The 72,089-nt window shown below is 41.3% G+C and overlaps 2 pseudogenes; both read left to right on the forward strand.

The window, feature by feature from the left end:
• Nucleotides 1-34,798: 34,798 nt before the first annotated feature.
• On the forward strand, nucleotides 34,799-48,468 carry LOC150068348 (olfactory receptor 7E178-like; annotated as a pseudogene).
• A 9,124-nt stretch (nucleotides 48,469-57,592) lies between these two features.
• Nucleotides 57,593-60,239, forward strand: LOC150068349 (olfactory receptor 7E178-like; annotated as a pseudogene).
• The last annotated feature ends 11,850 nt before the right edge of the window (nucleotides 60,240-72,089 follow it).

Here is a 72,089-nt window from a genome sequence, read left to right on the forward strand (position 1 = left end):
CCCCACTGGTGTTATTATTACGTTTCATGTCAATCCATGAAATTGTAATTGGGCATATATTTATACTTAGAATAGCTCAGATATAAGGATAAGATAAGTACGACCTCTCCATATTCATAACTAGAACCCTATACAAAGAGTGTCTGTGCATATGTGTGAATTGTGAGCATGTGACTATGAATAATACAGGGGTTTCTTTAATCTCCATGTGTGGGGCTGCCGATACATTTAACTCAGGTTTTATCAATGGATTGCCAGAAGCACTGTGGTATCACAGTAGGTTTATGATGTCACAATAGGACCGTGACGTCACAGGAATTCTTAGGTCAAAATAGATTTCTGACATCACAATGGCACAATGATGCCAAAATACTGATGCGAGCTCATGATGATTTTTTGCTGTCACAATGCCTATCGTGTCTGAAACTTAGGCTAATATCAAGACATTAGGTCAAAGCTTCTCTGCTGTCAAAATAGCCACGTAATGTCACATAGGTTAGAAGGTTATTGTAGGTCAGTGATGTCATTCCATCAATGTGATGTCACAAACTATGATTTTACACTAGTTGTGTTAGGTCACAATGAGATAATGATGTCCTAAGAACAATATTATTAACAGTAAGAATAAAAACTAAGGCAATGTAGTCAAAGCATGACAATTGTTAATTGTCTTAAACATCATCACTGGTAATTCTGGTGGCAGACATTGAATCTCCTAGTTGAAGTGTCCAAGTACATCAGGTTTTTCACATAGGGAAATGTTGAGCATGTTATGGACTTGCTTGTCTATATCTCCTGATACTCTTGGGACATTAATGGAGTTAAGGGGATATAAGTGTTCTTCAAAATGTTCCTAAGTATCTGGACCACAAATTACCATACATATACAAGTGTGTAAAGACTTCATAGGAACTGCCATTGAGATCCATGCAAAGACATTGAGGAGGAAATTGCATACAGAAATGTTTCTTGCAGGAACCTCTCAAGTTGAAAATAAAGTAAGTAGGTAAAAAGCAGTTGACATGGGATGCAGTGGTCTCAGCCAATCCCATCAGATGCTCTGCACTTTGAGTGGCCGCTCAGCTTGGCCTGGATAGACACAGAAAGGCCAGCTCGTCCTTTGCATTTGTGCATTAACCAACACTGGATGTTAGGTACATCAGTGAGAGAATCTTCCTGTCAAAGGTGGGGACTGTACACTGCATTTCAGATCCACAAGTTGATGTCCCCCGAGTGTCCCTGTCTTGACAGCAATAAGTGCATGGTGAGGATGCGGCTTACAGATGAAGGATGGGATAAAGTGTGGGTTAGCGATGGCTGGTTGAGTCTTGGAAGGCCAAGACCAAGCCGATGTCCCTTACTCTTGGTTTTTCTTCAAGTGAATTAGAGTCTGTCCAAGGAACCACTCACATCCCTGTAGATTAGTTAATGGATTGCTCTTTCATTGCTTGTTCCAGCTCACTCAAGCATTGAGTTCATGTACCCAGAAAATCAACCAGCCTAGAAACAAATGTAGGCGCCAGTGCTTTAGGTTTGGGTATTCTCATGTAATTTCACTAGGAAACAGGATTTTCAATTTTCTTTGAACGATATTATGGAAAAAAGGGAAGGAAGGAATTACACTGTCCAGAATGAAATGCACGCTTTACTTGAATTATATAATGGTAACCCATCTACATATCACCTTTAAAATAACAAAATGCATCACAAAAAACAATTAGGGGACTAAATTATAAGTCTAAAATAACTCAAAACCTGAGGGCCGGAGGCTTGATATCTGGCTATCAATTAGAAAGTTATTACTTCAAAATCTGCTTAAAAAAGAAAAACATCACTTTTTATACATTTATTTTCACTCACACAAACATTTTCAATTAGTGCATGTCTTGAGACATTTCACAATGTTCAGACAAAGACAGACTGAAGGATGGGAAACAAGAAAACTAAATGATGGAGACAATGACACTAGTTTTGTAGTCACTATTTTTCAAAACTTTAATAAAGCTCAAGAATTAATACTTCATTTAAGTGTATTTTATATTATTACCTGAAAATATGTTGCAAATTTCTTGCATTATATCATTTGATTAGTATCTCAATTTTAAGTCTATTAATATAGAACTTTTCATAAAGCTAAGAACTAGCATTCAACTGAAATATTTATGATTGCAAAAGGGTTCCATATCCCTTGTTTTCTACTGATATTTGTGTTGTTACGTACCTCTGAGGACTTTGTTACTCAGTGCTAGTTAGTGATAATCATGTGCATTGGAATCTGGATATCTGGGTTCAGTTTTGTCTTTTCTGCTACATAACTATGCATCTTGAATAAATGATTTTAAACATTGAAAAAAAGAAAAACAAAAAGGTCTGTTTCTGTCCAATTTTATTGAGGTAAATTTTACATATTACAAACTTTGCCACTCAATCTTTGCTAAATTCTTTGTTTGGCCCACCATCTGCAGACATTCATCATTCTTTACAAAGTAACATTTTAAACATTAAAAAGATACATACCTCCGTCAGGAATTTATCCTGATATATTCCTTTCTAATAATGGATTATAGTAATGAAACTAGGGTAATCATGTATACAAACTGGTAGAATTCATTGGATTTTAGACTCAAGTTTGTTTCTTCTGCAACACAGCTCCTGGTTTCATCAACCTGTTTAGGGCACTTTGGAGGCCCCTGTTCCTCAGACTGTAGATGAAGGGGTTCAGGAGAGGAGTGACCACTGTGTACATTGCTGAGGATACAGCGATGACCCTGGGAGAATGTGACACAGCCGATGCAAAATAGACCCCCAATGCTATCCCAAAGAATAAGCAGACAACAGACAGTTGAGAGCCACAAGTGGAGAAGTCTTTGTACTTCCCACTTGAAGATGATATCCTCAGCATAGAAGAAATAATCTTGTAGCAAGAGAAAAGGATCCCAAAGATAGGAAAGAAACAGAAAATGGTACCAAAAATGTACTTAAATAAATCATCAGTGAGTGTGTGCTTACAGGAAAGATCCAGGACTTGAGAAGGGTCACAGAAGAGACTTGGGATTTCCACTTCCTTGAAATTGGTCATCTTTAAAGCCATCCACACACGCATCAGTCCAACTAAGAAGCTGTTGACAAATGACAGCAGAACCAAGGAGACACATAGACAAGGATTCATGGTGAGAGGGTAATTCAGGGGGTGACAGATGGCCACAAAGCGGTCATAGGCCATCACACTAAGAAGCAAAAGATCCGTACAACCAAAAATGAGAGAAATAGACTTCTGGGTGAGGCAGCCTGCATAGGAGATGGTTCTGCCGTGAGTCTGGATGTCCACCAGCATCTTGGGGACGGTGGTGGAGGTGAAGCCAATGTTAGCTAAGGACAGGTTGGAGAGGAAGAAGTACATGGGGGTGTGGAGGTGGGGATCAGAGGTGACAGCCAGGATGATGAGCAGATTTCCAAGCACAGTGATCAGGTAAATGGAGAGAAAGAGTCCAAAGAGCAGGAGTTGCAGCTCAAGGTCATCTGAGAGTCCCAGGAGATAAAATTCTGAGATGTGTGTTAGATTGCACAGCTCTGCATTAATTGGAGACCTTCAATATAAAGAGAGAGCAAAACATAATGAAGAAGTCAGAATTCCACAATTATTTTGAACTCAAATATGCATAGTTGATACCAACATTCTGTTCCACACTTTTTAGTTGTGACAAACCCAATCATCCTAGAGCATTATAGGCAGTGTTTACTGGTCATAGAATATACAGTTTATTCTTCATTGAAGGATAATTTAGAGCAGTGATTTTTCTTAATCTGTGAATTCCATTTTCATCCAATGTGCCTGCAAGCTCCCAGGAGATTTCTGCATCCTGGCTTTGTTTTCTAATTTCTCTGTGTGTGCGTGTGTGTGCGTGTGTTTGTGTGCGTGTGTGTGTGTGTGTGTGTGTGTGTGTGTGTGTGCGTCCGTATGCATCCTGGGATTTTGACTCTATGCCTGGGTACAGTCCTTGAGGCTTTCCTGCCCAAAGGAAAGTTCAAGTCCTTGAGAAAGAAACTCCTGTTACCTAATTGGAGGTGAGAGGTCACAGGTTTCGCTGCCCATGCTGGCTTTGAACCTCTGTCTACAGAACTCAGCCTGTTCTCTTCCTGGAAGTCAGAGGGAAATGAGACAGAGGCCCAGTTTCTCACTGGGGGCCTAACAAGGTCTTTCACAAACCAGTCTCCAGTATTTAATTTTCTATGAAAATAGACAAATAGAAAGTTAGATTCACACTGTTTTTCTTATCTAACCATCTACCACCATTTCCACAGAAATCGTGTGTTCAGTCATTTTCTATTAGCTACCAAGGCAGACTATAGGAAAACAGAAAGAGATTTAGGTAAGACCCCTGTGAGCTTCAGTCGAACAATACAATCACTTACACTCTTCACTACTGCTATTCCTTCAACTCCTCTAACAGAAACCCTCTTGCTTGCCTGTCTTCATTATGAAGAAAGAGTACTTGCAGATGTTTGGCTCATTAGTTAAGACATTTCACTGTATATCGAGATAAGAAGGAAAATTCTAAATCACCAGGAAGCTTGCAGAAAGCACGCTTGTAGGAATAGTGTGGTACACTCACTGCACACTTGGTTGCGTTGCTTCTCTGTTGGGTCACGTCCATGAAGTACAGATGAAAAGATTGTCCCATGCTTCAAGTGTATGTAAACCTCAGGCTCAATCCTCACAGTGGACCATGAATAGGGCAATACAAGAAAATTTTCAACGGGGGCTAATATTGCATTGAAGATATTTAGGGAGATGTCGGGGGACTGGCTGGTAATAGGCTCTTCTATGATTGTGGATGCACAATTCACAGAGCTCACAATTTGCCAAACTGATGATGAACAAATCATCTCTAAGTACCCACTAACATGTACGGGGTGAGATAGAGGAGAAAAATGCCTAAAAGGATAGTTCTGAAGCATGTTCTTTTGTAAATAATGCTGTTCTAGTCAATGCTTAGATGACATGATGCAAAGTATGGCTAATTATAGGCTATACAGGAACGCCATTTTACATTGCAAACCCTTGGGCAGTTTCCACACAATTCATAAAGGAAATACCTAGAATATCAGTGTATTGAAGGGGGACTAGCAGGAAGGAATGGATCACATTGAATCAGTGAACAGACAGTGGAGACTTTGGTCACAATACTCAACGTGCATGTATAAGAGGAAGTGTGGATATTAATGTTTCCATTGGTGGATAGGGAGAGGGAGTATTTTGGAAGGCATGATTGGGTTTAAGATGCATTGTACATGTACATGAATGTCTTAAATGGAAATTTCTGTCTACAAACAAGTAAAGAACAAGTAACTCCCCAAACGAGGCTGCACTGGTGGCTCACATCTGAGATCCTAGCTACTCAGGATGCTCTGAGTGGAGGATCAGGTTTTAAAGCCAGCATGGGCAGGAAAGTCTATGAGAATCTGATCCCCAAAAGACTACTCAGCAAGGCTGGAAGTGGTACTGTGGCTCAAGGATTGGAGCTCTGGTCAGCCACAAATATCATGGGCAGTGGATAAACCCTGAGTTCAACCTCAAGGACCGGAACAAAAAAATATTAAAAACAGAATGTAACTTATATTTAACTTTCATCAATGACTTGTGTGAAATGCAAGATTTTATTTGGAAATGTCAGTTAAATGCACATGGTGGTATGCTATAGCAGATTCCAGAAGTGACATTAGGGCACACAGAGCCTCCCCATAATTAAAAAACAATAAACCATGAGACACAGTTTTCATATGATTTATGTAAGGCCGTTCCATTTGATTCAACCATATTGTACATGCCAATGAACCTTCTGTCATGTGAGAGATTATATTTAACATTCTCCTAGGTAAAATAGCAAGGAAAGATCATTTATTATTTTTTCCTGACCCAAAACGCTTACAGCAAGGCATTGTTGATCCATGAGGGCGATCCTCGCTGCTCACAAGGAAGAAATCTGATGATTTGCATTTTAAGGTAAGCTCCAGCTGGAAATCCCATAATACTCTTATTTCCAAATAAACACACACACACACACACACACACACACACGCACGCACGCACGCAAGCACGCACATGCACACACACACACACACACACACACAGACAGTCAGAAGTGGGGTCCAGTTCTAGTGATAAAGCACTAATCTCGAGGAAACAAATTTATGGATAGAGCAAGTCTTGAGGACTGCTACACAGAAATAACTAACTCTCCACCCCAACATATGATCCTACTTTTATTAACCAGGAGACTAACACTCACATCTGTAATGGTGCTGCATAATGGTAGAGTACTTGCCTAGCAATTAGGAAGCCCCAGGTTGGATTCCTCTGTTCCACATACACAGAAGAATCTGCAAGTGGCACTGTGGCTCTAAGTGGTAGAGTGCTAGCTTTGAGATAAGAGAGGCTCAGGAGAGAGCCCAGGTCCAGAGTTCAAGTCCCAGGACTATCCCCTCCCCCTAAAAAATAACAAAGAATAATGAAAGAAAGAAAATGAAAATGAAATGCAGTATTTTCTGATCACAGAACTGTTGGGAGCCAGAATGGAATCAAACTGTACGTCGATTTGCAGCAGATAATTGCTTTATTGTCTTATTGGTTTTGGCTTTGTTCTGTTCAATTGATCTGAGATTTATCATATGAATGTAACCCCCAACAGTTCCCTGATTTACCATCTGGATGTAACACCTGGAAGTTCCCTGGTTTCAAGAAGGGATATAAGCCTTGAGTTTGGAAATAAACGGGGCTGCAGTTTTTGCCTGGGCTGCAGACCTCCCGGACCCGATGTGTTTGTCTCCCTTCTATTTTTTCCAGTCCCTGCCCCCTATTTCAGGAACCCAAATTTGCTGCCAGTAGGCCCCGGCAACTGACGCCCGAACAGGGACCCTGAAAATCTGGAACGATGGTGGAGGACCCCGCTGTGGTGAGTAACACATCGTAGGACTATTAAGAGAGGATCTTAAGAGAGTGTATAGTCAGGAGTAAAAATTATGGGTCAAACTCATAGCCATAGGTCATATGTACTGATTTTAACAGGCCTACTTGAAGCCCACGGAACGTGGGTGGAAAAAGGGGTGCTTCAGAGCTTCCTACAGTTTGTCGAGGAGGCATGCCCGAGGTCTATAGAGGAGGAATTCCTAAAAACCTGGCAGCGGATAGGAAAAGGAATTCAAGATTATTTATAATGTATATGGCCCCGAAAAGACCCCAGTAGAGGCTATTAATGTATGGAATTTAGTAAGTGAATACATAAATCCTCAACATGAGAATGCTGAACTTAATCTTGAATTAAGGGAAATTTATGAATTAAAGGACCCTTCTGAAAAACCTGAGGCTGAGCCATATGCTGCAGCCCAAGAGAGTCTAAGTGAGATCTTGAAAAGGGAACAACAACCAGTAGATATTGAGTATCAGAATTCAGATTTGAATATCAAGGAGGATAGTTATGATGAGCCAATGGAGGACCGGATAGCTACGATGGAGAAGAAGTTAGAAGAAATCCTACATCTACTATCTAAAATGGGGATAGAGCAAAGAGCCCCCCCAGAAGTAGGAAAGAAATATGACCCTCAGGCCACTATGGTGTCTGATTCTAAATCTTACCCCTCACACCCACCGCCTCCGGCTGCAGCCTTACGGCGCCAATCCCTTTTTCAACCTTTAGGGAAGCCTAAAGGCCCTAGCAACAAGTCCCTTTTAACAGGCACTACAACCAGGCACAGTGCATCACAATTAAACCTGGCTCAGGCTTCTAGAGAGAGGGAAGATATTTCAGGGCCTCTGTGCTTCCCTAGTTTTGTTGAACATGATGAACCATCAACCTGTTCCTGTTAAACTATTACAGGATTTAAAAGGTGCCTGCTCCCAATATGGGCCAACTGCCCCTTTTACTCAAGTAATATTGGAGGCCGCGTGTGCTGGTATTGCATGTCCAAATGACTGGAAGCTGCTTGCCAGAGCATGCCTTATTGCAGGAGAGTACTTATTATGGGAGACAGAGTTCACTGCACAGTGTCGGGCTAAAATTGAAACAAATAGGTCTAAGAACCTGCCTTACACTTTTGATCAGTTGTTAGGAGAGGGAACCTATAAAAACACCGAAAATCAATTGGGTTATACAAAGGAAGCCTATTTACAAATAAATGCTGCGGCGAGAGAGGCTTGGAAAAGGTTACGCAATTCCAATCATACAAAAAATCTAGTAGAAGTTAAACAGGGACCGAATGAAATTTATCTAGAATTTTTGTCTTGATTAATGGAGACTGCAGACCGCCTAGTACAAGATGAGAACGCAAGGAAGATTATAGTTAGACACATAGCCTATGAAAATGCCAACGCCGCCTATCAGGTGGCTATCAGACCCCATAGGAATAAGGGAGGAATCACGGACTTTATTTCACTGTGTGCTGATATTGGACCCTCCCATGTACAAGGCCTTACTTTAGCCGCCACTCCTCAAGGAAAGACTGTTACTGAATTTCTAAAATATAGAGGTCAGCGGCATTCTCGGGATGCTAGACCCACGGGGACTTGCTTCTCTTGTGGACAAATAGGACATTGGATGACGCAATGCCCACGCCAGGCCAGGTTAAAGAGAGAAAAATCACCTGGCACATGTCCACACTGTGGTAAAGGGAAGCACTGGGCTAAAGATTGCAAGTCAGCAACAAATCGCAATGGCCGCCCATTTTCGGGAAACTGAAGAAGGGGCCAGCCCCCGGCCCCGCAAAACCATGGGGCAGTCCCTCCCTCTTCTCGGCCACAAGTACATCTTCTAACAACCCCCCAAAATCAGTCTCCAGCCTCCTCCGTGCCACCCCAGGCAGTGCAGGATTGGAGCTCTGTTCCTCCACCTGCTCAGTATTGACCCCAGAGATGGGGACACAAGCTCTCCCCACGGGGGTCTTAGGTCCCCTTCCCCCGGGAGTGGTTGGATTGCTGTTAGGGCGAAGTAGCTCAGCCCTTAAAGGGATACAGATTACACCTGGCAAAATTGACGAGGATTTTACTGGAGAAATCAAAGTTATGGCCTCTGCCCCGAAACACGTGGTATCAATCCCAGCTGGTCAAAAATTAGCACAACTAATACTTGTGCCTTTACCTCACGGGGAGACTGCTAATTCTTCTGCCCCATGCGGACAGAGAGGATTTAGATCCTCTGATATCTACTGGGTACAAAGCATAAAACAAGAGAGGCCCCAGCTCTTGGATGTAGCTGGCCCAGCAGCATCTTGGCAATTGGCAAGCCCCTTGTCCTGGCAAAGCCATCCAGCCTCTGCTCTTAAAGAGGACCTGCCCTGTAATCTCTAGGGAGAGACAAGATACAGATGTTGTGACATTTTATGATGACTGCATTAGTTATGAAAAAATTAGCATAGAACTGCTCCCCCAATTCTAGAGGCCGCAGTCTAATCGCATAGGGAGCAGTGGCTAATTGGTGGGAAAAACAATTGGAGCTACTAAAATTAATAAGGATCAGGCAAATACAAGTTTCAAATACAGGTTTCTCCCTGCACTATGCTCATGGGGGTCACCCAACCAGGGCTCCCAAGTCTTTCATCAATGCCCAATAATTTGTATATTTATGCTATTGAGATAAAAGATTGCTTTTTTCTAGAAACGGTGGTTTTTCCTTTAGCAACCTTTCTTGTAAAAGATGCCCAGGTCAAAAGCAAAGGCCTCCGGAGGTAAGTATCGTCCGACCCCCTGTTTGTTTTGTTTTATTTTTATAAAAATAAATAAATAAATAAATAAATAAATAAATAAATAAATAAAAAGGTGCACTGTGGGCCTAAAATAGAGGCCTGGGTGGTCAAGGGATGCCTTGACCCCCTTTCCCCCTCTGAGTTTCTTGTCAATAACAAGGCTTACCTGAGAGTCCCACCAGCAAGACATGTCTAAATCTAAAAATAGCTGTTTGGTGAAAACATTCATCTGAGCTCATGTTTTTTGTGTTAAGTGTATCAGATTGAGTCCAATTTTCTTGTTATATGTCAATGTCTGATTATTTAAAAGTCTCCGCTTCTCTGTCTTGTTCGTGTTACATATTTTTCCTTGTCCAGTTTTGTCTTTAAAATTGGTACCATTTCTAAGTATGGATCCTTATGGTTTTTCTGTGCGTACTCAAGCACACATCCTTGTTATTTATTTGAACATTTCTGGGCCTAGCATGGCCGCTCCCCCATGTCTGCAGTTGTAACAAGCCCTGGAAAAATAAATTCCAGCTAAGTTGCCTTGCAAAAAGTTTTGTTTTGAACCTGGTTCTCACCTGCAAGAGTAAAATTGGCAAAGCTCTCTTGACACAAACTTCCGGAAAATGAATGGCCGATATTAATTTTTCGCGCTTTAAGATCTTTGAGTATGAATGTCTGTGTGAATGGGTGTGAGTGAACATGTTCAAGTTTAAACTGTCAGCATACTGTATAAAACAATGGTTGAGCTCATTTGAAACACAAAAGCAATTGGGTAAATCTAAGTCTAAACTTCAAGAAAATTAGTAGGTTTGAATGTTTCCTAGGTCTCAAAGGATTATTGCATTGTTTTAAAGAAAAACTGGTAAAAAGTATTTTTCTAAAATCTGGTCCTGCAGTGCATACAGTTTTTACATTGTAAACAGTGTATCTTGTTCAGCACAGAGGTATTAGGGAATTTGGGATTTATTACTTTAAGTTAAAGTTTGGAGACATGTATTAGAGATTTAAATGTAAAATTGTTCATTAACGTCAGAAACTTTGCTTATCTGTCTTTTCTTGCAGACTGACACTAGAAATCTAATGGTAAAATGTGGATAATGTGATTAGTATTTTAAAGAAATGTTTAAAGGTTTATCTCCATGCAATTGGGTGTATTTTAAAAAAGGAAGGAAACTAAGTCCAGACTTAGACTTTTGGTGCACTGATGTCTATAGTTCTTGCATTAGGGAAAAACTGTTATTTGAGATTAAACTGTTGTTGGAGTTCTAGACAGTAATCTAAACTGCAAAAAAAAAAAAAGGCACTTTTCTAAAAGGCAAGAGGAGTGCCTTGTGCCCTAGGGGGCCGGAAGGCAGAAGGAGTTCTTTGTGCCCTTAAAGGTTTTTCAATTGCAAATAAAGGCTAAGGTGTTAATTGTTTATGCCAGTATCAGTAAAAGTTTTTAAGAACATTGGAAATGGATTTCTAAACAATATTTGAAAGTGAAGTTGTCTTAAATGTTTAAAGAAAGAGGAAAAAGGAAAATTAGGACTACCAAAGTAATTGCTTAATTACTATTTCAGCTTGCTCTTGTAAGTTACCTTATAGCAACTTCCAGCTAGCCCATGGAGAAGAACAGCAATCCTTATTCAGATGTAACTTTGGCTTTTACCAGATTCTAGGTAAGCTCATGCTTAGAGACTATTTCTGTGTTGACCACCTTGTGGCTTTAATTGGAGTAACGTGGCCTTTTGTAGGACTCATTGATCTGAAAGCCGCAGCTTTGAGACTGCCCGGGCAAAGCAAAGTCCCTGTGAGACTGTGGTGTCTAATCTGCCAGCAGGATGCTGGGACAGAGTTGTTTTGGAGCTCGAAGTGGCAGAGTGCTAGCTCTGAGCTGAAAAGCTGGGGGGAAGCACTCAAGCACCAAGCTCGGGACTCACAGTGGCAGGGTGCTAGCCTTGAGCTGGAGAGCTGAGAGACAGAGCCCAGACCCTGAGTTCAAATACAGCAACCAACAAAGTGAAATGCCAATGGCATGTTTATCCCTGTGTGGAGAGACGCTGCTGGGACACAAAAGCCTCTGCTTGGATGGCAGAGATGGTGTCAGATCTTAGAGTCACTTGTGCTTGGCCACTCAAATTAATCAGAGCCGGGAGGTCATAGAATAGTTTGTAAGCATGCCTTACTAATGCCCGTGCCTTTCATAACTGGGCAGGAACTTGTCAATCTTCTGTGATAGTGGGTAGTTTAAAGTCCTAATTGAGCGAATTTTTATTTGACACCAGTCACAAATTCAGGAAAGTTTGTGGATCTGGGGCTTGTGTCTCTATTAATCTGTTTAGATCTGACAACTGAAGCATTGTTAAGGTTGCAGAAATTTAGTTCCCCAGACAATCAAGAAAAAGCCTTTGCAAATGGGTGCTAAGTAAGTTACACTATTGTAGCCAAAGATGGTTTGTGCAGTTGTTTAATGTTAAATATGATCTCTAGTTTGGAGTAAATTATTGTTCCTGATATCTAATCCTTACAACCCCTTGATAAAACAGGCTAGGCTTCTTAAGGTCCCTGGTCAAGCACAGAGACAACGCCCCTGAATCAGCTTGAAGAAGTCACAGAAGCTGAATCTCCGCCCACCAATCCCCTTTAGATGAAGGGACCAAAGTCATTTTTGGAAAATGTGACAGGATAAATTAGAGGTATAGGAAAGAGTAAAAATTGCACTTGTGTTTCTTTTAAAATAAAAACGGGGGATATGTTGGGAGCCAGAATGGAATCAAACTGTACTTTGATTTGCAGCAGATAATTGCTTTATTGTCTTATTGGTTTTGGCCTTGTTCTGTTCAATTGATCTGAGATTTATCATATGAATGTAACCCCCAACAGTTCCCTGATTTACCATCTGGATGTAACACCTGGAAGTTCCCTGGTTTCAAGAAGGGATATAAGCCTTGAGTTTGGAAATAAATGGGGCTGCAGTTTTTGCTTGGGCTGCAGACCTCCCGGACCCGATGCATTTGTCTCTCTTCTATTTTTTCCAGTCCCTGCCCCCTATTTCAGAAACCCCAATTTGCTGCCGGTAGGCCCCGGCACAGAACAATAGAGGTTCCTCTTCCAAGATCACTGAAGGAAAATCCACAGCAGTCATCCTTGTTGGTGAAATTCAATCTCATAGAAACTATGAAGAAACACTCATGCATACTTTCTTTTATTATGAAGAAATAGTGACATTTTACTAAGATGTGAGACTTGTAAACTTTCTGGAAAATATAGACAATTCCTTTTTTTACCCTTAATTTCATAGAAATAATTCAGAACCAGAAAAGACTATGCGGAGCATTCTATCTCCTAGGAAATCTTCAACTTTTCTTGGTTTTGTAACTCCCATCCTGGTTCTTTCCTTCTGTTACTTTCTTTCTTTCTTTCTTTCTTTCTTTCTTTCTTTCTTTCTTTCTTTCTTTCTTTCTTTCTTTCCTTCTTCCTTTCTTTGTTTCTTTCTTTCTTTGTTTCTAACTTTCTTACTTTGCTTCCTACCAGTGTGTATGACAACTCAAGGACTTGTATTCAGAGTCTGGGAACTTCACTGAGATTTTTTTCCTCTCATTCTACCACTTGAGTCACACCTCTACTTTTGTCTCTTTGATGGTTAATTGGAGATAAGATTCTCATGGGCTTTGTTGGCCCCATTGGCTTTGAACTGCGATCCTCATATCTCAGTGACTTGAATAGCTGGGACCACATGAGTGAGCCATAGACACCAGAACAATCTATACTTTAAGAAACAAAAAATTCTTTTCCAGTTTACTCAACGTAAATGGCTCAAGTGATAGAGCACTCTCCTTGAGCACTAGAGACTCAGGAACAGTGCACAGGCACCAAATTTAACCTCTACAGATGACCAAAAAACTCAGCATGCTCTCTTCAGAATAGATTATGTAGGGTTGCGAGCATGCAGAGTGGTAGAGTGCTTGCCTTGCAGGAACAAAGCTCTGGGTTTGATTCTTTTGCACCACATCTATAGAAACAAAAACTGGAAGAGGCTGTGTCTAAAGTATTGCAGAACACTAGCTGTAAGAAAACCCAAAGACAATGTCCCAGTCCTGAGTTCAAGCACCAAACTGGGAATAAGAAAAGAAAAGAATCTCACAGATTGGATTCTGTATAGGTGTACATGGAGGATTTCAGTTGCAGTGTCATCTGGTGTTGAAGATTTGATGAGATACCAGAGGACAGGCTGATGACAGGCTCTCCTACCATCATCAAGCCTGATTTGCAGAACTCACAATTAGAAAAATTAATCCAAAGCTTACAAATCTCAATGAACTCATTTCACATCGATGAGAGGGGAAAAATGAATGTACAAAACAATAGATTTTAGATTGGTCCTCTGGGAAATAAAGCTTTGAAATTGTATGCCTAGGGGACAACTTCTAAAATATGGCTAATTGGGGCCAGGAGTTTGGCCTGGTTGCGGACTGTTTGCCTAGCACACCGAAAATCTGGGTTTGATTCCTCAGTAGAGAAAAAGCTGGAAGTGGTGCTGTGCCTCAAGTGGGCTTGAGCTCTATCCTTCAGAAAGCCCAAGGAGAGTGTCCAGACCCTGTGTTCAAGCCCCAGGATTGTCAAAAAATATGGCTGATTACAGCATATGCAGGAACGCAATTCCAAGTTGTAAGCCTTTTGAGTAGTCCCCAGATAATTCAACAACAAAAATATTCTGAATATCAAAGTCTTGAGTGGAGTTCAATTAGGACGTATTGAAATGAATGAAAACAAAGAGCCAAAGAGAATGCGGTCATAATAATCCGTATTTATGTGTGTAAAATTGAAATTTGGATTGCAATGTGCGCATTGGTGAAAGAGTAGAATGGTGAAAGAGATGAATCTGATGAAGAAACATTGTACGAGTATGGGGACATGTTAATATGAAATGTGTTTCTACAAGGAAGTTAAGATAAAAAGTGTTAAAGATAGAAAGTAGCTTAGTCAAATCATTAACTGTTATATTCTTTAACTATCATCAGTGACTTCTGTGAAATACAAACTTTTGAAAATGATTTCAGTTGCATATGTGTGGAGGGCCAAATTCAAAAGTAACATCAGCACACATTCATCTCCCCATACTTAAAAATAATACATGATGAGCCACACATTTTACATTATTTATCTTTCATCATTTTATTTGTCTCAATCATGTTCTCTAAATCAATAAACCTTCTGAAACACAAGATAGCTTACGTATTCATTTTTCTACCCAGTTAAAAATAATGTTCATTTATTGGTTTCCCTGGTGAAAAACAGATTAGCTGTGTGCCTGTGGTTCACACCCGAATCCAAGAAGCTCCAGAGGCAGAGACCTGAGAATTTCAGTTTAAAAGCCATCCAGTGCTGGGTAGTCCATCAGATTTGCATCTCCAATTTAACCCTGACACACACACACAACACACCCACACAAACACACAGACAAACTCATACACACTCACACACAAACACAAATACACACGTACACAGAGCCAGAAGTGCAGTTATGGCTCAAGTAGTAGAACAATAGCCCTGAACAAAAACTGCTCAGGGACAGTGTCCAGAGCCTTATCTCCAATTTACCTCTAGAAAATGGCAAATGGGGTTTTGGTCAATGGTGAGCAGTAGCCTTGATCTGAAGAGCTCAGGAGAAGTTCTCAGGCTGAGTTCACCTCCCCCCTTGACCCAGAAAAGAAAGAAAGCCCTAAAGCCCATCTATAAAATAACTAAAAAGGAAAGATCTGGTCTTACATCATTTGCCAAGAAATGTGAAACACCTGAGTTCAAACACCAGCACTACCAAAACCAAATGATCTGTTTTTCTCCACTTTGGTTGAGGTAAAATATCCATGATAGCAACTTCACATCTCAAGCATTGTAAAAAGTCAGTTTGTGGAGTGACCATCTCTAGACAAACGTCATCTTTACAAATTAAAATGTTATACATTAAAAACAAATGAATGCTTCCTCATGAATATCCTTGACCAAGCTAGCAATTTTCTCTTGTGCTCCTGTGTCAACAATTACACTAATGAAACCAGACAAATACATAGTATGTGTACAGACAGATAGGATATATAGGAATGACGGTTAATTTTTTTTCCTTCTACAAAACCATATTATTGATGGATTTCCTACCTCCTGGTTTGAACATCTTGATCGAGCCAATTTTGAAATCCCTGCTCCTCAGGCTGTTGATGAAGGGGTTCAGGAAAATAGTGACCACTGTGTACATCACTGAGGACACAGCACTGCACCTGCGAGAATGTGACACAGCTGACCCAATATAAACACCCAATGACGCCCCAAAGAATAAACACACCACTGACAGATGAGAGCCACAGGTGGAGAAGGCTTTGCACTTCCCTCCTGATACTGGAATTCTCAGCACTGAAGAAATAATTTTATAATAAGAGAAAAGAATTCCAAAGAGAGGAGGCAATCCATATACGGTAGCAGCAACATATATGAAGATAGCATTTGTGAGTGTGTCTTTACAGGAAAGATCCAGAATTTGAGAAGGATCACAGAAGAAATTTGGGATTTCCAATTCCTTGAAATCAGCCATCTGTAATGTCATCCACCCATGCATTTGTCCATCGAAGAAGCTGATGACAAATGACAGCAGAACCAAGGAGACACAGAGATGAGGGCTCATGATGAGAGGGGAATTCAGAGGGTGACAGATGGCCACAAAGTGGCCATAGGCAATGACAGTAAGAAGAAGCATAATATCCATACAGCAAAAAAAGATGAAGAGGCACATCTGTGTGAGGCAGCCTGCAGAGGAGATGGCTCTGCTGTGACTCCGCAGGTTCACCAGCATCTTGGGGATGGTGGTGGAGATGAAGCAGATGGCATCCAAGGAGAGGATGGAGAGGAAGAAGTACATGGGGTTGTGGAGGTGGGGGTCCCAGGTGACAGCCAGGATGATGAGCAAATTTCCCAGCACAGTGATCAGGTACATGGACAAGAAGAGTCCAAAGAGGATGGTTTGTAATTTTTGATCCTCTGAGATTCTCAGGAGAAGGAAATCTGTAACTTGGGTTAGATTTAGTGCCTCTGTGTCACTTGGGCAGCTACTCATAAACAAAAAAACATTTTGTTAGGAAAATGAAACACGTATCCAGAAACTGTCAACTGTGGCAGTAGATCAGCCACTAGAGCAATATTGAGTTAGGAGAACAAAGCAGATTCCCCTCCAGTAGTGCAGTGAATATTTTTTATTCCACTGAAAAAACTCAATCTCATCCAATTCTTATTCATCTCTGACATCAAGCAGGCACAAATCTTCTGGTTCCTCTGCACTTGCCTTTTCTGGTATTATGGCATTTGTAGGGAAATGGGTAGGTTTGGAAATGTGGTATTGAGTGAAATAAGTCAGGCTCATAGAAACAAAGAACGCTGAACATTCTCTTAAACATGGAAATTAGATCTCAATCATCAAGGTGTATGAGTACATATAGGTCTTATGTATCAGTGCACAAACCAATTGAGAAAAGTGTGGAAGGAAAGGATTCTGATGGAATAACTCCTTTCATCAACTCATCTGTTGGTTAACCAAATGAATAAGAGGAAGGTAAACAGCCTGCTCTTTAAAAGTATACATTGTCTCAGGGGCAGATGGCTCATAATTTGCATCCTAACTATTACAGAGGCCTAAGATTCACATGTGGAAGCCATTCTGGGGCAGGGATGTCTGAGAAACCCTTCTCTTCAATTAACTAGTAAAAAGCAGGAAGTAGAGTGGTAGTTTGGAGCAAAAATCTCAAGAACAGCACTCAGGGTCTAAATTCAAGCCACAGAGCCTACATGTGTGCTTGCACATACACACAGTACAGAGGGTGAAGCACAAGAAATGAAAAAGGATGGCCTCAGAACAAGATCTCCGAGAAGGAAACAGGGCATATCTGCCAATAATTTCACTGATGTAATGTCCCCTTGTCATTTTCATCATCATCACCCTCCTCCTCCCCTCCTCCTCCCCCTTGTATTCCTCCTCCTCCTCTTTTATTCAGGCTCTAGGAGAACTTAAGAAACTGGTTTGAAACATTTATATGCTGCTACTTTTGATGAGCCACAAATGAGAATGAAAAGCACAGTAGATATAGAATTCTCCATTACATGTACTGGTACCCTCACCTTCAAACACTACCTGCAAATTCACCGAGGACATACACTTTCCAGTCTCCTTGTGTGCAGCGATTTACATGGGCATCCTCACCACTTGTAATGTCCATACCATCCTTCCTGTCCTCGTGCTGCAGAGAAGACATTCCTGAAAGTCCTTAACCACTGACACCACCCCACTCTATTGCTTAAGCTGCTTCTCTCTTCAGCTAAGACCCAGGTGGACAGATCTGAGGACTCCAGATCTCGTGCCCAGCACAAGTCCAGCTCTGTCCTAGGAAGGAGATGAAGACACAGAAGGAGCAGAGATCGTGGTGATGAAGAGACAGACAGAGGACCAGTGTCCAGGAGAGGGAAGGCTCATCCTTGACTTCCATATGGCCTTGGAGGATTAATACCCACAGCTCACAATTAACAAAACTGTGTGTATTAACATGCCAAGTCTCTGGACATTTCCAACACAGGGACAACAGAATCCCCTTCCCCACCAGCCGAGAGCAGCACTGTCTAGACTGCTGGCAAAGACCCTGCCAAACCCACTGGAGCCTGAGAAGTGGTGCTTGCAGCACCATCATTCAAAAGGGCATGTATTTTCCCAGAGGCAAGTTAGCCTGAAGTCAGACCTGGTGCTAGTGGAAATTCCTCCCCCAGGGCGGGGCCTCAGTCCTGATAAACAAAGCCTCTGATTTCTCCACCAGCTTTTTTTTCCTGCCCAGTCAAGTAAACAAATGAAAACACTGGCAAAGCCAAATAACAAGAGAAAAATACTTTTGAAGGGCTTGGATCCGCAATTTAGTGGAGACCCAAATTTCTTATCCGGACCCCCTTCCCGCCCACTGTGCTCAAAAAAAAAAATAAACTGAAGAATAATCTATTTTTTCTTTTTTTTCCGTTTTTTGTACTCTATTTATTTGCATTTTTATTTATTCTTATTTTTTGCCATTTTACCTCCATCTTTTCTTTTTTTAATGTTATGATTGCTTTCTCTTTTTTTTTCTGCTTTTCTTCTGTCATTGTGGTCGTTCCTAGAAACATAGTGACAGCACTGGGTACAGACTGGATATAAATGATATTTATGTTGATACAGTCACCCACTTTTTAATCTGTTGATTCTTAACCTCAGTATTTCTTGTCTAAGAACTCACAATTCCGTGGGGTCTCCCCCACCTTTTTTTCTTGTTTTGGTTTTTTTGTTGTTGTTGTTTTTCGTGTTTCTTTTAACTTTTTAAAATTTTTATCATTGAACTCTCATATATATCTTCCACTTTTTTCTATATACTCTTATTATGCTTCCTATTTTCATAAGTTTTCTCTTATTTTTTTCTAAATGTTCTACTGAATTGTTTTATCTTTTTATCGCCTTAGGTCAGTTATCCTTACGCTATCCCTTTTCTTCATTACTATATTAATCTTATACTCCTACCTTACTCTTTTTTTTACCTCCCCTCTTGTCTTTTTTACTATTTTTCTATCTCGGATCCTCTGTTCATCCTTCACCTTTCATAATGCATGGATCTATGATTGATGGTTGTTGAGTAAATGGGTGTTCAATTATACTGTAAGTCCAGAGGGACTTAAATGCAATAGAGATTGGATTGAGGGGTTTATCCTTTTGGCCATAAAACTGTGATCGTTGGTGGTATGAGATTTGTCTGTAAGTGCACAAAAAGAGATGGAGAGTGCTAATACCAATCTAAAATTGTGAACATCTATTGTCTGGCCAGCTAAAGAGGTCTAGGTGGGTTATATCTTAAAAACTGTAATCTTGTGCAGTAGTAATCTTGCTCCCATTTTCAAATGGGCAGAACAAGAAACTTAAGAAAATTGGCAAATCAAGAAATAACATCTTCCACCATATATAAACACTCAATGGAGCGGGTCAATGGCAAACAAGAGGAGAGTTCTCTAAATGCTATACAAGTGCAATTGACAAACACGATTAATGAAAAGATTGAAAATATACAGAAAGAGATTTGTGAATTTTTTTGGGTCACTCAAGTAGAGGATCATGTCATCTGTGAGTAGGGGTAGTTTAATTTCTTCTTTCCCTATGTGGATCCCTTTGATGTCCTTTTCTTGCCTTAAAGCTCTGGCTAAGGGTTCCAGCACTATATTGAAGAGAAGTGGATAGAGTGGACAACCCTGACTAGTTCCTGATTTTAAGGTGAATGGCTCATCTTTCACCATTAGTCTAATACTGGCTTTATGATTTTCATATATGGCTTTAACTATTTTGAGGAATGTACCACTTATTCCTATTTTTTCTAGTGCTTTCAACAAGAATGTTGAAATCTTGTAGAATTCCGCAGTGAAACTATCTGGACCTGGGCTGTTTGATTGGCATTTCCTTGATTGCTTCCACAATTTCATTGTAAGAGATTGGTTCATTCAATTTGTTGACCTCATCGTTGTTCAGTGTGGGTAGCCCATATTTATTTAAAAATCATCCATTTCTACTAGATTTTCTTGTTTCTTTGAATATAGGTCCTAGTAGTACCTATTCATTATGGACTGAATTTCTTGGGAATCACTTGTGATTGTTCCCATGGGGTCTCTAATCTTGTTTTTATTGAGTCTCCCCTTTCATTTTTTTGATTAATCTTGCCAGGGCTGTCTATTTTGTTGACACTTTCAAAGAACCAACTTTTTTATTTTAGAATTAACTTTTTCTTGCTCCTCTAGGTGTTTCAGGTTTTTTTAGGTTATTTACATGCTGTTCTTCTGTCTTTTTAATATGCACTCCTAGTGCGATAAATTTTCCTCTTAGAACTCCCTTTGCTGTGTCCCGTAAGTTTTTGTGATGTTTCTTGATTGTCATTTCATTCAAGGAAGTTTTTAATTTGTTTTCTGATTTGATCTGTTACCCAGGAGTTATTCAGAGTGTGTTGTTCAGTTTCCAAGTGATTGAATGTTTTTTGACTTTGACTGCATTGTTCAGAATTAGTCTGCCTCCACTGTGGTCTGATAGAATGCATGGGATTGTATCAGTCCTCTTGTATCTGCTTAAGTTTTCTGTATGAACTATTATATGATCTATTTTGTAGTGTGTTCCATGTTCTGCTGAGAAAAATGTAAAAAGTTTCGCAGTTGGGTGGAAGACTCTGTGTATATCTGTTAAGCCCAACTGGGCTAAGGTGTTGTTTAAGTCGATGGTGTCTTTGCTTAACTTTTGTTGAGTTGACCTCTCGTTTGTTGAGAGTGGTGTATTGAGGTCTCCCACTATGAATGTGTTTGAGTCTATCTTGTTCTGTAATTCTAAGAGAGTTTGTTTGACGAATTTGGGTGCTCCTGTAGTGGGAGAGTAAATGTTTATAACTGTAATATTATGGGCATGGATTGTACCCTTTACTAATATGTAATGGCCATCTCTATCTTTTCCTACTGATTTTACTGAGAAGTTAATTTTGTTGGAGATTAAGATTGCTACTCCTGCTTTATTGCATGGTGCATTGGAGTGGAAAATTCGTTTCCATCCTTTCACTTGGAATTTTTTTCTGTCTTTGGCACTGAGGTGTGTCTCTTGAAGGCAACGTATGAATGGATGGTTTTTCTTAATCCAGTCTGCTGCTCTGTGTCTTTTGATTGGATTGTTCAGCCCGTTCACATTTAGGGAAATTATGGAGAAGTGGTCAGTGTCCATTGTCATTATCTATTTTTACTTGTAAGTTTCTTTCTCTCTCTTTTTCCCCCTTTTGTGTTTAGTGAATTATAGATATTTGCTTCTTGATGGGGCTTCTTGATGTTCTATAATCTGTTCTCGATAATGAATATTTTTTGTACCGCTGGTTTGGTGTGCATGTATTCATAAAGTTTCTCTTTGGAGTGAAATATTCTTGTTTCTCCCTCAAATGTAAATGCTAGTTTTGCTGGATATATCAGTCTGGGTTAGCAGCTGTTGGTCTTCAGGACATCCATGATATTTTTCCAAGATTTTCTTGCATTTAGGGTTTGCGTGGAGAGATCTGCTGTAATTCAAAATTTTTTCCCATTATAGTATAGCGCTTTCTTTGTTTTTGCAGCCTTTAAGATTTCCTTGGTATTCAGGTGTAGTGTCTTTACTACGATATGTCTGGATGAGTTCCTTCTAGGATCTTGCCTGTTTGGTGTCCTGAAACCTTCAATATTGTGAGTAATTTCCCATTTGAGGTTGGGGAAGTTCTCTGCTATAATCTTGGTGAGTAAGGGTTGCATTCCTTTCTCCTGAAATTCGGCCCCCTCATCAATCGCTATTATAGGAAGGTTAGACTTCGGTGCTGCATCTGCCAGGTCCTGGAGTTCTGGTGGATTTTGACTAATCTTTCCAAGGTGATGATTCTTTGTTCCAGCTCTTGTGTTTTAGCTTCCATTCCAGATGTTCTATTCTCCATTTCAATCAATCTGTTGCTTAATACCTCCATTTTTGCTTGAAGTGTGGATACTGAGCTGATCATTTCTGCTGAGAGGGTACTGAACTCCCAATTCTCTTTTGAATTTGAAGAGTTCCTTGAAAATTCCTTGCTCTTGTTTTTGGAATTCAGCCTTCATTTCCAAAATCAGCTCCTTGATTTGAGTCATATTTCGTGTCTCTTCAGGTGTCATTTCTTGGGATGGTGATATCTCTCTCGTCCCTTTGCTCTTGTTTCCCTTTGGGCTTTGTGTGGGACTTTGATTATTTATGTATGTTGTAATTCATCTTTGTGCTCTCCTAGGCATCGAGAACTGTTGTAGTTAGCTCTGTGGTTGTTAGGTGGCAGTCTTTACTGGGATTGGGAACGGTGGTTCTAGGAATCTGTGTATACCTGTGGTGTTCAGCCAAATTGATTCCTCTGCTGTCTAGGTCAGTGTTTGCAGTTTTTGCAGATGTTCGGCCTGTTCCCAGAGGCTGTGTGCTGCTGTATGACTAGCTCTCAGCCCAACCAGTGGCCTCACAGTGGGCCATGGGTAGGGTCTGTGCACTTCAGTCTCAGCGCGCTGGGCTGATGGTTGGTTTTCCCTGCACTGTTTCCAGGGGCGGGCCCTTGGTCAAGGGTCTGGGGTTTGGGAGTTTCCAGGGGCTCTCAGGTAGGCCAGTCTGTGTCCACTCTGTTCCCAGGGCGGGGCCCAGACGAGGATGTGGGCTCCAAGGGTGGAGCTGCGCCTTTTTGATCCTTAGAAGGTGAGCTTGGCTACCTGTCTGCCCTTCAGTTCCCTGCTGTGTTTCAGCCGCTTTGGCCAAGAGTCTGTGACTGTGGGGGCCCCCTTGGTACCGCCTTGCTGGGGATTCCCAGCTGGAGGGTGCCCAACTTAACAATTTAGTGGGGCAGTTGCTGGCTCTCAGACTCCCTCACACCTCACCCACTGTTTTAGGGCAGGGTCTCCGTGCCCCCCACTCTCCATACCCAGTGGCCTGGGAGAGGAACCTGTTGGGCAGTGAGCTGTGACACCTCTGAACCCTTTACTGGGGTGCTGGGTCTTAGCACCCGCCTGCCTGTCAGACTCCAATCAATGGCCTGGGAGAGGAACCTATTGGGCGGGTGGTAGCAGGGACAACTCCGCCGCCTTTGTTGGGCTGCTGCGTTTTAGCGCCCGCCCTCCTCTCAGTCTCCATTATAATATTATTTTCCAGAGGAAAAAAATTTAACCCAAATTCCTGTAAATCCTACCTCTCTGTACACAATCTTTATATACTTATGGTTTCATTAGTATAACTGAGGACATTGGAGCACTAGAAAAAATTACTGGCTAAGTCAAACTAATTAATGAGGGAAGGATTTATTTGTTTTTAATGCACAAAATTTCAATTTGTAAAGATGACGCATGTCTGTAGATGGTCACCCCACAAATTGAATTGTACAGTGGTTGAGATGTGAATTTTCTATCATGGATATTTTACCTCAATAAAAGTGAAGAGAAACAGCCCACTTTGGTTTTGGGAGCACTGGTATTTGAATTCCAGGGCTTTCTCATTTCTTGGCAAAATAGGTACGACCAGCTCTTTTGTTTTTAGTTGTTATATACATAGGCTCCAGGGCTTTCTTTCTTTCTGGGTCAATGTGGAGAACTCATACTGAGCACGGTCCCTGAGCTCTTCAGATCATGGCCACTGACCACCATTGGCCAAAGCCCCAATTGCCATTTTCTAGAGGTAAATTGGAGATAAGGGTCTCAAGTCCTTTTGTTCCCAGGCTGGGTTTGGACCGTGATCCACAGGTCTCATCCTCTTGAGAAGCTAGGATTACTGGCTTGAGCCACCGCACCGGCTAGGACCTAGTGTTTGTTAAAGTACAGGTCTGTCCTTATGCCCAGATCTCACGGGTGAGCCTCTAGCTGCTGACTAATAAACCTAAGGTGCTGCTTTTTTGTTGGTGGTTAGTTTATTTGATTCTTTCTTTCTTTGTTTATATGTTTGAAGCAGTGCTGGAGCTTGAATTCAGGGTCTGGAAAGTGACATTGAGCTTTTTTGCTCAGGGCTATTGTTCTATTACTTGAGCCAAACCTGCACTTCTCGGTCTGTGTGCATCTGTGTGTAAAATGTGTGGCTCATCATGTATTATTTTTAATTATGGGGAGATGATTGTGTGCTGATGTTACTTGTGTATTTGGCTTTCCCTATATATTGACCTGGAACAGTTTTTACAAAAGTTTTCACTTCACAGAATTCACTGATGATAGTTATATATCATATCATTTAATAATTCTACTTATCAGCATTCTCTCTTTAGCATTTTTTATCTTAACTTCCTTGAAGTAACCCATTTCAGATTAACATATCCACACACTTGTACACAGTATCTTCCTCAGATTCATCTCTTCCATCATTCTCTTCTTCCACCTACCCTTTCACCAATATGCACAGTGTTATCCAAATTTCATATTCTACACATATGACCAATGATTATTATGACTTCGTTCTCCTTTGGCTTCTTGTTTCCATTCATTCCAGTACCTCCTAATGGAACCCCACTCCAGAAACTGATACTCAGAATATTTCTGTTGTTAAATTGTCTGGGGACTACTCAAAAGGCTTACAATTTGGAATTGCACTCTTGTATATGCTATATTTAGCAATATATTCTTGCCAATCCTTAGGCTTAAACACAGGGTCATGACACTCTCCCTGGGCTTCCTCAAGGCTAGAGATCAAGGTCACTTGAGCCACAACACCACTTCCAGCTTTTTCTGTGCATATTGTACAGTGTTTAAATGCTAGACAAACATGCTCCACCTAGGCCATACTCCTGGACTCCGTTTGCCATATTTTGATACTGTCATATAGACAAAGAACTTAGAAGCTTTGTTTACCAGAGAACAAGGACAAAATCTATTGTATTGGATATTCTCCCCCACTCCATCCATGTTAGTGAGTTGATTGAGATTTGTAAGCTTTGGATCAATTTTTCTAATTGTGAGGTCTGCAAATCAGGTTCCATGAGGGTATGAGAGCCTGTCATCGGCCTGTCCTCTGGCATCTCATCAAAATCTCCAACACCATGTGACACTGCAGCTGGAAATCCTCCATGACCACCTATAAAGAATCCATTCTGTGGTATTCTTTTCTTTTCTTATTTTTACCTGTCCTGGGGCTTGAAATCAGGGCTGGGCATTGTCTCTGGGCTTTCTTATCACTAGTGATCTACTACTTGAGACACAGCCACTTCCAGGTTTTTTTCTGTGGATGTGGTACTAAAGAATCAAACACAGAGTTTTGTGCATGCTAGGCAAGCACCCTACCAATAGGCATGCTCTCAGCCCTGCATAATCCATTATGAAGAGTGAAAGCTGAGTTTTTTGGTCAGCTGTGGAGCTTAAACTTGTGGCGTGTGCACTGTCCCTGAGACTTTTGTGCTCAAAGATAGTGCTCTAACACTTGAGCCATTTAGGTTGAGTAAACCATAAAGTTTTGTTGTTTTTTTTAAATATAGTTTGTTTTGCGTGCCTATGGATCATATCTGTGGTCCTACCTACACAAGGCACTGAGATCTGAGAATCCCCGTTCAAAGCCAATGGAGGCAACAAAGGCCATGATAATCTTATCTCCAATTAACAATCAATGTGACAAAAATAGAGGTGTGACTCAAGTGGTAGAAGGAGAAGAAAAATCTCAGTGAAGTTCCCAGAGTCTGAATATAAGTCCTTTAGCTGTCATACACACTGATAGAAAGGAAAAAAAGAAAGACACAGAGAGAAAGAAAGAAAGAAAGAAAGAAAGAAAGAAAGAAAGAAAGAAAGAAAGAAAGAAAGAAAGATGGAACCAGGATGGGAATTACAAAACCAAGGAATGATGAAGAAATCTGCTGGGAGATAGAAGGCTCAGCATAGTATTTTCTAGTGCTAAATTATCTGTATGAAATTAAGGGTGACATGCAATTGCCTGTATTTTCCAGAACGTTTACAAGTATCACATCTTAAGAAAATGTCACTATTTCTTTATAATAAGAGAAAGTATGCATGAGTGTTCCTTCATAGATTCGATGAGATTGAATTTCACCAACCAGGAGGACTGCTGTGGATTTTCAACCAGTGATCTTTGAAGAGGAGCCTCTATTGTTCTTTGATCAGAAATTATTATATATAATTTCATTTTCTTTCTTTTTTTATTATTTTTGTTTTTTTGTATAGTCCTGGGACTTGAACTCAGGGCCTGGGCTCTGTTTGAGAATTTCTGTTTTCAAGGCTAGTACTCTAATACTTGGAGTCATAGCGCCACTTGCAGATGCTTCTGTGTATGTGGTACCGAAGCATCCAACCTGGGGCTTTCTACTTGCTAGGTAAGCAATCTACCACTAAGCCATATTCCCAGCCCCTTCTATTCTAATATACTTGAGTGTCTAACATGAGTACATACAAGTTGATTGAAGTGAGGAAATGTGCAAGTGAGTACGATGTTATGAATCTACATATGAAGATATGCACAAATGTATTGCCATCAATACAGGGCTATGCAGGGGAGGATTCCAATCGTGTAATTCCTTTGAACCAACAACTTATTGCCTAACCTAAAAAAATATGAAGCAGCTTGTACATGATGTGTTGGGGAGGGGTTTAAACCAAGAGGATGGGTATAGATAGATGAAGATGCATTGGTGAGGGAGAATACACTCATGATATTCGGTAAGTAGATACAATATTACCCAACGTATGTGAAAATGAAAGTAGGACAATCAGGAGATGAGTAGGGTTCAGAGATGTGGTGGGGGGAAGGATGAAAGGGGTAACAATGACCAACATGCAAAATTGACATACTGAATTGCTCAGAAGTTAGCAATACAGGTGTAAGCCTCTGTATCCTGGTTAATAAAACTTGGGTCATATGTCGGGGTGGAGAGTTATTTGTGCTAGTCCTCAGGACTTGCTGCTGTCCAGAAATTTAAATTTGTTTACTAAAGACTAGTGATCCATCACTAGAACTGCACCCACTTCTGATTCTGTGTGTGTGTGTGTGTGTGTGTGTGTGTGTGTATGTGTTTAGTTGGAAATAAGAGTGTTATTGGATTTCCAGCTGCTGCTGACCTCAAAATATGTATCAACAGATTTCTTTTTTGTGAGCAGCTAGGGTAGCACCTGTGGACCAACAGTGCCTCTCGGTATGTGTTTTGGGTCAGGAAAAAAATAATACATATCCTTTCCTTGCTACTTTACCTTGGAGAATGTTAAATACACTCTCTCACATGACAGAAAGTTCTTTGGCATGTAGTATATGGTTGAATAAAATGAAATGGCCTGACATAAACCATATGAGAACTGTGTCTCATTGTTTATTGTTTTTTAATTATGGGGAGGCTCTGTGTGTCCTAATGTCACTTCTGGGATATGCTATAGCATACCACCACGTGCATTTAACTCACATTTCTAAATAAAATTTTGCATTTCACACGAGTCATTGATGAGAGAAATATAAGTGACATTCTGTTTTTAACATTTTTTGTGCCGATCGTTGTGGTTGAACTCAGGGATTAGACACTGCCCATGAGCTTTTTGGCTAAAGTCCAGTTCTCCAATCCTTGAGCTACATTGCTACTTCCAGCCTTGCTGAGTAGGTTATTGGAGGTCTAAGTCTCACAGACTCCTGCCCATGCTGTCTTAAAAACCTGATCTTCTACTCACAGCATCTTCAGTAGCTAGGATCTCAGATGTGAGCCACCACTGAAGCCTCGTTTTCGAGATATTTATTCTTCACTTGTTTTAAAGAGAGATTTTCCTTTAAGACATTCATGTACATGTACAATGAATCTTAAACCTAATCATACCTTCCAAAATTCTCCCTCTCCCCCTCCCCCAACTGCCACATTAATATCCACATTTCCTTTTATACATGAACATTGAGTATTGTGACAAAAATTCTCCCACTGTCTGTTCATAGATTCCATGTGATCCATTCCTTCTTGCTAGTTCCCCATTCAAGACACTGATATTCTAGGTATTTCCTTTATGAATTGTCTGTGAACTTTCCAAAGTGTTTGTAACATGGAATTGCCTTTGTGTGTGTGTGTAGCCTGTAATTAGTCATATTTTTCATCTTATAATCTATGCATAGACTGGACCATCGTTGTTTACCAAAGAAAATGTTTCAAAACTATTCTTTTAGGCATTTGTTCTCACTCACCCTGGCCCGTCCTTGTTTGTGGTTCCCTAGAGATGATATGTTTGGCACCAGTTTGCCAAATTGTGAGCTCTGTGAATTGTGCATCCACAATCATAGAAGAGCCTATTACCAGCCAGTCCCCCGACATCTATCTAAATATCTCCAATGTAATATTATTCCCAGCTGGAAATTTTCCTGTGTTGCCCTATTCATGGTCCACTGTGAGGATTGAGCCTGAGGTTTACATACACTTGAAGCATGGGACAATCTTTTCATCTGTACTTCATGGACATGAGCCAACAGAGAAGCAACGCAACCAAGGTGTGCAGTGAGTGTACCACACTATTCATAGAAGCATACTTTCTGCAAGCTTGGTGGTGATTTAGAGTTTCTCTTCTTGTCTTCAAATCCAGTCAAATGTCTTGTGTCTTAACTAAAGAGCAAACCAACTTCAAGTACTGTTTCTACATAGTGAAAACAAGCCAGCAAATCGGTATCCAGTTAGAGGAGTCCAAGGAATAGCAGTAGTAAGGTATCTAAGTAATTACTTTGTTGCACTGAAGCTCACAGGAGTCTTACCTAAAATCTCCTAATGTTTTATTGTAGTCTGCCTTGTTAGCTAATAGAATATGACTGAACACCCGGCTCTTATTTAAATGGTGGTAGATGGTTATATTAAAAAATATAGTGTGAATCTAACTTTGTATTTGTCTCTTGTCACCCAACATTAAATACTGGAAAGTGGTTTGAGAAAGGCCTTGTTAGGCCCACAGTGAGAATCTGGGCATCTGTCTGATTTCTCCCTGACTTCCAGGAAGAGAACACTAATTTCTTTTTAGGGGATTATTGACTGATCACAAAACAGAGCTGCAGGGGTCACAGCTAGAAACCACTATAGGAAGTGCAATAATCAGATAGTTGATTGAAAATGAAGAAACCCAGTAGCTAAATGTCAACCAACATTGCCTACATCTCAGGATTACCTTGCTACTGTCAGCAAATTCCTCAGTTCCTGAAATTACTTCAGGAAGAAACAGATATCATATTGGAGATCTTGATTTAGTTATATGTAGGAGACTGAGAGTTTGTATTTCTTTTAAGTATACCTCCGTCCCATTCCTAGTGTCTCATACCTCAATACCTAGCTACTTAACAGGCTGAGTTCTGTGGATAGAGGTCAAAGCCAGCCTCGACACCAAAACCTGTGAGCTCGCATCGCCAATTAGGTACCAGGAAGCCAAAAGTAGAGTTTTTTCCTCAAGTGCTTGAGCTTTATTTTGAGAAAGAAAGCCTCAAGGCCTGTACCAAGGCCCAGAGTGGAAATCCTGGGAAGCACATGGATACACACACACACAGACACAGACATACACACACACACACACACACACACACACACACACATACACAGAGAGAGAGAGAGACAGAGACAGAGAGACAAAGAGAGATACAGAGACAGAGACAGAGAGACAGAGAGAGACACAGAGAGAGACACAGAGAAAGAGAGACACAGAGAGAGACAGAGACAGAGAGAGACACAGAGAGAGAGACAGAAAGAGATACAGAGACAGAGATAGATTAGAGACAGAGAGAGATTAGAAAACAAAGAAATGATGTAGAAATCTTGGAGATTGCATGCACATTGGATGAAAATGACTTTCACAGATTAGAAAAAAATCACTGCTGTAATCTTGACAGTAATGAAGAATAATCTGTATTTTTCTGATAAGAAAACACTGCTATAACATTCTAACATAGTTAACAATCTACAATGAAGACATTAATGGGAATAAATTAGAATTCTAACTTCTTCATTATGTATTGCTCTCTCTTCATATCCAAGGTCTCCAAGTATGACAGAGCAGTGTAATTTAACACACATCTCAGAATTTTCTCTTCTGGGTCTCTCAGATGGCCCTGATCTCTTTGGGCTTTTCCTGTCCATGTACCTTCTGTGCTCGGAAATCTGCTCATCATCCTGGCTGTCATTTTGACCCCCACCTCCACAATCCCATGTACTTCTTCCTCTCCATCCTCTCCTTGGATGAAATTTGCTTCATTTCCACCACCGTGCCCAAGTTGCTGGTGGACATCCAGACTCACAGTAGAGCCGTCTCCTGTGCAGGCTGCCTCAACCAGATGTCTGTTTTTGTCATTTTTGCATGTATGGACATCTTGCTTCTTACTGCCATGGTATATGACCGATATGTGGCCATCTGTCACCCCCTGAATTACTGTCTCATCATGAACACTCGTCTCTGTGTCTCCTTGGTTCTGCTTTCATTTGCCACCAACTCGTTGGATGGTCAGATGCACGTGTGGATAGCATTACAGATGACCAATTTCAAGGGAGTGGGAATCCCAAGTTTCTTCTGTGACTCTTCTCAAGTCCTGGAACTTTCCTGTAAGCACACACTCACAAATAATTCATTTAAGTACATTATTGGTACCATTTTTAGTTTCCTTCCTATCTTAGAGATGCTTTTCTCTTACTACAAGATTATTTCTTCAGTGCTGAGAATGTCATCTTCGAGCAGGAAGTACAAAGCCTTCTCCACATGTGGATCTCTGTGGTCTGCTTATTCTTTGGGACCTCACTGGGGGTCTACTTTGAGTCAGCGGTGTCACATTCTCGCAGGGGAAGTACTGTGTCCTCAGCAATGTACACAGTGGTCACTCCTCTCCTGAACCCCTTCATCTACAGCCTGAGGAACAGAGACCCTAAAAGTGCCCTGAGCAGGTTGTTAAAACCAGGAGCTGACACCAGCCGGTAGGATGTTTATTTGTTATGTGGTTTTTGCAGAAGCAACAAACTTGAGTATATACTCCAATAAATTGAACCTGTTTGAATACCTGATTATTCTAGTTTCATTAGCACAATCCATTATTAAAAGGTCCTGGCTGCATCAGGATAGATTCCTAAAGGAGAAATGTATCCTTTGAATGTTTAAATTGTTAGTTTGTAAAGAATGATGGATTTCTACAGATAGTGGGCCCAACGGTGAATTTTGCAAGGATAGAGTGGTGAAGTTTGTAATATGTAAAATTTACCTCAATAAAATTTTACAGAAACAGATCTTTTTGTTTTTCTTTTTTTAAGCAAGCTTGAAGTCATAACTGTCTAATTGGTAGCCAGATATCCTGCCTCCTACCCTTTGGTTTTGAGTTATATTAGACTTATAACAGTCCCCTAATTTTTTCCTGTGTTGCATTTTGTTATTTTAAAGGTGATATATAGACGGGCTACCAATATAATTTGGGTAAAGAGTGCACTTCATTCAGAACAGTATAATCCTTTCTTTCCCTTTCTTCAATAATATCTTTCAAAGAAAATTGAAAATCTCATTTCCTAATGAAAGTAAATGAGGACAGATAATCCTAATCTACTGGCACATACATTTGATTCTAGGCTGCATCATTTTCTGGGTACATGAACTCTATGATATGGGGGTCTCGTAGTGCTTGAGTGAGCTGTAGGAAGCAATGAAAGAGCAATCCATAACCTAATCTACAGGGACATGAGAGGTTCCTTGGACAGATAATTGAGTGTTCATCTCAAATTCACTTGAAGAAAAATCAAGAGTAAGGGACATTAGCTTGGTCGTGGCCTTCCAAGACTCAGCCAGCCATCGCTAGCCCACACGTTATCCAATCCTTCATCCTTCAGCTGCATCCTCACTGTGCACTTATCGCTGTCAAGACAGCGACACTCAGGAGCATCAACTCGTGGATCTGAAATGCAATGTACAGTCCCCATCTTTGACAGGAAGATTCTCTCATGGATGTACATAACATCCAATGTGGTTAATGCAAAGGACTAGATTGCCTTTCTGTGTCAGAGCCTAGATTCTTTTTCTTGTCCCCTATAGTGATGGACAGTGGGTGGGTGGTTGTGTGAGCTTTTCCCATGTCCCCTACTTCATTCTGCAGAACATGAAACACAGACCCAGCAAAACATCCAGGTAAGCTGTGTAAACTAGCACAGAATGAAATCCCTCCCCCTACTCAGCCCGCTTTCCACCTGACCAGAAGCAACCTTCTTCAGGTAGGCTCAACTCACACAAAGGCAGCACTTACCTATCGTGATTCAGTTCTGGTCCAGTTTACAGTGGATTCAGGTTCAATTTGTACACAGAACATAAAATACTAGTGTAACTGGTGCCAACCTGTTTCAGTTAACACAAGAGACACTTTACCAGTCTCTTTCAACCAGTGCCAACTAGCTTCAGTAGGTCCAGAAGTGGGGCAAGGTCTCACCACCACCTCAGGTCAGATGTACAGCCATGTCCAACTCACCCACAGGCCTAGACAAGGCCCATACAGACCTGCAGAGTTCAACATCCATAACAGACAAAAAATATTCCCTACCTTCTGAGTTAAAGTTATTCATATTTTCTTGCCAATGGTTTTCTTCTTGATGAAAAATGACCTTGAGTGCACATGACTTCATCTACTCATCCAGATCATGACAAGGCAATATTGACTCCAAACCTCCCCGCCGACTGAGGGTGGATGAAAGCTTCAGGCTCACCTCTAGGGCTCCTATGAAGCCAGCCAGTGTCCAGCTTCCGAGGTCAAACACCAAAGGCAGGAGATACTCAGCTGTGAGTCCATCAGAACTGCAGTCGTTCAAAATGAAGGTGAGTACAGACCAGGCCTATTAGCTACTGTGAGGAGCCTTGAAGTTACAATACAGACCTCAAAAGTACCCGATCTCTCAGAATATATGCTTGTGCTTGAAGAAGAACAAATTAGAAAAGTTCCATAGAAGAATTTGTTTAGATTCTTCATATATTCCAGAAGAAACTCAAAGGTCAAATGAATTTCATTCTATTCATTCCTTCTCTATCATTGCTCCTTCCAGGAAATTTTTTTCATATATTTTATTGTTATTAATAGAAGGGTTACATTATATTCAACAGATAGACGGTGCATTACTTCACAAATATAGATACCCGTTCACATGTCTTGGTTCCCATTACCCTCCCCCACCCCTGTCCATTAACCTGTTTTCCTACCGTCCCTATCCAACTTCAAATAACTGAATACCCATATACACAATACATCAGATAACCAGATGAAATACTATAAGAATATGAGATAACCAAGGACAGCAAAAGAGATGAGAGATAACATAATACATTAAGGATAACAATCACTCATTATATGGCTTTTGTTTCTATATCCTGGAGGTCCTTTCATTTAGTGTCATTCTATATGGCCTTATGTATCTAGGTTTTGTTCTAGGAGAGCCAAATTTTTCTACTGATTATGACAAATGAGGGAAACAATTGAGCCTATGTTCCTTTGTGTCTGGCTTACTTCACTTAATATGATTTTTTCTAAGCCTTTCCATTTCTTCCAGGAAAATTCTTAGACTCTAAAATACCATTGTACTTTTTTCTGTGCACATTCTGTTTACATCAATTGCATTGAGAACCTCACAGGCACTACTTCTCTTGAGAAAAATCTTTTATTTTCCAGAACTGAATCTTTGCATTTGTCTATAAATACAAAGTCTCCAACATCCAAAGCATCTTAACCACTGTGCATGAGGGAACCAGATGGAGAATTAATTAGCCAAGAAGTCTTCACATTTTCCACATGGAAGAAGAAGCAGGGATATGCCTAATGCTTGCATTTGGTTAAGTGTCCTATCCAAGTCCTGAGTTCCGATGATCATGCTGCCCAGCATCCTCAGAGTTCTGCTACTGTCCCTGTTCCTCAGGCTGTAGATAAATGCCCACCGTGTACATCACCGAGGCCATCACGAGTTCTTGGAGCCATGGAACACAGTGTAGCGCAGTACACACCAAGCAAGGTGAGCCCCACACCTGGAGCCCCACATGTGTTGGGCAACACAGGTAGAGAAGGCTTTGGGCCTCCCATTTTCTGTGGGGATCCTCAGAATAGAAGACATAATTCTGTAGTAAGAGTAAAGGATCCCTGAAAGAGGAAATAACACCAAGGTGACAGTAATTACATATATGAACAGTTATTTGTAAGGGTACTAGAACAGGACAGTTTAAATATTTGAGAAGCATCACAGATGTAATTTGGAATTTCCACACTTTTAAAGCAAGTAAATTGTAAGATCAATATATTGTGTGTCTGGGAATTCAATACACTAAGGAAAGCAGACACCAATACTAAGATCCAACAGTAGTGAGCGTTCAAGAGGACCAGGTAAAATACAGGGGGTGATAAATGGCCACAAAGCCGTCATAGGCCATGACAGTCAGAAGCATGTCATCCATGCAGCCAAAGAAGAGGAAGAGAGACAACTGGGTGAGGCAGCCCCATAGAAGATGGCTCTGCTGTGACTCTGGATGTTCACCAGCATCTTGGGGACCATGGTAGACGAGAAGCCAATGTCAGCCCAAGGAGAGGTGGCCAAGAAAGAAGTACATGGGGGGTGTGGAAGTGAGGGTCAGAGCTGACGGCGAGGATGATGAGCAGATTTCCCAGCACGGTGGTTTGATACATGAACAGGAAGATCCCAAAGAGGACTGGTTGTATTTCAGGGTCATCTGAGAGTTCCAGGAAATGGCACTCAGAGACTGTGTTTAGATTTTCTGCTCTGAGATGACTTGGACAACTGCTAAAAGAAGAAATCTCATTAGAAAAGCATAATGTGTGTCCAGGAATGCTCAACTGTGTATACCTGATATTCAAATATGTATACATTTAAATGTGTAATATACTTGAGGTGCAGTGTACTTAGAAATATTTCTCTGCTGTGGCAATCCCACACTTGTAGCCTCTTTTACTTCAGGTAGGCCTCTTTTTCCCAGCCCTGTGCCTACACATCTGACCCACTGGGAGAACAACATATTAGTACTCCAAGATCATAAAGATAGCTAGAGCATGTCAGTACAACAATACAGCCCACTATTATCTTCTTTTTAGAACAGCTTTTTTGGGAGATCATTCGTATAAGAATCATAGAATGGGTACAGTTCCATCTTTTTTAATAGATTCACAGTAAGCCTAGTTGAATTTGACCATAGTGAGAAGAAATCAGACCCACCAACAGTAACTTACTGTCCCACTGCAACCCAGGCCGACCAATCTGCTTCTGGTCCCTGTTGACTTTTCTCTTCTGGTATTATGACATTTGCAGGGAAATGGATAGACCTAAAAATGTGCTAGCGAGTTCAGTAAGCCTGGCTCAGAGACAAAGGACACTTGTGTTCTCTCAGAATTGGCTGTTAGATGTCATTTATATCCATATAAAAATCCATATTCAGGTTCATTGCATCTATACACAATGTAAAGTGTGATGAGTAGAAGAGGATTCTGAGGGTGTTAACTCCTTGATCACCTAAGCTGCAGTTTAATGAAATGAATATCCCTTCTTGAATACTTCTTTGTTAAACACAACATTTGAAATACAATGTAAAAAGCAATGTTAATAAAACCTTCAAAAAATGGGGGGAGTTCCCCCATGCCTGTAGAAGTTCATACAAACGATTTACATGTCATTTTCCTCTTTATACTTTTAACTCTTCTTAAAAGTCCTTGCTATATTTTGGGCCACCAGTTTGTCCTAGTGGTAGTGTGCTTTCCTAGCATTCATGAAGCCTGGGGTCTGATTTCTTGATGGTGTTATGGCTCAAGTGGTAGGGCTGTATCCTTAAGAAAGCCCAAGGACAGTGCTCAGGCCGTGTGATCAAGCCCTGGACTGGCAAAAAATAGTTTTTTAAGTCTTCACTATTTCTTCCAACTAGTCTGTAGGAAATATTAAGTCCAATCTTCCACTTTTGTAATACACTTGTTTGTGTATGAGTTTAAAAAATGAAATGAATATCAGAAAGCTCAACCTACTTTAATTGTTTATATTTATTTATTTATTTTGGGGGTGACTTGGGGCTTGAACTTGTCCTGGGCTCTTTCCCTGAGCACTTCAGCTCAAGTCTACCACCCTACCCTTGAGCCAAGCCCTACTTCCCATTTACTTGAGGTTAATTGGAGATAAGAGTATCAGGTCCTTTTGCGCCCAGGATTCTCAGACCTCAGCTTCTTTAATAGCGAGGAATAGAGGCAGGATTCACCTCATTCAGCTCGTAGTTTAAAAAAATATATACAACATTCTAGCTTCCAGTTACTCATGCTGTAATCCTGAGATCTGAGGATAGCAGCTCTCAGTCAACCTGAGCAAGAATGTCCTTGAAACTCTTAACTCCAGGGAACCACCAAAAGAGAAGGAAGTGGACCTGTGGCTCGAGTGGCAAAGTGCCAACCTTGAGCTAAACATCTCAGGGATTGGTTACAGGCCCTGAATTCAAGACCTGACACTAGTATATTCTCCCTCTACCTCTCCTTATCCCTCTCCGTCTCTATATCTACCTCTCTCTCTCTTCTCTCTCTCTCTCTCTCTCTCTCTCTCTCTCTCTCTCTCTCTCTCTCTCTCTCTCTCTCTCTCTCTCACACACACACACACACACAGACAAACACACACACACACTCACAAAAGTATGGAGTAAAAGTAACGCATATGAAATGAGAATGAATTTCTTAAAAAACTAAGCCCTGAAGCCAGGCTATGGTGACCCACTTCTGTAATCCTAGCTACCCACGAGGCTGTGATCTGAAATCATGGTTCAAATCCAGCCTGGGCATGAAGTCTGTGAGAAGCTTATCTCCAAATAATCATCAGAAAACCAGAAGTGGCACTGTGGTTCAAGGACTAGTGCAGTAGCCTTGAGCTGAAGGCTCAGGAACAGCCCTCAGACTCTGAGTTCAAAAAGAAAAATCCAAACTGATCTCAGAAATGATCACAGGGCATTCTGTCAACCATGGCTCATTGTTGTGTGGTGTTCCTGTCACTGACAGCAGCAGTAGCCTCCACCATCCCCTCCTTCTGGTCATCATCATCATCACCATCATCATCATCATAATCACTATCATCAACATCCTATCAGTAAAGCTGTCCTCAATGATCCACAAAACACATCTCCAAATCCCTTCTCCATCCACCCTCAGCACTCACACGCTTAAGCTGCCTCTCTCTTCAGCCATCAACCAGGTGGACAGGTCTGAGGACCCCAGACCTGCCGTGTAGCACCAGCTACTCTGTCCTCAGGGTGGATGTGAAGACACCATGGAAGCAGAGCTGGTGGATGCTGACAAGGAGGAGGAAGGAAAGTGAAGGGCAGGGAACACAGGCTCCCCCTCCAATTCTAGGTGGCCTTGGTGGATTGAGGCCCACAGCTACCATTTAGCCAAGTTGAGCACATCAATGACCAGGTCTCTGTGGACATTTCAAACAAAGAGCTGAGAGGACTTATAGGAAATAAATGCTGATTCAAAACTCTGTCTATCCAGATGATTAACATTTCTACCATTTATGCTTATCTGATGGACAGATGGCAGGGACTTTTCACAATCCTTATAACTGATCTCCAATCTGGGATGACTTTTAATGAATTTTCATTGTTTTCTAGCCATACCATATATCTTCAGAATTATTATTATTCCAACTTCAACGTTTACATCTTTTCTAATTTTATTTTGTTTTATTATTCATATAAACATTTATTCAAACATTTTCTTTTCTTCCCACCCCCAAATACCTACAGAAAACAACCCATGATTTAAGGATATATAAACCCTGAAGCAGTATAAAACCTGAAATTACAAATATAATAAAGACAATGAGTTGAGAAGTTGGGTATTAATTTTCCAGGTCTGTCTATTCCCTTACAAATAGTGCAATATATTTTTTTCTGATGGGGGTATATAATATCATTGTGTATATAGACCACATTTTCTCGATTCATTCATCCACCGAGGGGTATCTCAGTTGATTGTATATCTTGGATAAGTAAACAATGATTCCATGAAAATGGTGGTACTGGCAGTTGCAGTGGGGAAATGTTTGTACTGGATTTTTATCAAATGACCCAGAGTGGGAATGCTGGGTCACAGAGAATCTCTGTTCAGTCTTTTAAGGAATCTCCATAGCTTTCCAGAAATTTTTACCAACAACATAGGAAGGTCCCCTTCTTGGCCACATCCCCACCAGCATCTGTGATTATCAGTTTTCTTCAAAATGGTCATCTAACTGAGGTTTGGTGGAATCTCAGAGTTTTTTGATTTGCATTTTTGTCAATCCTGGGGCTTGAACTCGGAGCCTGGGCACTGTCCTTAGACACTTTTTAGTACTCTGCCGTTTGTGGCACAGTGGCACTTCCAGTTTTTCTGTGTGTATGGTGCCAAGGAATTGAATCCAGGGCTTTGTGCATGGGAGGTGAGCACTCTACCACTAGACTATGCTCACAGCCCCACTTTCTACTTTTTCTGTATATATGGCACTGAGCAGTTGAACCCATGGCTCTGTGCATGCTAGCTAAGCACTCTAACATCAGGTTAACATTTGTCCATTGAATAGCATCTTCACCGTCATCATAACTCTGCTGTGGTGACTAGTGCAGGAATTCCCTTGGATGTAAGAGATGTTGTGGCAGGGAAAAGAGTAGAGGGTAAAGCTTTATGCTTCTCACCTGAGAAAGGAAAGAAATTGTTTTCCAATACACAACGAATCAACATAGGGATATAGAAATGGACATCCTTATGTGTTGGAGAAAGACAACAAGACTCTGTCCTTCAATTAAACACCAAAAAAGTTGAAAGTGGAGTTATGTCTCAATGAAAGGAGGGCCAGACTTGACAGAAAGAAAAAAAATCAAGAACAGGGTAAGGTCCGGAGTTCAAGACCAAGAAAAATGATTGCAGTGCTAAATTCCAGAAATATTAACAGCTTTAGTTTTTAAATCTCACTGCTTGAGATCTCACAATCTCAGTGACTTCTTTCTTTTCCCTTTTTTCAAAATTTTATCATGGTTAAAAGCTGTACCAAAGGATTCAACTTCTTATGTTTATTTATGGGCTCTATGATCAAAGTCATTCATTCCACAGTTCTTCTAGACTCTCTCATGCCCTACCCATCCCCTCACTTTCTGGATCCCTTTCCACATATGTACATGAGCAAATGCAGTCATAATATTCTTTTGAACTCAGGGTCTGGTTTCTATCCCTGGTGCTGGTTTTCAACCATGACCCTCAGATCTCAGCCTCCCGAGTAGCTAGGATGACAGGCATAAGCCAGCATCACACAGCTTTATTTCCCTTTAGTGTTTCCTGATGTTTTTAACCATTCTGAGCACATTTCATTTTGTTTATTCCAATTTCAATTAACAATGAAAACCCCAACTATGTATCAAATATACCTGTAGCCCCGCTATACATTACAACAAAAAATAAAAAGTTCAATTTTTAAAAAGTGGACACAAACAGATCTTTTTGGTTTTGGTAGCACTGGTGTTTGAACTCAGGGCTTTCTGATTTCTTGACAAATGATGTATAAAGTGCTTTTGTTGTTTTTACTAATTTAGAGATAACATCTAGGACTTTTTTATGCACAGGTCTGGCCGGATGCATATATCTCAGGGATGAGCCTCTAACTGATTGCTCATAAAAGCAAGGTGGAAGATTTTTGTTGTTGTTTGCTTGCTTCTTTGCTTCTTGGTTTGTATCATTCCTGGGGTTTGAACTCAGGATGTGGACACTTTCCCAGAATTTTTTTCCTCGGGGCTATTTTTCTGCTTCTTGAGCTATAGCTTGACTTCTTGCTCTTCTCTCTCTCTCTCTTTCTCTCTCCTCTCTGTCTCTCTCTCTCTCTCTCTCTCTCTCTCTCTCTCTCTCTCTCTCTCTCTCTCTCTCTCTCTCTCTCTCTCTCTCTCTGTGTGTGTGTGTGTGTGTGTGTGTGTGTGTGTGTGTGTGTGGGCTTAATTGGACATAAAATTCTTCCCAGCCCTGGATGGCTTTGAAACAGAAATTCTCAGGTCTCTTCCTCCTAAGTATCTAGGATTCTTGGTGTGAAGCACAGGCGCACAGCTAAAAGTGTTTTACATCAGGGAAACAAATGAATTAACATTATTTTTGACCTGGTTGTAGAATGAATACATAAGCTATCTTACATTGCAGAAAGCTTATTCGTTACAGAACATTTTTGAGACATATTAAATGACATAATATAAATAATGTCACTTTGATGTCACTTGCGTGATTGGCTCTCCCCATATAGTTAACTGGTACATTTTTATAAAAGTTTGCTTCTCACAGAAATCACTGTTGATAGTTAAACTATATATAATTTAAAATAGGACTAAGCTAACTTCTCTCTTCAAAACTTTTTATCTTGACTTCTTAGTAGAAAGACATTTCAAATTAATAGGTCCACACCCTTGTACAATGTATATTCACACATCTAATCTTAGCTACTCAGCAGGGAGATATCTCAGGAACTTGTTCAAATCCAGCCTTGTTCAAAACAGAGCCCAGAGATTCTTATCTCCAATTAATCCATAGAAGTCAGAGCAGAACTGTGGCTCAAGGGTGGGATGGTATGCTTGAGCTGAAGAGGTCACGGACAGCATGCAGGTCCTGTGTAGGGCCGTACTCTTGAGCTGAAGTGCTCAGGGACAGGGCTCAGGCCAGAATTCAAGCTCCATGACCTTCACTCTCCCCAAAAAAGGTCCAAATTTCCTTTTTTACACACATGAACATTGAGTATTATGAATGCATTCTCCTATGGTTGTGTGTTTTCATTTATGCCAGAACCTCCTAATGGAATCCCATTCAGGACAATAATATTCAGAATCTTCCTGTTGTTAAATTTTCTGGGGACTACTCAAAAGACTTACAACTTGGAATTGCACTCCTCTATATCCTATAATTAACCATATTTTTTGCCAGAACCAAGGCTTGAATACAGGGTCTGGACCTTACCCTTGGACTTCCTAAAGGAAAGAGCTCAAGGCCACTTGAGCCAGAGCACCACTTCCAGCGTTTTCTGTGCATGTCGTACCAAGGAATGAAACCCGGGTCTTTGTGCTTGCTAGGCAAACACTCTACCACCAAAACTCCTGGACACAATTAGCCATATTTCAGACGCTGTCTTTGACATAAAATTTGGAAGCTTTGTTTACTCAAGGACAAGGTTAAATATATTATTTTGGACATCATTTTATATTTTTCCTCCCCTCCATACATGTGAGTGAGTTGATTGAAATTTGTAAGCTTTGAATCAATTTTTGTAATTTTGAGTTCTGGAAATCAGGTTCCATGATGGTAGGAGAACCCGTCATCAGCCTGTCCTCTGGCATCTCATCAAAATCTCCAACACCACATTGCACTGCAGCTGGAAATTCTCCATGTCCACCTATACACAATCCATTTTTTTAAAAGATTTTATTGACATTGATTTTTACATCATATTTCAAATGTCATGTTTAACACAAAGTATTCAAGAAGGAAACCTCTATATACAAATACTGGCATATTTTTTATTGAAAAGGTGATGTACAGACGGGTGAAAGTTATGCAGCTAAGGAATTGAGTGTATTTCTTCTTGAGCAGCATCATCTCCTCCCTCATTTTCTCCCAATCTTTTCCCTCCTGGAACCCAGTCCCCTCAAATTGTTTTTTCAACATTTTCCCTAGTGAATTTCACTGCTGAATTGGTTCATGTTTTCTTCATGGACACAGTTCCGTCCTATAAAATATTTCATGGGGAATCTACAGAAATATTTTATACAACACATTCAATATCTTCAGAATTGATGCCTGTTCTTTGTTAAGTAGTGCCCCTTCTGTCTGGTAAATATGATGTAACCCTTCTATTAATTACAATAAAAATATATTAAAAAAGAATTGATGTCTATTCTATTATTCTTTTCTATTTTTTATAAGTTGGAATTTTCATTATTTATTAAAATTGAAATTAACAAAATAAAATGTGCTCAGAATGGTTAATTCATCGGGAAACTCTAAAGTTGAATAAAGCTGTGTGCTGGTGGCTTATGCCTGTCATGCTAGCTACTCAGGAGGCTGAGATCTGAGGATTATGGTTCAAAGCCAGCTCATCAGGAAGGATCCAGGGACTGTTATTTTCAATGAACTCCCAGAAAACCTGAAGTTGCCTCGTGTCTCAAAGAGGGAGAGATTTAGTCTTGAGAAATAAATCCCGGGGACAGCACCCACACCCTGAGTTCAAGTCCCATGATGATCAAAATAAAAAGTTAGTAAAATATTAAGTTAAAAACAAAAAAAAACATAAACTGTTGAAGAGGAGACAAAGAGAATATCCACAATAGATTTCAGACACTGCATGTATTCAGGCAAAGATTTCTGTTTTATTATATGCTCCTCTGATTTCGGCTTCTCTCTCTCTCTCTCTCTCTCTCTCTCTCTCTCTCTCTCTCTCTCTCTCTCTCTCTCTGTTTCTGTCTTTCTTTTTTTTAATTTTTCATTGTAATTAATAAAAGGGTTACATGATATTTGCCAGATAGAAGGTGCATTTATTCACATACATTGATAACCTTTCACATGTCTTGGTACACATTACCCTCCCCCCACCCCCCTCAAAAGGCTAAACATAGAACTCCCCTATGACCCAGCAATTCCACTAGTTGGCATTTACCCAACCATCTAGTAACAAGGGCATACTAAATCCACTAGCACAACAATGTTCATTGCAGCACTATTCACCATAGCAAAAATATGGAACCAACCTAGATGTCCCTCAGTTTATGAGTAGATCAATAAGTTGTGGTATTTGTACACAATGGAATTCTCTTCTGCTGTCAGAAAGAATGACATCACCCCATTTGATAGGAAATGGAAAGACTTAAAAAATCATATTAAGTGAAGTAAGCCAGACTCAAAGGAACTTAGGCTCAATGGTTTCCCTCATTTGTCATAATCAGTAGAAACCTTGGGCTCCACTAGCAGAGAACTGCAATAGAGCAAAACCTTGATACATAAGGCCATATAGCATGAAGCTAATTGAAAGGACCTCCAGGATATTGAAACAAAAGTCATATAACGAATGATTGTTGTCCTTAATGTACTATGTTTCCTCTCATCTCCTTTGCTATCCCTTGGGTATCTCATATTGTTATAGTATCTCACTTTGTTATCTGATATATTGAATTTATTTGTATTTGGTTATTTGAAATTTGATTGTTTCTGTCTTTCTTGGCTTATGCTTATTTGCTTTACCACTTAAGTCACAGGACAATTTCTAGCTTTTCTATGTATGTGGTTGCAACAAATCAAAATGGTGTTTGTGCATTCTAGGCAAGTACTCTACCAGTAGGGCCCCTGAGGGGAGCTAAGTTCTGTGGAGATAACAGGCGCCTATACTTTTTGCCCAGTTTGACTGGAACCTTGGTTTTCAGATCCTTATAGTATCTGTCCTGGCTGTCCCTCCCCTTCCGACAGCTTCACCTGAAAGTTTCTCCCTCTCTCATGGCAGCCACGCCCTGGTGTCCCAGCTAGGAGTATCCCAACATGCACCTCTCCTGGCCTTCCAGCCATGCCTTCCCCATAACCCCCCAGGCACCACTTTCTCCACCTCTTGGCCCCCTGTGTCAAAGACATGCACCAAGATTCCCTTGCCCCATGATGTGCTGTCCTGGGGCCTGGTTGCTTCTGGTGGGTTAGAAAGCCAGCTGAGTAGGTTGGAGGGAGCTCCTTCTGAGTTAGTTTACACAACCTATCTGGCTTGGTTTCCTGGTCCCGTTGGATGTTCTGCAGAATGAAGTAGGGGGAGCTGGGAATGTCTCACGCAACCACCCACCCACTATCCAGGGCTCTAGGACACAGCAAACAGAAGCTGGGGTTAGTAGGGTCTCTGCTGAACTGATCATTATTAGCATAGAATGGTTAGTCTGGCACCTCATGCAGAGCGCAATTCGTCTTGGATTTGAAGTTTTCTTGTGCTCATTGCTGTATGTGAAAATTGGTCATAGCCTTCAGAAACTTTGAGGCAGGTATTTGATGTGGTAGTGTAATACTCGTTAGTTTTCATTTCTTTTGTTGTTTTGGCTCAAGTTAAAGCTTTATTATAGGCAAAACCCATCAATGTTCCTGTCTTGTAAACATACTGTCCTAGCATAAGACTCAGTAAGATTGCACCTATAAGGAATAGTAAGCAGTCTCTGTGGTTTATGAATATATTTCGATCAATTTCACCCCTCCAATATTGTCACTGTCCCCTACTGACACCTTCATTCACTCTTCATAATTTTGTAGGATATACATTGGTTGCTTGTTTGCATTCTCCCCATCTTCTCCTCTTCATCTACCCCTTGATGCCACTCCAATCCTGTCCAGTCCCCACTTCCTGGTGTTTATTTCTCTGAACATTGATTTTCCCTTTCTATGGAATTACACCATTTGAGATCTTCTGGACTCTACCATGTATCAGTGAATGCATTTGTATACAAGATCGTACAGCCCAATGTATTTACTAAGGAGTTTGTGAGCTAAATGAACCTTGCACGTACAAGGGAAAATATAGATCCTGTATCTCTCTGAGCCTAACTTACTCTCTTTAACATAATTTTTTTCCAGATCTTTCCAAATGATACAATGTTGTCCTCACTAATGGATGACTATGTATATATACCACATTTCCTGTCTCCATTGGCCCACTGAGGGTGCTCTGGGATGATTCCATTCATGTCTGATAATCTACCAACAGCAGAATCCTCACATCCTTCATACTGTTTTTTTCTTTTTTTTCCAGGCCACTGTCCTCCCATAAGGCTGCCCGGTTCCTCATCATAATGGGGAATCTGTGCCACTAAGAATCCTTCTCACATCAGTAGGGCCTCCGGGCACTTATTGCTTTATGTTTCTCATCCTCTGGATCATTCCAAGGGGTGCAAGTTCAATTCGTTCCCCATATTTGTGCTACAGTGAATCCTGGGACTCTGCTACATCATATGGGAACATCAAAGAAATGTTGCATGGGGACTCAGCTGGGTGTTTGCAGGTATTTCATCCTGGGAAGTTAAGGATATGTTTGTATGAATAATGATCATATAAATAAAATAATTATAAAATAAATAAAACTCGCAGGGTATAACAATGATATTCTTGGTGATGTTTTTTGTGGATGAATTGTAGAACAACACAAATATTATAAACGTTACTCCAGTTTGTCCATAATATGTAAGGCATTGGTAAAGCATATTTTCATGCCAATGAAAATGAAAACAGAAAGGTTCTGCCCTTCATCAAATAAATATAAATGACCAAAGTTTAAATCTATAAATCTTCTCATTAGACAAAGCAGTTTTCAACCTGGCATGGATTTTTTTTTATTCTGTCAGCTCGGTGTGTCAAATGTCCAAAACTTGGCCTGTTAATACACACAGGTTGTTTAATTGTGACCTGTGCGTATTAATCCTCCAAGGCCATATAGAAGTCAAGGATGAACAGTCCCTCTCCTGTCTCCAGGACACTGGTCCTATATCTGTCTCCTCATCAGCACCATCTCTGCTCCTTCTGTGTCTTCATCTCTCTCCTGAGGACAGAGGCTGCACTTGTGCTGAGCACCAGATCTGGGTTCCTCAGATCTGTTCACCTGGGCCATAGCTGAGGAGAGGAGCAGCTTAAGCAATTGAGTGGGGTGGGATGGGTGGTGAAGGACTTTCAGGAATGTCTCTCTTCTCTGCAGCATGAGAACAGGTAGGATGGTTTGGGCATCACAGGGGGTGAGGATGCCCATGTACATCACTGCACACAAGGGGACTGGAATGTGTATGTCCTCAGTGAACTTGCAGGTAGGGTTTGAAGGTTAGGGGTACCAGTATACGTAATGGAGAATTATTTACCTACTGTAATTTTCATTCTCATTTGTGGCTCAGCAAGTGCAAGAGGATGTTACATCAATGAAACTACTGGCGGATATGCCTTGTGTCCCTCTCGGAGATCTGGTTCTTAGGCCATTCTTTCTCATTTCATATGCTTAGCCTTCTGTGCTGTTTGTGTGTGTGTGTGTGTGTGTGTGTGTGTGTGTGTGTGTGTGTGTGTGTGTGTGTGTGTGTCTGTCTGTTTATGTGCAAGTACATATGTAGGTTCGGTAGCTTGAACTCAGGGCCTGGTTGCTGTCTCTGAGGTTTTTTCTCAAGGCTACAGCTCCACTTCCTGCTTTTTACTAGTTAATTGAAGAGAAGGGTTTCTCAGACATCCCTGTCCCAGAATGGCTTCCACCTGTGAATCTCAGGCCTCAGCCCCTAGAATAGTTAGGATGAGAATTATGAGCCATCTGCCTCTGAAACAATGTATATTTTTAAAGAGCAGGCTGTTTACTTTTCTCTTATTCATTTGGTTAAACAACAGATGAGTTGATGAAAGGATTTATTCCATCAGAATCCTTTCCTACCATACTTTACTCAATTGGTTTGTGAATTGATACATAAGACCCTGTATGTATTCATACACCTTGATAATTGAGATCTAATTTCCATGTTTAAGAGAATGTTCAGTGTTCTTTGTTTCTATGAGCCTGACTTATTTCACTCAATATCACATTTCCAGACCTACCCATTTCCCCACAAATACCATAATACCAGAAAAGGCAAGTGCAAAGGAACCAGAAGTAGATTTGTGGCTGTTTGATGTCAGAGATGAATAAGAATTGGATGGGATTGGGTTTTTTCATTGGGATAAAATATTCACTGCAGTAATGGGTGGGAATCTGCTTTGTTCTCCTAACCCAATATTACCCTAGTGGCTTGACCTACTGCTGGCCCTTCCCCCAGTGGATGGTCCACAAATCCTCCAGCCCAGTTTACCACCCAGAATCTCAATCTCTATAGGGAAGCCTACTCTCCCACCCTCTCAATGGATAGGCTTCCTAGAGCCTAGGTCTGGGCACTGGCTCCAAAAATAGGCTCCTAGACAGAGACAGGCATCATAAATGTGTAAAACGTTTAGATCCCCCCCTGCTGTCCTGGAACCTGCTCCCCCCACTACACAAGGGTGTGCTGTATGTCAGGTGATCTTGCTCTAGCCAGCCCAGTTGTTCTTTGCTTTTCAACACAGCTGTGTGTCACACGTAGAAACTTCACACGTAGAAAAAGCCTGAGGAACAAGGCGTCCCATAGTGAGAAGTAAGGGTATGCCATACTTCACCAACATTCATGAGTATATTGTGTTGCATGGGTGGTGCAAAATTCAAACTTGTATGTACTTGAATTTCAAATGTATACAGTTGACAATTTCTGGATATGTGTTTCATTTTCCTAACAAGATGTTTTTTGTTTATGAGCAGTTGCCCAAGTGATATAGAGGCACGAAATCTAACCCAGGTTACAGATTTCCTTCTCCTGAGAATCTCAGAGAATCCAAAATTACAACCCATGCTCTTTGCGCTCTTCTTGTCCATGGCACTGTGCTGGGAAATCTGCTCATCATCCTGGCTGTCAGCTCTGACCCCAACCTCCACCCCCCCATGTACTTCTTCCTCTCCATCCTCTCCTTGGATGACATCTGTTTCATCTCCACCACTGTGCCCAAGATGCTGGTGAACCTGCAGACTCACAGCGGAGCCATCTCCTGTGCAGGCTGCCTCACACAGATGTGCTTTTACATCATTTTTGGCTATATGAATGTTATGCTTCTTACTGTGATGGCTATGACCACTTTGTGGCCATTTGTCACCCCCTGAATTACCCTCTCATCACGAATGCTCGTCTCTGTGTCTCCTTGGTTCTTCTGTCATTTTTCATCAGCTTCTTGGATGGACACCTGCACATGTGGATTGTGTTACAAATAACCGATTTCAAGGAATTGGAAATCCCAAATTTCTTCTGTGACCTTTCTCAAATCCTGGAACTTTCCTGTAAAGACACATGCAAAAATGCTATTTTCAAATATGTTGCTGCTACCATATATGGATTTCCTACAATCTTTGGAATCCTTTTCTCTTACTATAAAATTATTTCCTCAGTGCTGAGAATCCCATCATCAGGAGGGAAGTACAAAGCCTTCTCACCTGTGGCTCTCACCTGTCAGTGGTGTGTTTATTCTTTGGGACAGCATCGGGTGTTTATGTTGGATCAGCTGTGTCACATTCTTCCAGGGGCAGTGCTGTGTCCTCAGTGATGTACACAGTGGTCACTCCTTTCCTGAACCCCTTCGTCTACAGCCTGAGGATTAGGGACCTTAAAAGTGTCCTGAGTAGGTTGTTGAAACCACTAGCTGACATCAGGAGGTAGAAAATCCATCTGTAATATGGTTTTTTAATTTTATTTAAAAAAAGGGTAACATGATATTCGTCAGACAGAAGGTGCATTAATTCACATACAGTGATACCCTTCCACATGTCTTGGTCCCATTACCCTCCCCCCACCCCCTCTTGGTTTTCCCCCCTTCCCTGTCCAATTTCAGAGGAAATTGTTTTGCATAGGAAAACAAGTAACCCTCATTCCTGTAAATCCTACCTGTCTGTACACATTCTTATTATTTGTCTGGTTTCATTAGTGTAATTGAAGACAGAGGAGCCCTGTGTCAAGGATATTCATGAGGAAGGATTCATTTGTTTTTAATGTATAACATTTTAGTTTGTAATAGAGCAAAATCTTGTTGCATAAGGCCATATAGTATGAAGCTAATTCAAAGGACCTCCAGGATATTGAAACAAAAGCCTTATAACGAATGATTGTTGTCCTTAATGTACTATGTTGTCTCTCATCTCCTTTGCTGTACCTTGGTTATCTCATGTTGTTATAGTATCTCACTTTGTTATCTGATATATTGAATTTATTTGTATTTGGTTATTTGAAATTTGATAGGGAAGGGGGGAAAACCAAGACGGGTGGGGGGTTTGGGGGGGTAAGGGAAATGGGTACCAAGATATGTGAAAGTGTATCAATGTATGTGAATTAATGCACCTTCTATCTGGCAAATATCATGTAACCCTTTTACTAATTACAATAAAAAATGCAAAAGAAAAAGAAAAGAAAGAAAACTAAAAAAAAAAAAAGATCATGCATGTCTGAAGATGGTCACGCCACAAACTGAATTTTACAATGATTGGATGCGTATATTCTATTATGGATATTTTACTGTTGCTCCTCTCTGGGGTAGCAACACGGGAACAGGGAGGGACACACAGGGCCAGCCTGTACTCCCCCGGGAGCTGAGCGATGTGGTAAGTGTCTGTGACTCAGCCCTCCCCCAATTACCGGGGAAGAAAAAACCACGCTGAGTCAGAAGCAGTGTTAACCATGAAAGCGCACCAGATCCCTCTGCTGATCTCTGCTGATCTGATCTGCTGTTCTCTCCTGTGCTCTGATGCTCTCATGCCTTTATTGCATCAGACAATTAGTTATATACTGTTGGGGTAAGAGAAGGTGGGAACTGGGAAGCTAGCCACTAGGAAGAGGGCCTCTGTGCTAACACTAAGGGTCTGGGTAGGTCTTTCAGGTACTGGGCTGGACAGGTGGAGGAAAGTGTGCGAGACCTGAGCTGCTGTGAGATCCACGAAGCTGCGGGGGGGTTCCATCGAGTCACGTACACAGAGTTGCCTTAAGAGAGGTATGCAAAGGACTGAATGCCAGGTCAAAGCCCCTTAATTGCCGCTGAGCCAGAATTAGGCCTCAGAGATGGAGGTTAGGCTCCCAAATTCCCCCTTTTTTGTTTATTAGAACAGGGGGGACAAGCGCGCGTAGCCCCTGTCTTAGGTTGTCCCCTTCAGGGGATCTTACGAATCACTGAGTGCTCTGCGGCCTTCTGTCCCACAGTACAGATCACCCCCGGGCCTGTCTTAGGTTGTTCCCGCTTCAGAGATCTTACCCATCATTAGCTCTCGGCGAGACATCTAAGGGGAGTCAAGGGATCCCTCCTCGTTATAGGGCTCTCCTTGGTCATAGGAGTCATTGGCATCGGTAGCAAGCCTCTGGTTATGCACCTGTCCGTTCATCAACTGAATGGATTCTATCCTGCTTTGAATGAATTGTAACCTTATTGATAACATAGGGCCCAAAATTAAAAGTAAGAACAAGAGGAGTATAGGACTAAGAAATGGAAGGACATAGGGTAGCCACCTGCCCAGTCTGGTCCAGAGGAAGTTGATGATGGGTATTTTGACTCCAAGAAGAAACAGGATCAGCACTGTAAGTCCATTATTTATTCTGAACAAGAAGAGAGAGAGATATCCTCAGGAGGCAGAGAGCCTTCTGGGTTCTCATCAGTATTATTGGGGTCCCTCCATATTTGGGTACAATATTTAAGATTCCTTGCAGGGACCCAAATTGGCTTTGTTTCATTACTGGGGAAAACACAACCAAATCCTCTTCCAGCTGTAATGAGGGGATCTGAGCCCCTCCACACCCCATTAAGTGGGTCCTTCCTCTGGACATAGACAGTTCGATAGGGAATAGAGGTTGTCCAGTGTTTCTGGAAGGGTGAGAGATGTTCCCCTTTGGCAAAATTTAAAATATTGAGAGTAAACAAAGTCATCTTTAGCTGATCATGGGGGATGTATTCCCCCTTTTTGGTTTTATTAATTGAGATTTAAGGACATGGTTATATCTTTCTACTATTGCCTGTCCTCTGGGATTATGAGAGATGCCAGTAGTATGGGTAATTTGCCATTGTTTAAAGAAGTCATCAAGAGACTTGCTTACAAAACAGGGACCGTTATCGGTTTTTATTTGGTCTGGCAATCCGAGAGTAGCAAAATATTGAAGAAAATGACTGATAGCATGTTTAGCTCTCTCCCTGTAATGGGCTATAGCCCAACAGGCATGGGAAAAGGTGTCTATTGTTAAAAAAATGTATTTAAGTTATCCACAAAAGGGAAAATGTGTAACATCCATTTGCCACAGATTATTAGGCCTAAGGCCTCGAGAGTTAACACCACCCATTTGGAGCAGTGGAACCTGTACGAAAGGGCGGCATGACTTACAGGTCCTAATAATCTGTTTTAAGTCTTTAATAGCAACTTGGGGAAATCAGTGGTATAGTCCCCTCCAGTTGACATGCATGAGCTGATGGAAAGAGATAGCCTCCTGTAAAGTGTAACATTCAGGATTGGAGGCTAACTGGTCAGCGAGGGCATTGTCTTTGGTCAAAATAGTTGGAAGGCTTTGATGCCCCCTCAGATGTTGAATAAACATAGGGGCAATACTTTGTTTGAGCCAATTTCTAGCTTGAATCATCAAAGGAGTGATGGGTTACTATCAAGTTTAATATGAGCTTCTATGAGTTTAGGTAACAAATTGACCACATAAAGGCTATCTGAGAATAGGTTAAGAGGACCAGTAACCTCAGATAGAGCTAGGACCACAGCGTAAAGTTCCTTAAATTGTGCTGAGCCCTGTATTTCGTGAGACAGGGTCACTGCAGGAGAAAAATTGCCTTTACCTGGGGAGAAAATAACAACGGAAGCCCACATCTTGCCTCCATCCGTGAATACGGTGGGGGAGGAGGGATTGGCTTCACTTACAAAAAGTTTTGGAGATCGCCACTCCAGCTGACTAAAGGAGCTCATCCATTTATGGGGAACATAATGACAATCCACTTTACCTGGAAAGCCTTCTATGGCTATTGCTAGTCTAGCCTTATTTCTTTGTAGCCAAGAGAAATCATTAATCCTAAAGGGGACAATAAGAGAGCGGGGTTCACTCCCAAAAAGACAAGTGGATAAATCTCGTCCTTTGAGAATACAATCTGCCATCTGGTCAATCATGGAGTAAACTCTAGGTGTTCCTCCGACTGACAGGTGAATCCTGTGAAGAGGTTCCCCTTCCTGGCCTAAAAGGGCAGTAAAGAGGATCTGTCCTGATAGGACATAGAGAATTAGGGGCATAGCAGGATCATACCTCTTTAAGGCTGCTTCATTAATAGCTAATTGAATTTTATTTAGAACCTCTTTATGATCAGCTGATAATGTTACTATGGAGGTCAGATCAAGACCCTTTAAGAGACAAAAAAGAGTTGTAAGGGTTACAGTGGTTGTGGGGATCTATGGTCTCATCCAATTAATTTCACCAATAAGTTTTTGAAGTTGGGGCAGGGTGTAAGTGTCTTGGATAGATAATTGGGGTTTTAAAGGAGACACAACGTCCAGTGTTAGGACAGATCCCAGGATTTTAAATGGGGGTATCTTTTGGATTTTTTTCTGGGGCAATTTGGAAGCCATTATCTTTTAACAGTTGGAGACATTTATTAAAAAGACAATCTAAATACTGAGTGTCTGGGCTTCCTATAATGATATCATCCATATATACATAGAAAAGTGAGCCTGTCTCCTCGTTAAGAGGGCGTAAGTCTCTAGACATGTAATCCTGACATATAGGAGGGCTATTGGCCATACCTTGAGGTAGAACTATCCATTCAAAACAAAAATCAGGGTCTTTATAATTTAATGAAGGAAGGGAGAAGGCAAACTTCTCAGTAACTTCTGGGTGGAGAGGAATAGGGAAAAAACAATCTTTGATGTCTATGACTATGAGATATTGGTCATTAGGAATGGCAGGTATCCAGGGCATCCCCCTTTGGGGGGTCCCAAAAAGTTCCATCCTCTTATTTATTTTTCTCAAATCTTGGAGTAGTCCCCACTTGCCATTAGGTTTTTTAATCACAAATACTGGGGAGTTCCAAGGGCTCAGAGACTTTCTTTTTATGCTCAACTCTATCAACAAAAGTGGACAGGTCCTCTCCTGGTCTTTGGTTAATTCCTGCTATCGGAGACTGAGAGGGACCTTCCTTCAGTTTTCTCCAGGCCACTAGGCCCAAAGCTCTAATCTGATCCCAATAGGCAGGGGGGATTTCGGCCTGCTGGACCCCCATTGAGTATTGATCAGAGGTCCCTGCAAGCATCCCCAAAGTAATGGGGATTACAGGTTGCGCGTGTTGGTTCCTCTCCGCCTGTTGGCGGCATTCTTCTTTATACAGGGCACACCACTTAATGAAAAGCGGGCCTGGAAGAACTGCTTTGGCCAGAGTCATCCAATTGGCCGCAGTACATGATTGATGAGCAAGGCCTTGGAGGATTGTTTCTGTCCAAGGAGCATTAGGGCCAACTTCTAAGACAGCTTTTTTGAGTTCCTTAAGGTCGCCAGGCTCCCAGGGATACCTGGTTGCAGGGCGGTTACCGCCCAGGTCAATATTAACCAGGAATAGCTGGCAGGACTCCAGGCCAGGTTCAAATGGTGCCTCACTAGTGACACTGTCTGTTGGGGTCACGCTCTCTGGCCTTTCTGACACACTTCCAGACAAAGACTGCAATATCTTGTGGACCTCAGAAGCACCATGCAGAAGCCTGTCTGGTGGACTGAGCCCTGGCACTGTGGGGGTTGGGAAACTAGCAGGGCAGCCCAGGCCCAGACCCTCCTGTGAGATTACTGATGGTGGATGGAGCCCTTGTGCCATGGGGGTTGGGAAACTAGCAGGGCAGCCCAGGCCCAGACCCTCCTGTGAGGCTACTGATGGTGGATGGAGCCCTGGTGCTGTGGGGGTTGGGAAACTAGCAGGGCAGCCCAGGCCCAGACCCTCCTAGGAGGCTGCAGAGGCCTGCAGGCCTGGGTTTGATGGGGGAGGGGCGAAGGGTGGCTCCTTCCCATCTCCCTGAGGGGAACTTGGCCTTTCAGTAGACAATGAGAGATTAGCATCTCCCCAGGGAGTAAGGGAGGCATCTGGCATCTCTTTGTTAACTGTATCCCCTGGGGCCTCAGCCCTCTGGTTGGAATGTTGAGGAGAAAAACTAGACTTTAGAGCATACAAGACTGGATGAACTCCTGGTGGAGGAATCTCCCCTTGATTAATCTGGGCTTCTCCAATTAGTTGCTCAATTTTGTCCCAAGTATTTCAGTCTACCAAGTTGCTAGTTGGCAGCCACAGGGCGATTGTAACTAAAGTATCCCAAACTTTAGTTGTCTGTGTAGCTAAAATCTCTAACCCTCCACCCTTAAGGAAGAGCTTAAGAGAGTCAAGGGAAGGGTCATTCTTAGATTCTTTCCCATATCTTATGGAAGTACACTTACCCACGGGTCCTATTAGCTCTTCTGCGATGAGTTTCTTGAGCACATGGAGCCCTCACATGGGCGGCAAAGTTTCCTCACATGGGGCACCAGCTGTTGCTCCTCTCTGGGGCAGCAACATGGGAATAGGGAGGGACACACAGGGCCAGCCTGTAGTCCCCCAGGAGCCTAGCGAGATGGTAAGTGTCCATGACACAGCCCTCCCCCAATTACTGGGGAAGAAAAAACCATGCTGAGTCAGAAGCAGTGTTAACCCTGAAAGTGCACCAGATCCCTCTGCTGATCTCTGCTGATCTGATCTGCTGTTCTCTCCTGTACTCTGATGCTCTCATGCCTTTATTGCATCAGACAATTAGTTATATACTGTTGGGGTAAGAGAAGGTGGGAACTGGGAAGCTATCCACTAGGAAGAGGGCCTCTGTGCTACCACTAAGGGTCTGGGTGGGTCTTTCAGGTACTGGACAGGATAGGTGCAGGAAAGCGCTCGAGACCTGAGCTGCTGTGAGATCCGCGAAGCTGCGGGGGGGGGGGGGGTTCAATCGAGTCACTTACACAGAGATGCCTTAAGAGAGGTATGCAAAGGACTGAATGCCCGGTCAAAGGCCTTTAATTGCCGCTGAGCCAGAATTAAGCCTCAGAGATGGAGGTCAGGCCCCAACATTTTAACTCAATAAAAGTGGAGAAAAACAGATCATTTTGGTTTGGTAGCACTGGTGTTTGAACTCAGGGTTTTCTCATTTCTTGGCTAATGATGTAAGGCCAGCTCTTTTGTTTTTAGTTATTTTATAGATAGGCTCCAGGCCTTTTTTTCTTTTTGGGTCAAGGCGGGTGAACTCAGCTTGGGCGCTGTCCCTAAGCTCTTCACATCAAGGCCACTGCCCATTATTGACCAATGCCCCACTTGCCATTTTCTAGAGGTAAATTGGAAAGGTGAGTCTCAAATCCTTTTGTGCCCAGGCTGAGTTTGGACCTTCTTCCACAGATCTCAGCCTCTTGAGAAGCTAGGATTACTGGCTTGAGCCACTCCAACAGCTAGGATCTAGTGCTTGTTAAAGACCAGGTCTGTCCAGATGCCCAGATCTCAGGGGTGAGCCTCTAGTTCCTGACTAATGAAAGTAAGGTGGGTGCTTTTTTGTGGTTTGTTTGTTTGTTTGAACCAGTGCTGGTTCATGAACTCAGGTTCTGGACACTGTCCCTGAGCTGTTTTTGCTCAGGGATATTTTTCTACTCTGTGAGCCATAGCTGCACTTGACAGACTTTCTGAACTGGATGGCTTTGAAACTGAAATTCTTAAGTTTCTGCCTCCTGAGTTTCTTGGATTCTGGGTGTGAACCACAGGCACACAGCTAAATTATTTTTCATCAGGAAAACCAATAAATGAACATTATTTGTGAATGGGTAGAAAAATGAATACTTCAGCTATGTTATGTTCCAGAAGGTTTATTGATTTAGAGAACATCATTGAGTCAAATCAAATGATGTAAGAGAAGTAATGTAAAATGTGTGGCTCATCATGTATTATTTTTAATTATGGGGAGATGATTATGTGCTGATGTTACTTCTGTACTTGGCTCTCCCTAAATATTGAACTGAAACAGTTTTTACAAAAGTTTTCATTTCACAGACGTCACTGATGATAGTTAAAAAGTATATCATTTAATGATTTGACTAAGCTCCTTTCTCTCTTTAACACTTTTTATCTTAACTTCGTTGTAGAAACACATTTCAGATTAACATGTCCACACACATGTACAAAGTATCTTCATCAGATTCATCTCTTCCAGCATTCTCCTCTTCCACCTACCCTTTCACCAATATGTACATTGCGATCCAAGTTTCATTTTTACACACATGACCATTGATTATTATGCATTTTCCTGTGGCTTCTTGTTTCCATTCATTTTGGTACCTCCAATGGAACCCCACTCAAAACACTGATATTCAGAATATTTCTGTTGTTAATTTGTTTGAGGACTACTCAAATGGCTTACAATTTGGAATTTCACTCCTCTATATGCTATAATCAGCCATATTTTCTTGCCAGTCCTTGGGCTTAAAAACAGGGTTATGACACTGTCCCTGGGATTCCTCACAGTTAGAGATCAAGGTTACTTGAGCCACAACATCACTTCCAGCTTTTTTCTGTGCATATCATACAGTATGTGCATTCTAGGCAAACACTCTCCACCTAGGCCATACTCCTGGACCCAATCGCCACATATGTATATATATAGATATAGATATAGATATAGATATGTATTTTTTGCTAGTCCTGGGCTTGAGCTCAGGGCCTGAGCACTATCCTTGGACTTTCTCGAGGCTAGAGCTCTACCACTTGAGCCTCAGCACCACTTCCTGTTTTTTTCTATGTATGTGGTACTGAGGAATAGAACCTGGGTCTCTGTGCATGTTAGGCAAGCACTCTACCACTAGGCCAAACTCTCACCCCCCCAATTCACCATATTTTTGATTCTGTCGTCTGGTCATAGAACTTGGAAGCTTTGTTTACCAGAGAACAAGGCTAAAAACTATTGTATTGGATATTCTCCCCCCACCCACTTTATCCAGGTTAGTGAGTTGATTGAGATTTGTAAGCTTTGGATTAATTTTTCTAATTGTGAGTTCTGCAAATCAGGGTCCATGATGGTAGGAGAGCCTGTCATCAGCCTGTCCTCTGGCATCTCATCAAAATCTACAACATCAGATGACACTGCAGCGGGAAATCCTCCAGTTCCACCCATACAGAATCCATTCTTTGAGATTCTTTTCCTTATTTTTCCATTCCTCTGTCTTGAAATTGCAGATTAATACAAATATTATAAATGCTACTCTATAGATGTACATACTACATAAGGCTTTGGTAAAGCATATATTAATGCCAATGAAAATGAAAACAGAATGGTTCTGCCCTTCATCAAATAAGTATAAATGACCAAAGTTTAAATCTATAAACTTTCTTCCTAGACAAAACAGTCTTCATACTGTCATGGATTTTGTTTATGATTATGCCAGCCCTGTGTTGGAAATGTCCAGAGACTTGGCCTGTAAATACACACAGGTTGGTTAATTGTGACCTGTGGGTATTAATCTTCCAAGGCCATATAGAAGTCAAGGATGAGCCTTCCCTCCCCTGTCTCCAGGACACTGGTACTATATCTGTCTCCTCATAACCACCATCTCTGCTCCTCTGTGTCTTCATCTCTTTCCTGAGGATAGAGCTAAACTTGTGCTGGGCACCAGATCTGGGGTACTCAGATCTGTCTACCTGGACCACAGCTGAGGAGAGAAGCGGCTTAAGCAATTGAGTGGGGTGGGATGGGTGGTGAAGGACTTTCAGCAATGTCTTCTCTGCAGCATGAGGACAGGTAGGATGGTTTGGGAATCACAGGGGGTGTGGATGCCCTTGTAAAATCTTGCACATAAGGAGACTGAAAATTGTATGTCCTCAGTGAATTCGCAGGTACGGTTTGAAGGTTAGGGGTACCAATATATGTAATGGAGAATTCTTTACCTACTGTGCTTTTCATTCTCATTTGTGGCTCACCAAAAGTAGCAGCATATAAATGGTTCAACCAGGTTCCTAAGATCTCCTGAAAGAGGAGGAAGAGAAGGACAAGGAAGAGGAGGACAAGGAGGAGGAGGAGGTGGAGGAGAGGTAGAGGAAGAGGAAGGATAAGGATAAAAATGACAAGAGGACATTACATCAATGAAACTATTGACAGATATGCCAAGTGTCCTCATAGCTCTTGTTCTTACACTATTCTTTCTCATTTCATATATTTCACCTTATGTGGTGTGTACATGTGTGTGTGCACACAGGTTCTGCACGTAGGTTCTGGGGCGGGAACTCAGGGCCTAAGTGTTGTCCTTGGGATTTTTGCTGAATGCTACAGCTCCACTTCCTGCTTTTGACTAGTTAATTGAGGAGAAGTGTTTCTCATACATCCCTGCTCCATCAGGCTATCACCTGTGGTTCTCAGACCTTCTTCTCTAAAATAATGAGCCACCTGCCCTTGGAAAATTGTATATTTTTAAAGAGCATGTTTTTTTTACCTTCCTCTTCTTCATTTGGTTAAACAACAGATGAGTTGATGAATGGAGTTATTCCACAGGAATTCTTTCCTACTACACTTTACTCAATTGGTTTTTGCATTGATACACATGACCCTATATGTATTCATACATCTTGATAATTGAGATCTAATTTCCTTGTTTTAGAGAAGGATAACTGTCCTTTGTTTCTCTGAGCCTGACTTATTTCACTCAATACCATATTTCCATGCCTACTCATTCCCGTAGAAATGTCATAATACCAGAAGAGGCAAGTGCAGAAGAACCAGAAGTATATTCGTGCCTGACTGCAGTCATAGTAGAGATGAATAAGGATTGGGATTTCTTTCCAGTAGATTAAACAATATTCATTGTAAAATGGATGGGACTCTACTGTGGTCTCCTAACTTAATATTGCTCTAGTGGCTTGAACTACTCTTGGCCCTTCCCCCAGGGGATCATCCACAAATCCTCCAGCCCCATTTACAACCCAGAATCTCAATCTATATATGAAAGCCCAGTGCCCCACCCTGTCAGGGAGTGATTTCAAGAGCCTAGGGCAGGGGATTGGCTCCAAAAATAGGCTCCTAGATAGAGACCTGCATCATAAATGTGTAAAACTCTTACATACCCCCTGCTGCCCTGGAACCTGCTCCCCCACACTACACAAGGGTGTACTGTACTGTCAGCGATCTTGCTCTACCAGCCCAGTTGTTCTTGGCTCTCCAACAAAGCTGTGCATCCCTGAGCACACATATAGAAAAAAGCCTGAGGACCAAGGTATCTCAGAGTGAGAAAATTCTAGAAGTAAGGGGTTGCCACAATTCACAAACACTCTAGTATATTGGACTGCATAGGTGGTGCAAAATTCAAACCTGTGTATACTTGAGTTTCAAATATTTAGTGCTGACACTTTCTGGATATGTGCTTCATTTTCCTAACAAGATGCTTTTGTTTTTGAGCAGTTGCCGAGGTGATATAGAGGCACGAAATCTGTAACCTGTGTTAGATTTAACCCAGGTTACAGATTTCCTTCTCCTGAGAATCTCAGAAGATCCAAAATTACAACCCATCGTCTTTGGACTGTTCCTATCCATGTACCTGATCACTGTGCTGGGAAATCTGCTCATCATCCTGGCCATCACCAATGACCCCCACTTCCACACCCCTATGTACTTCTTCCTCTCCATCCTCTCCTTGGATGACATCTGCTTCATCTCCACCACCATCCCCAAGATGCTGATGAACCTGCAGAGTCACAGCAGAGCAATCCCATATGCAGGCTGCCTCACACAGATGTGTCTCTTCATCATTTTTTGCTGTATGGGCGCTATGCTTCTTACTGTGATGGCCTATGACCGCTTTTTGGCCATCTGTCACCCCCTGAATTACCCTCTCATCATGAACCCTCGTCTCTGTGTCTCCTTGGTTCTGTTGTCACTTGTCATCAGCCTCTTGGATGGACAGGTGCACCTGTGGATGTCATTACAAATAACTGGTTTCAAGGAATTGGAAATCTCAAATTTCTTCTGTGGCCCTTCTCAAATCCTGGAACTTTCTTGTAAGCACTCACTCACAAATGACTTATTTAAATTTTTTGTTGGTATCATATCTGGGCTCTTGCCAATCTCAGGCATTTTTTCTCTTACTATAGAATTATTTCTTCGGTGCTGAGAATTCCATCACCAGGCGGGACGTACAAAGTTTTCTCCACCTGTGGCTCTCACCTGCCAGTGGTGTGTTTATTCTTTGGGACAGCATTGGGTATTTATTTTGGATCAACTGTGTCACATTCTCTCAGGGGCAGTGCTGTGTCCTCAGTGATGGACATAGTGGTCACTCCTCTCCTGAACCCCTTCATCTACAGCATGGGGAACAGGGACCTCAAAAGTGTCCTGAGTGTATTGTACAAACCAGGAGCTGACCCCAGGAGGCAGGAAATCCATCTGTAATATGGTTGTCCAGAAAGAAGAAAATTTAACACTCAGAAATTTTTTCATTTTTATTTTTTTATTGTAATTAATAAAAGGTTTACATGATATTTGCCAGATAGAAGGCGCATTAATTCACATACATTGACACCCTTTCACATGTCTTGGTACCCATTACCATCCCCCCATCCCCCCACCGGTCTTGGTTTTCCCCCCTTCCCTATCAAATTTCAAATAACCAAATACAAATAAATTCAATATATCAGATAACAAAGTGAGATTCTGTATCAATATGAGATATCCAAGGGGCAGCAAAAGAGATGAGAGATAACATAGTACATTAAGGACAACAATCATTCATTATATGGTTTTTGTTTCAATATTCTGGAGGTCCTTTCAATTAGCTTCATACTATATGGCCTTATGTATCAAGGTTTTGCTCTATTGCAGATCTCTGCTAGTAGAACCCAAGGTTTCTACTGATTATGACAAATGAGGGAAACCATTGAGCCTAAGTTCTTTTGAGTCTGGCTTACTTCACTTAATATGATTTTTTCTAAGTCTTTCCATTTCCTAACAAATGGGGCGATGTTATTTTTTTGTGACAGCAGCATAGAATTCCATTGTAACACAGAATTTTAAGTCTTACATCTCTTCAGACATAGTTTTTATTTTCTTGTTTCATTAGAATATTTCATAGCACAGGAGCACTAAAGGAAATTGCTGGCTAGACCAAGGTGATCCATGAAGAAGGACTTCATTATTTTTATATATGTTTATTATAAAAAATAGAAGGGTTACATTATATTCACTAGAAATAAGATGTATTACTTCACACACATTGATACCTTTTCTCATGTCTTGGTCCCCATTTACCTCCCCCTACCCCAAACCTCATCTTGTTTTTCCTTCTTCCCTATCCTATTTCAAATAACCAAATAACATATATACAATATATCAGATAAGAAGGTAAAATACCGTAACATTATGTTATAACCAAAGGATAGCAAAAAAGTTCAGAGATAACATAGTACATTAAGGACAACAATCACTCATTCTATGGCTTTCTTTCTATATCCTGGAAGTTCTTTCATTTAATGTCATCCTATATGACCTTATGTATCTAGGTTTTACTCTATTGTAAATCTCTGCTAGGAGAGCCCAAGGTTTCTACTGAGTATGACAAACAAGGGAAACTATTGAGCCTATGTTCCTTTCAGTCTGGCTTACTTCACTTTATAAGATTTTTTCCAAGTCATTCCATTTCCTTACAAATGGGGTGATGTCATTCTTTCTGAGAGCAGCACAGAATTCCATTGTGTATAAATACAACATCTTGTTGATCCACTCATCTACTGAAGGGTATCTGGGTTGGATGCATAACTTTGCTATGGTAAATAGTGCTGCAGTGAACATTGTGCTAGTGGATTTATTATGTCCTTTTTTTCTAGCCGATTGGGTAAATGCCAAGTAGTGGAATTGCTGGGTCATAGGGGAGCTCTATGTTTAGTATTTTGGGGAACTGCCATACTGCTTTTCATAGTGGTTGAATGAGTTTGCACTCCCACCAACATTGTAGTAGTGATCCCTTCTGGCCACATCCCCTCCAGCATCTGTTGTTATTAGATTTCTTGATCAAGGCCATTCTAACTGGAGTGTGTTGGAATCTTAGAGTTGTTTTGATTTGCATTTCTCTTATGACCAGAGATGTCGAGAATTTCTCCATGTGCCTATAGGCCACGCTTATTTCTTCTTCAGAGAAGACTCTCTTTATGTCTCTGGCCCATCTGTTAATGGGATGGTTGTTTCTTTGGAGATTAGTTTTGGAGTGATTCAATTTTTTGAGCTGTTGATATGTTTTAGATATGGGCCTTTGTCCATTGTATGGTTAGTGAAGATCTTCTCCCACTCTGTAGGCTTTCTAGTTAATTTGCTAGCTATGTCCTTTGCCATACAGAAGCTCTGCACTTTCATGCAGTACCTCTTATCCAGACTTTCTCTGATTTGTTGTTTTTCTGTGTCCTTATTAGGAAAGTTTTGACCTGTGCCAAGGAGACCTAGTGTATCTCCTATTTCTTCTTGTAAACTTTTCAGTGTATGTTTTTTTGCCTCGAGGTCTTTGATCCATTTGGAGTTAATCCTGGTGCTGGGTTACAAAGAAGGATCCAACTTTAGTTTTCTGCAGGTGCTTAACCAGTTCTGTCAGCACCACTCATTGAAGAGGCTGTCTTTCTTCCATTCTATTTTTTGGCTCCTTTATCAAAGGTTAGGTGGCCATAGGTCTGTGGTTTAATATCTGGGTCCTCAGTTCTATTCCATTGGTCTTCAGGCCTGTTCTTGTGCCAGTACCAAGCTGTTTTTGTCACTATAGCTCTGTAATAGTGTCCAAAGTTTTGAAATTCCTCCCGTGCAGTTCTTTCTGCTAAGAATTGCTTTTGTCACTAGCATAATTCTTGACACAGCAGCACAGGAAAAAGTTAATGGCCAGCTCACGGAGGAGTCATGAATGTGGAGGAATTTTTTGGTTTGTTTTCTTTCTTCTGTATAAAATTTTATACACTGCTGAATATCTGGAGACAATCTGAATTGTATATAGGTTTAAGTGTGAAGGTTGTATTGTGAATAATTTAATCTCAATAAAATGGACAGAAATGGATCTTGTTGGACTTTGGTAGCACTGGTATTTAAAATCAGGGCTTGCTGGATTGCTGTGCAGATATCCTGCCACATGCCCACGTGTGTTTAGCTGTTTTATAGCTCTTGGGCCCTTTTATCTGAAGATTTGGCCGGATCCTCAGACTGCAGGCTCCTGAGAAGCTAGGATTAAAAGTGTGAGCCTCTGTCTCCTGGATAGTACAAATAGGGTCATATTTTGGGGGGTGGAGATTTATTTATTTGTTTGTGTCAGTCCTCAGGCCTTGCTGCTATCCATGAATTTGTTTCTTCAAGACTAGTGCTCTATCACTAGAACTACACCCCACTTCTGACTCTGTGTGCGTGTTTGTGTGTGTTTGTGTGTGTGTGCGTGTTTAGTTGGAAATAAGAGTTATGAGATTTCCTGCTAGGGCTGATCACAACACTCAAATCCTCAGATTTCTTCCTTGTGAGCAGCTGTGATTGTACCCATGAACCAATAGTACCTGGTTTAAGTCAGGAAAAAAATAATAAATGACCTTTCCTTGCTATTTTTCCTAGGAAAAGTGGTACATAAAGTCTCATATGACAGAAGGTTCACTGGCATGTAGAATATGGTTGAAACAAATGAAACGGCCTGATATAAGTCATATGAAATTTATGTCTCATCGTTTATTGTTTTAAAAATATGCGGCAGCTCTGTGTGTCCTGATGTCACTTCTGGAATCTGCTATAGCATACCACCACGTGCATTTAACTGACAATTCTAAATAAAATTTTGCATTTCACACGAGTCATTGATGAGAGTTAAACAGAAGTTACATTCTGTTTTTAACATTTTTTTGTGCTGGTCCTTGTGGTTGAATTCAGGGATTAGACACTGCCCACGAGCTTTCTGGCTCTAGTCCAGTGCTCCACTCCTGGAGCCACAGTGCCACTTCCAGCCTTGCTGAGTAGTTTATTGGCAATCAGAGTCTCACAAACTTTCCTGTGCATGCTGACTTAAGAACCTGATCTTCCACTCACAGCATCTTGAGTAGCTAGGATCTCAGATGTGAGCCGCCAGTGCAGCCTCATGTCTGGAGATATTTGTTATTCACTTGTTTGTAGAAAGAAATTTCCAATCAACACATTCATGCACATATACAATGCATCTTTAACTGAGTCACCCCTTCCAAAATTCTCCCTCCTCCCTCCCCCAACTGCCACATTAATACCCACACTTCGTCTTATACATGCACATTGAATATTGTGACAAAATTCTCCCACTGTCTGTTCACTGATTCCATGTGATCCATTCCTTTCTGTTAGTCCCCATTCAAGACACTGATATTCTAGTTATTTCCTCTATGAATTGCCTGGGAACTGTCCAAAGGGTTTGCAACACAGAATTGCCTTCTTGTATAGCCTATAATTAGTCATATTTTTCTTCTCATCATCTATGCATAAACTAGAACAGCTTTGTTTATCAAAGGACATGCTTCAAAACTATTCTTTTAGGCATTTTTCTCCTCTACCACATGCTGTCCATATTAGTGGGTCCTTAGAGATGATTTTTTTGGCACCAGTTTGCCAAATTGTGAGCTCTGTGAATTGTGCATCCACGATCATAGAAGAGCCTATTATTGGCCAGTCCCCTGACATCTTCCTAAATATCTCCAATGCAATGTTAGCCCCAGTTTGAAATTCTCCTGTGTTGTCCTATTCATGGTCCACTGTGAGGATTGAGCCTGAGGTTTTCATACACTTCAGTCATGGGACAATTTTTTCATCTGTACTTCATGGACATGACCCATCTGAGAAGCAACACAACCAAGTGTGTAGTGACTGTACCACACTATTCATACAAGTGTGCTTTCTGCAAGCTTCCTGGTGATTTAGAGTTTTCCTTCTTGTCTGGAATACAGGCAAATGTCTTATGTCCTAACTAAAGAGCAAAAGAACTGCAAGGACTGCTTCTGCATAATGAAGACAAGCCAGCAATTCGGTATCCTGTTAAAGGAGTCCAAGGAATAGCAGTAGTGAAGAATGTAAGTCATTACTCTGTTCTATTCTTATCTCAAATCTCTTATTGTTTTCCTGTAGTCTACCTTGTTATCTAATAGAATGTGACTGAACACAGGATTCTTATGGAACTGGTGGTGTATCATTAGATTAAAAAACAGTGTGAATGGGGCCGGGAGTTTGGCCTAGTGGTTAAAGTGCTTGCCTAGCGTGCATGAAGACCCGGGTTTGATTCCTCGGTACCACATACATACATAAAAGCCAGAAGTGGTGCTGAGGCTCAAGTGGTAGAGCTCTAGCCTTGAAAAAGTCCAAGGACATTGCTCAGGCCCTAAGCTCAAGCCTAGGACTGGTAAAAAAACAAAAACAGTGTGAATCTAACTTTCTATTTGTCTACTGTCATAGAATATTAAATACTGGAATGTGGTTTATGAAAGGCCTTGATAGGCCCCCAGTGAGAATCTGGGCATCTGTCTCATTTCTCTTTGACTTCCAGGAAGAGAATACTAATTTCTTCTTTAGGGGACTATCGACTGATCACGAACTGAGCCAAAGGTGGTCACAGCAATAAATGAGTATAGGAAGTACAATAGGTCAGATAGATGATTGAAAAGGAAGAAACCCAGTAACTAATTGCCAACCCACATGACCTATATCTCAGGAATCCCTTGCTAATGTCAGCAATTTCCTCAATTCTGGAAATTAGTTTAGAAAGAAGCAGATATCATATCAGGTGTTGATTCATTTATATGTAGGAGACAGCAGAGTTTTTTAAAGTACAATTCAGTCCAAGTCCTCATACTTGGAATCCTAGGGAATTAAGACGATGAGTTCTGTAGACAGAGGTTCAAAGCCAGCATGGGCAGCAAAACCTGTAAGCTCTCATCTCCAATTAGCTACTAGGAAGACGAAAGTGGAGTTTGTTACTCAAGTGGTTGAGCTCTCCTTTGTGGAGGAAAGCCTCAAGGCCAGTTCCCAGGCCAAAGCCGAAATCCTACATCACACACAGACAAACACACACACACACACAGAGTCAGAGATAGAGATAGAAAGAGAGAGAGACACACACAGATAGACAGAGACATAGACAGAGAGACACACAGAGAGACAGAAAGAGGGGAGGGAGGTTAAGAAAGATGGAAATTAGAAAAAAGCTATGATGAAATCTCCAGGGGGATTGCAGGCACAGTAGAGGGTTTCTGGACTGTCTATATGAAATTGTTTTAGATCATGAAGTTCTGTATATTTTACAGAGTGTTTATAAGTAGGATAACTTGAATTTTTCATCATGGCACCATTCACTATTTCCTTCTCATAAAAGGAACCATGAGGGAATGCTTCTTTGAGATTGGATGACAATGAATTTCACAGATTAAAAAAATCTCAGCTGAAATGATGGTCTGGGACTAAGAAGATGGCGACAGGACAATAAGGACGCTGTGTAGCTCTCTTTCACAAAAAGAGAGAACCAGGGAGACCCACGAGCCAATTATCATAAGAAATCCACAACAACAAACTCAAAAAACAATGGAGAAGGACTCAAATTGGAAAAGAAATCCAGATAAAGCTCACATCCAACTTTCTCAAAGAATTCGGATGACAAGGATCCTTCGTCCACCCCTCCCCGCAGGCTCCAAGCCATGAAAAGCTGCCCCGGCAGCCCCACCACTACAGAAACCAGCACAGGACCAGGCCAGCAAGCCGCGGAAGCAGCGGAACCCAGACGCAGAACCAGAAGAGCAACCAGCAGAACCCAGACAAGGAACAAAGGTGGTGGATGAGAATCAAGGGGAGTGAAAGACTCCCCACCACTGTGGAGCACCCACAGATTGAACGCAGAGGCATGAGCAATACAGTGGCTTCCCAAACACATCGGGAAAGCAGAGCGGTTCGAAGCAATAGAACTTACCTCAGACCCCTCCACCCTGCCCGAGAAAGACTGGCAGGAGCAAGGGGGCAAGGAATTTAGAATCCTGTCCCTTCCCTGAACAGCCCCCTCCCTCAGGCCATTGACTCGAGATTGACAGGCAGGCGGTGCTAAGACCCAGCACCCCATCAGGGAGGAGGGGCTGTCCCAACTCCCACAGGCCCAAAGGGCTCAACTCCCAGCCAAATGGAAATCAAGGAGCTAAAGAAATCCATACATGATCTAAAAGAAGAGATGCAAGGCATCAAAAATGAGCAATTACAAGCAAGGGAGATGAAAAATTAAGTAGATAGCTTTGATAGCAGGTTAGACAATGCAGAGGAGAGAATTTCCAGGGCTGAAGATAATTTAGTTATTATAGAGAAAGAACAGAAAATGATTCAATCCAAATCTAGGAAATATGAGAGAGCGCTTCAGGAGGTCCAAGATACAATTAGGAAGCCTAATTTAAGGCTAATTGGTATTGAGGAGGGATCCAACTTTAGTTTTCTGCAGGTGCTTAACCAGTTCTGCAAGCACAATTGTTGAAGAGGCTGCCTTTCTTCCATTCTATTTTTTTTGGCTTCCTTGTGAAAGATTAGGTGGCCATGGGTCTGTGGTTTAATATTTGGGTCCTCAGTTCTATTCCATTGGTCCTCAGTCCTGTTCTTGTGTCAGTACCAAGCTCTTTTGAGAATTGTAGCCCTGTAATAGAGTCTAAAGTTTGGAATTGAAATTCCTCCAGTGCTGTTTTTTCTGCTAAGAAGTGTTTTTGCTATATGGGGTCTTTTATTATTCCATATGAAATTTTGAATTGCCTCTTCTATTTCTTTAAAGAATGCCATTGGGATATTGATGGGTATTGCACTGAATTTGTAGATAGCCCTTGGCAAGATTGTCATTTTCACAATGTTGATTCTTCCAATCCAGGAGCATGGGAGGTTTTTCCATTTTCTTAGTTCTGCTTTAATTTCCTTTTTTAGGGTTTTAAAGTTTTCATCAAAAAGGTTCTTTACATTCTTATTTAAGCTAATACCTAGGTACTTTATTTTCTTTGAGGCTATTGTGAAAGGAGTTTCTTTCCTGATTATTGACTCGTTCCTCTCACTGTTGGCGTAAAGGAAGGCAGTTGTTTTTTGAGGGTTGATTTTATACCCTGCTTCTCTTCCAAAGTTTTGAATCAGCTCAAGGATTTTGGGAGTCGAGTCTATAGGATTCTTTAAATACAGAATCATGTCTTCTGCAAAGAGGGATAGTTTTATTTCCTCTTTCCCTAGTAGGATCCCCTTTATGCTTGCTTCTTGCCTTATTGCACTGGCCAGGAATTCTAGTACTATGTTAATTTCAGTGTTTCTGAATCTGTCCTGGTTTGTTTTATGGCCTAAGATGTGGTCTATTTTGGAAAATGTTCCATGTGCTGCTGAGAAACATATGTTGTGTTGTTGCTGGGTGGAATATTCTGCAGATGTCTGTTAGATCTAGTTGGTCTATATAGTTGTTCAGTTCTAAGGTTTCTCTGTTGAGTTTTTGCCTTGTTGATCCATCCGTAGGTGAGAGTGGTGTGTTAAAGTCACCAACAATCACTGTGTTTCGATCTATGTACAGATTCTGTGTGAGCAAAGTTTGCTTGATGAAGTTTGGAGCTCCAGGATTGGGTGTGTTAACATTTAGGATCATTATGTCTTCCTGGAGGAAAGATCCCTTTAGTAGTATGTAGTAACCTTCTTTGTCTTTTCTTACTAATTTTAGTTTGAAGTCTATTTTATCTGATATGAGGATGGCAACTCCAGCCTGTTTAGGGGGGGCGTTAGCTTGATGTGTTTTGGCATGCGCTGTATTACTCACGCCTCTGCGTCCATCTGCGGGTGATCTACGGTGGTGGGGATTCGTTCACTCCCCTCGGGTATCCGCTGCCACCTGTGTTCCACATCTGTGTTCCACTGCTTGCTGTTCTGGTTCTGCATCTGGGTTGTGCATCTGGATTCTGCTGCTTCTGCTGTTCGCTTTCCTGGTTCTATTCTGGTTTCTGCAGTGTTCGGGCTGCAGGGCTGGAGCCCTCAACCTCAGCTTTTCGCGGCTTGGAGCCAGCGAAGAGAGGTGGGGGAGGGGTCCTTGTATTCCTAATTCTTTGAGGAAGTTGGATGTGAGCTTTATGTGGATTTCTTTTCAAGGTTGAGTCCTTCTCCATTGCTTTTTGAGCTTGTTGTTGTGGATTTCTTCCGATAATTGGCTCGTCAAAAAAATAGAATGGAAGAAAGACAGCCTCTTCAACAAGATGTGCTGGCAGAACTGGTTAAGCACCTGCAGAAAACTAAAATTGGATCCTTCTTTGTCACCCTGCACTAGAATTAACTCCAAATGGATCAAAGACCTGGAGGTAAAAGCTGACACATTGAAACCTTTACAAGAAGGAATAGGAGATACCCTAGGCCTCCTTGGCACAGGTCGAAACTTTCTTAATAAGCACCAAGAATCACAACAAATCAGAGAAAGTCTGGATAAGTGGGACTGCAATAAACTGCAGAGCTTTTGTATGGCAAAGGACATAGCTAGTAAATTAATTAGGAAGCCTACAGAGTGGGAGAAGATCTTCACCAACCAAACAACGGACAAAGGCTTCATATCTAAACTATATCAACAACTCAAAAAATTGAATCACTCCAAAACTAAAAGTAACAACCATCCCATTAAAAAATGGGCCAAAGACTTAAAGAGAGTCTTCTCTGAAGAAGAAACAAATATGGCCTATAGACACATGAAGAAATGCTCAACATCTCTGGTCATAAAAGAAATGCAAATCAAAACAACTCTAAGATTCCACCTCACTCCAATTAGAATGGCCAGGATGAGGAAAACGAATAATAACAGATTCTGGAGGGGATTTGGCCAGGAGGGATTACTACTACACTGTTGGTGGGAGTGCAAACTCATTCAACCACTATGGAAAGCAGTATGGCAGTGCCTCATAAGGCTAAACATAGAACTCCCCTATGACCCAGCAGTTACCCAACCATCCAAAATCTAGGGCATACTAAACCCACTAGCACAACAATGTTCATTGCAGCACTATTCACCATAGCAAAGATATGGAACCAACCTAGATGTCCCTCAGTTGATGAGTGGATCAACAAGTTGTGGTATTTTTACACAATGGAATTCTATGCTGCTGTCAGAAAGAATGACATCGCTCCATTTGTTAGGAAATGGAAAGACTTAGAAAAAATCGTTTTAAGTGTTGTAAGCCAGACTCAAAGGAACTTAGGCTCAGTGGTTTCCCTCATTTGTCATAACCAGTAGAAACCTTGGGCTCTACTAGCAGAGATCTGCAATAGAGCAAAACCTTGATATATAAGGCCATATAGTATGAAACTAATTGAAAGGACCTCCAGGACACTGAAACAAAAGCCGTATAATCAATGATTGTTGTCCTTAATCTACTATGTTATCTTTCATCTCCTTTGTTGTCTCTTGGGTATCTCATATTGTTACAGTACCTCACTTTGTTATCTGATATATTGAATTTATTTGTATTTGGTTATTTGAAATTTGATAGGGAAGGGGGAAAACCAAGATGGGGGGTGGGTAATGGGTGGGGGGGAGGGTTATGGGTACCAAGGCATGTGAAAGGGTATCAATGTATGTGAATTAATGCACCTTCTACCTGGAAAATATCATGTAACCCTTTTATTAATTACAATAAAAAATTATAAAAGAAGATATTTGGCTCGTGGGACTCCCTCGTTCTCTCTTTTTGTGAGGGAGAGCTAGGCAGCATCCCTATTGTCTCTGTGCCATCTTCCTTCCTCTGACATTCATTCTTGTGGACTGAGAGTGAGTTTTCTAGGGAATGACACCATTTAAACTCCCTCCCAAAACATAGCGCACTTTAGGGTATAAATTGGGTACCTTTGCAAATTGCCACACATGAACATAATTGTATAATTATAAGTTAGATCTAACTACCACATATGAGAGAAAATATGCATCCTTAGCATCTCTGGATCTGGCTTGACTTCATTTGAAATTTTTCCTTGAAATTTATTTCTTCACAAATGATGGAAGCTCATTCTTCCTAAAGGAGGAGGACAATTCCCTTCTGTAAATATTCTTTCTTCACTAAGAAGCAGGTTTGAGTTCTCCTTTCTCCTCTTCATCTGTTAACAACATTACATCCTCAGAGACTTGGACCAAACACATCAAAAATCTAACTAATCACCAGCTCTGAGCTTGTGTCTCCAATTCTACCTAACATTCAAAGTTCAGCCCTTCATCCCTGCAGTGCAATAGCCCCAGCCCAGCTGGGTCCCCATGCGACAATTCTTCAATGGATTAGGATGGTCCCATATGATGTAGAAGAGTCCCAGGATTCACTAAACCACATGTGTGGGGGAATGCATTGAACTTGCACCCCGTGGAATTATCCTGAGGATCAGAAACATAAAGCAACAAGGGCACAGAAGCCTTACAGATGTGAGGATTCTTAGGGGCACAGATTCCCCATTACAATGAGGAACTGGGCAGCCATATGGGAGGACAGCACCATGGAAAAGAGAAAAACAAACTATATGAAGAATGTGAGGATTCTGCTGTTGGTAGTTTATCAGACATGGATGGAATCAGCCTAGAGCACCCTCACTGGGTCAATGGAGCCAAGAAATATTGTATCTAGACATAGTAAAATTCTAGTCATCCATTGGTGAGGATAATATTTTATCACTGGGAAAGAACTGGAAAGTCCTGGAAAAAAAATTATGTTAAAGGACGTAAGTTAGACTCAGAGAGATACAGGATCCATGTTTTCCCTTGTATGTGGAAGGTACATTTAGCTCACAAACTCCTTAGTAAATACATCAGGTGGTAGGATCTTGTATACAAATGTATTCACTGATATATCGAAGATTCAAGAAGATCTCAAATGGTGTAATTCGATAGAAAGGCTAAATCTAGGTTCAGAGAAATTAACATCAGGCAGTGGGTAGTGACAGGGTTTGGGTGATGTCTAGGGATAAATGAGGAGAAAAAGATGGGGAGAATGCAGACACGCATCCAATGTGTATCCCACAAAATTATGAAGAGTGAGTGAAGGGATGAGTAGGGGAAGGTGATAATATAGAAGGAGTGACTTTGATCAAAATATATTATATTCAAAAACTGCTTTGGTAACTGTCAAATCCTTAGTACAACTACTTAAAAATAATAATAATAGGGATAAAAGAACTTGCCTTTGGCAGAATATGGCAGCGGTTCAGTGTTGAGTCTTTCTGTGCTCTCTCCAAGATACCAGTTCTGGCATCATAGGGGAGAGTTCATACCGCAAGATCAATCCT

This window comes from Megascapheus bottae, chromosome 1 (assembly GCF_031878675.1).
Source record: "Megascapheus bottae isolate mThoBot1 chromosome 1, mThoBot2.hap1, whole genome shotgun sequence".
Classification (NCBI taxonomy): Eukaryota; Metazoa; Chordata; class Mammalia; order Rodentia; family Geomyidae; genus Megascapheus; species Megascapheus bottae.